Below are 70540 nucleotides of genomic sequence, written 5' to 3'. Positions count from 1 at the left end.
AGGAGACCACAGAAGAGAAGATATTACTTAAAAAATATAAATAAATAAACATTTTTAATAACTTCTTTTTCCTCTTTTCAAAAAAAAAAAAAGTGTCCCCTAATTCTTTGAAAAAAATCTGGTAACCTTACCAGAAGTGGCATCTGGTTGGACTCTAGATGTGCCCCTTTTTAACCTGACCAGCAGGCTCTCCTTGTATTCTCTTTTCACAGATCTGTGAGAAATATGGTCCTGTCTTCACCATCCACTTAGGGCCCCGCCGTGTTGTGGTCTTGTGTGGATACGATGCTGTGAAGGAGGCCCTGGTGGATCAGGATGAAGATTTCAGTGAACGTGGAGAACAAGCCACGTTGGACTGGTTTTTCCGGGGTTACGGTCAGTCTCTTCTTGGGCAATCCTTGGCCTGAGCACATGATTACTGGCATTTATATGCCCTTTTTATCACGCTTAGCACTGGAGAGTCTCATTGGGCCTTCTCATGGTCCTATGCAGTAGATCATTGTTAAACTCCTCTTACTGAGGGAAGTCTCTCTCTCTCTCTCTCTCTCTCTCTCACACACACACACACACACACACACACACCCCTTACACTTAGAATGTTCTCTCAAAAGCTGAAATTGGATCTTTCAGACCAAACCATATTCTAAAAAGCAAAAAAACTAATTTTTTTGTGGTTTCAGCCACAATGTCATTCAATCCTGCTCCTTATTCCTCACTCCTTTGCTTCTCAGGGGTTGGCTTCAGTAACGGGGAACGGGAAAAGCAGCTACAGCGCTTCTCCATCACGACGCTGAGGAATTTTGGGATGGGAAAGAGATCCATCGAAGAGCGGATTCTGGAGGAAGCCCATTTCCTGCTGGAATCCCTGAGGGCAACAAAAAGTGAGCTCAGTTTTTGTAGCTTCAAGAAATGTTGCTTCATGAGGTGATAGAAATGTTTGACAGTGAACAGAGTGTTTGAATGTTGGTCATCTGCAAGCCATTTTGAGAGCTGTTGATGAACGTCGAGCACGAAAACGTCGAAGGAAAGCACCATTAAACACATAGTGCTTTCTGCGAATTGAACCTCTCCCCCTCTCATATAATATTAGAAGCTGGACTCACACCTTGAAGTTGATCCATGGTAGAGTCTTAGTAAACGAAAGGGTCATGCAGTTTTGCACAAGGATGTTGCTGACAATCATGTAAATGTTCAGAGACCAGGAGTTAGTGCTCAGGAGCTGAGCACTCCTGCTTCACCTCACATCATAAGAACATAAGAAATTCCTGCTGAATCTAGCCAGTGGCTCATCTAGTGCAGAATGTTAGGGTTTGAAGGGACCCCAAGGGTCTTCTAGACCAATCCCCCTGTGTGATGGGTTTGGGAGGCCTTTCACAAGAAATACCTCTGCTCACTCAGAGATGTCTTTATTTACATCTATTTACAAGATGCAGAGCATAGCTTCATGGGTCCGAATTGTCCGTAGCAGATCCCAGAAGTGGGAGCTTTTGGCTCCTCCTCCAGCAAAGCAGCTTGTTGTTATTGTTTAGTCATTTAGTCATGTCCGACTCTTCGTGACCCTATGGACCAGAGCACGCCAGGCACTTTTGTCTTCCACTGCCTCTCGCAGTTTGATCACTGCCTTGCCGCGGCGAAGGGGCTTGAATAAATCAGAGAAGCTATGAACTATGCCGAGCAGGGCACCCAAGACGGACAGGTCATAGTGGAGAGTTTTGACCAAACGTGATCCACCTTGAGGAGGAACTGGCAAGCCACTCCAGTATCCCTGCCAAGAAAACTCCATGGACAAAGACAACAGGCATATAAAGCAGCTTAGGCAATCCCAAACACCTTCTTTGTTCCCTGTGTTTTAACCCTCTCCGGTCCTGCGCAGAAGGAACTGGCATTGCCTCTCCCTCTGTGCCTGAGCTGGAAGAGAGGTGTTACTGCTCGCTAACATCACGGAGCCTTCCCGCCACCTGAGTGCCTTCCCCTTGCTCTCCACCCTCTGTTACTCCTGCCTCTTTTACAGGCTCCCGTCTCTCCTCCTCCAGCTCCGGAGCCTTCCCTGCCAGCTCCGTGACGCCCTGCAATTCAGGAATCACAGCTAAAAAATCTGCGACATGTAGCCTACCCTCTGGAGCAGCAGAAAATGAGCTTGCTCCATCCTCCATATGACAGCCCTTCTCCCACCACCACAAACCCGGGTCCAAATCGTCCTGTCCTGCACTTTCCCTGGAGGCCTTTTGCTCAGGTGGTTTTCTACCACTCTCATCATCTTAAGATGGACATAAGGTCAACTCCGGTTAGGTTTTCTGTGTCCTGCCTGAGGCCTAGATTTCAACCCATAACATGGATAAGGCAAGGACTGGGCAGCTTTGCAAGTCAAGTGTAGCCTTGATTTGTTCCTGGGCTGAGTGACTTGAGGGGGGGTGTCTCTCTTTCTAGGTGCACCCTTTGACCCCACCTACATCCTGAGCCGCTCTGTGTCGAACGTCATCAGCTCCATCATCTTTGGCAACCGCTTTGAATACAAAGATGAGGAATTCCTCTCCTTGCTCACCACTATGCAGGAAACCTACCAGTTTGTTTCCAGCTCTTGGGGACAGGTAAGTTGGAGGGGAAGGGGAGAACTTATATTGTGCGTTTGTGACTAATGCTATTTGTCTTGATCTGCTGAAGGCATGGTACGCAGGACAGCCAGCTCTCTGTGGGGCTCTGTCATTACCCCCATGTCCAGCAGTGGTCAAGACTGATCAGAAGCTGTAGCATCACCTGCTAAGGAGCGAGATCACATTCAGAGGTCTGAGTGAGGGTGACTAACAAAGGCACGCATTAAATACTTCCATACCACCACAGCCTGGACCAGAACTCTCACGGGTGCCTTTCACGCCCGAACCAAATGCCGCCCAATAATAATACAGTGGTACCTCGGGTTAAGTACTTAATTCGTTCCGGAGGTCCATTCTTAACCTGAAGCTGTTCTTAACCTGAAGCACCACTTTAGCTAATAGGGCCTCCCGCAACCGCTGCACTGCTGGAGCATGATTTCTGTTCTCATCCTGAAGCAAAGTTCTTAACTCGAGGTACTATTTCTGGGTTAGCAGAGTCTGTAACCTGAAGTGTATGTAACCTGAAGCGTATGTAACCCAAGGTACCACAGTAGTGTTGACATTTGTTGGAACAAGCTTTTCACTCTGAGCTCTCCATGGTGCTGCAACTCCTGATCTGCCTTGCTCTTTGGTCAGGCTCTGCCTGGAGCAACTTTACAATGTTGTTTCAAACACACCGTCTGATTCCTCTTCATCCTTGGCCTCGTTACACCCTTGTCCATCACAACGGGGAAGTCAAGCCCTGAGGCTGTGTCTGTGACAGGTTTATAGCTTAGTCGGCACTTGGTACCAAGTTGTTTCTGTGTGGAGCTCAGAGGAACCAAGTGAAAGAGGAACTCCTGCTTCTGCCAGCCCCCAAAATCAATCTCAAGTCAATATCTGTTCTCTCTCTTCCTCCTGCCAACTCTGGATTCCTCCAAACCCATCACACACAGCTCTACGAGATGTTCTCGGGCATCATGCAGCACCTGCCTGGCCCACAAGAGAAAGCCTTCAAGAAGCTCTTACTCATGAAAGAGTTCTTTGTGAGGAAGGTAAAAGCAAACAAGGAGACCCTGGACCCCAACAACCCTCAGGATTTCATTGATTGCTTCCTAGTGAAAATGCAGCAGGTATGACTGTGTTCTTCTAAGTACGATGGTCAATTTCTGTGTAAGGAAACTTTGTAGACCCTGTTTCAGCCAGGAAGATTTTGAAACTTGGATGGCTTTAAAAGAAGATTCAACACATTGTTGAGGAGAGTTCTATTGAAGGCTGCTGGCCAGGATGGCTGTGCCCTGCTCTCCACAGTTGGTTGCAACCATGATTCTGAATACCGGTTGTTGGAAACCACGGGAGGGGAGAGGGCTGTTGTGCTTGAACCCTCCTTCCCAGTGGATCATCTGGTTGGCTGCTGTGAGAACAGGATGCTGACCTAGATGGGCCTGATTCAGCAGGCCTTCTCCTTTGCCTTTGTAGCCTTTCTGCACAAAGGGACTGTGTGGTTGCTCCCTCCCACTCCACCCAGCCATTTGTTTCCTGCACAATCATTGGGCTGCTTTTCAGAACTCTACGACTGTCCCTTCCCCCTCAGCCAATCATTAGGAAAGAGAGCTTCATAGAAAGGAGGCAGTCAGGTAGTGCTGTGGGTTAAACTACAGAACCTAGGACTTGCCGATCAGAAGTTCGGCGGTTCGAATCCCCGTGACAGGGTGAGCTCCCGTTGCTCGGTCCCTGCTCCTGCCAACCTAGCAGTTCAAAAGCACATCAAAGTGCAAGTAGATAAATAGGTACCGCTCCGGCGGGAAGGTAAACGGCGTTTCCGTGCGCTGCTCTGGTTCACCAGAAGCGGCTTAGTCATGCTGGCCACATGACCCGGAAGCTGTACGCCGGCTCCCTCAGCCAGTAAAGCGAGATGAGCGCCGCAACCCCAGAGTCGTCCACAACTGGACCTAATGGTCAAGAGTCCCTTTACCTTTACCTTTACCAAGATATAACAAGTGAAACATCCTCTTTTCTTGTTTTTCTTCTACCTAGGAAAAGGAAAACCCAAACACAGAGTTCTTCCAAGAGAATCTTGTTATGACGACCCTCAATGTCTTCTTTGCTGGCACGGAAACGGTCAGCACCACCTTGCGCTATGGCTTCCTGCTTCTACTGAAATACCCAGAGATCGAAGGTGAATGGGGAAGGGGCTGGAAAGGAGGGTGTAGAGGTGTGTCCTTGCCTTTCTATGGGATGGTCCCTCTTTGTTTTCCCAGCTATGAGCTGGGATCCTTGTTTAGTTCCCTGAAGGTGCAAATGGCACTTTTTGTCACATCTTGCTTATTTCTCAACAGAGAAGGTCCACGAAGAGATAGAACGTGTGATTGGCCTGAATCGCATTCCCAACATGGATGACCGTCCCCTGATGCCCTATATGGATGCTGTGATCCACGAGATCCAGAGATTCTCAGATCTCGTCCCAACAGGGGTAGTAAGACGTGTGACCAGTGATACCCAGTTCCGGGGATACACCATTCCCAAGGTATTGTGGTTCTATTAATTCCTGAGACGAAGACTCTGCCCTTCAGTATAATCTCCAGGCATGTTTTGAAGGCCGGCAAATTTCCCTGACGTACCTCTGTCCCTGACCTGTCTGTCACCACCGCTCTAGGGTTATAAGAGTCAATTCCAAAATAAGACCAGAAGAACCCAGCCAGAAGACTCTACGTTAGGCCAATTTCTCTTGGTGCCTTCTTCCCCAAAGATCTGGTGGTGGGTTTTCTTATGAGGCTGAAAGGTGGCTTAGTTCTAACTCTCCAAAAGCTACAGTATTTTTCTCATATGGTAAAGGTAAAGGGACCCCTGACCATTAGGTTCAGTCGTGGCCGACTCTGGGGTTGCGGCGCTCATCTCGCTTTATTGGCCGAGAGAGCTGGCATACAGCTTCCAGGTCATGTGGCCAGCATGACTAAGCTGCTTCTGATGAACCAGAGCAGCGCACGGAAACACTGTTTACCTTCCCGCTGGAGCGGTACCTCTTTATCTACTTGCACTTTGACGTGCTTTCGAACTGCTAGGTTGGCAGGAGCTGGGACCGAGCAATGGGAGCTCACCCCGTCGCAGAAATTCGAACCGCCGACCTTCTGATCGGCAAGTCCTAGGCTCTGTGGTTTAACCCATAGCGCCACCCGCGTCCCTTTTTTCTCACATGGAGCAGCTGTTAATTTAACTTCATGAAGGCAAAGTTATTACCAACCAGCTATCTGTGGGAAGGCCACAAAAACAGCACATTTTAATAATCATTGTCGTTGTCGTCATCTTCTGAATATTAGTACTGGAGGGAGGCTAAAGGATCATCACAGATGCCTGCATTTGGGGACTCTCCTCAGAGGTGCATGGCTATGGGCACCGTCATGATACTTTTCTGCAGTACAGAGCTGACCAGTACACGACTGGGCCTGGTGGTAGATGACACAATTTGCTCCTCCAAATCTCAGAATTATTTCTTGTCGCCCAGAAGAATCTTCTCATTTCTCTCTGTTTCTTGTTCAGGGGACTGAAGTCTTCCCTGTCCTTGGATCTGTACTGAAAGACCCCAAACATTTTGCAAGACCAGATGTGTTTGACCCCCAACATTTCCTGGATGAGAACGGGCAGTTCAAGAGGAATAAGGCTTTTATGCCTTTTTCTGCTGGTGAGTGCGTCCCCTTCCATTCCCAAACACTCCTTAGTTGTCTATAACGGCACTGTGAAAGCCCATATTCACCTTCCTCCTCTTTCCTAGGGAAGCGCTATTGCTTTGGAGAACATCTGGCCCGAACGGAACTTTTCCTTTTCTTCACCAGCATCCTGCAGAACTTCCGCTTCAAATCTCCCATCCCTCCTGAAAAGATCGACATCTCTCCCATGCTGGTTGGCTTTTTCAATGTCCCACGTTTTTATGAAATGTGTGCCATTCCCCTCTGAAGGTGGTCAGGTGTCTTGGAGAAGCGGAGTCCCATTGTCACCTACCTTGGCCACCCAACTGACAAAAGAGGGGGCATTCTTCAACATGTAAAGGGCCAGAGCAGGTTAACCATCCCATGCCCTCGTCCTTTCTTTTGAAGCTCCTCCAGTATCTCTGTTTCCATTTGTGGACTTTCCTTCCTCTGCATGGTTGTAGAATACATCTAACATTACAGTCATATCTTGGGTTACAGACGCTTCAGGTTGCGTTTTTTTGGGTTACGGACCGCCGAAACCCAGAAGTACTGGAACGGGTTACTTCGGGGTTTTGGTGGTCGCGCATGTGCAGAAGCGCTAAATCATGGTTTGCGCATGCGCAGAAGTGCCGAATCACAACCCGCACATGCACAGATAAGCAGCTGTGGGTTGCGGACACTGCGGGTTGCGAACATGCATCCCTCACTGATCATGTTTGCAACCCGGTCGTGTGTGTGTGTGTGTGTGTGGCAAAGATGTGTATATAACGTAACATCCACACTCCTATAGCAAGTATCAGATTGTACATTAACATGGATGATTCTTATTAATCCAGTTGAATTTCCCCCGTTAATCTAGCTATTTCTGCATATTCCATTACCTTCTGTCGCCATTCTTCTACTGTTAATACTTGCTGTTGTTTCCAAACCTGGGTTAGGTTTGCACTTCAGAATTCCAGTTTACCACAACACCTGGACCCTAGGAGACTTGGACAAAGATGGCTGTGGGGTGGTATTGGTACAACTGCACACGGGTCCTTTTTGTGCCCACCAAGAGGTTGCACAAGGACCGCTTCTGCACATACGAACTATCCTGGACTTTGTGTTCATCATCTAAGGCCCTTCTTTGTGTGCCTCCTCCACGAGATGGCTGGAGGGTGACAACACGAGAACGGGGCCTTCTCTGCAGTAGCTCCGCAGCTGTGGAACGCTCTCCCCAGGGAGCTTTGCCTTGTGCCTTCACTATATATATTTTGGGCACCAGGTGAAAACGTTCCTTTTCAACCAAAACTTTGGCTGATTGATATTCTACAGCCATTTAAGATGTGCCTATGGGAAGGGGGGTGGGTATTGTTTCACTGTTTCGCTTTAATAATTTACTTGTGTTTTTATCTTGTATTTTATTCCATGGACTGCCCAGAGATCTTAGGATGAAGGACATTATATAAATCAAATAAAGAAATTAATAAGACCTGTTTCACATTGGATTCCAACCCGCAGCAGCCACCATGGCCCTCGATTAGGGGTGATAATGATGGAAGTTGTATTCCAACAACAATTGGAGGGCCAACCGATGAATATTATAGAGCTATGAAATTGGTGCTGTGATCCTCACACTCCTGAGTGGCTTGGGGCTAGGGCAGGAGTGCCATGGCCCTGGTACCAAAATTTGTGGGTGCCCAGGCGCCCAGGGCCTGAGGGAGTAGGCACCTATGGGCTGGGGATACAACTGGGTGTCCTAGAGGAGAGAATGGACCCCCTGTCCTTTTCCCTTTAGAGCCTGAAGGAGGGGAGGCTGCTGCCATATCCATGGAGGGGCAGTCAAAAGACAGGGGTGAGTATTTAAGGGCTTTCTGCAGGGATTTTGGCCATGTCAGAGAAAGACAAGCTGTTGTCCAGGTGGATCTACGGTAATTCAGTCGGGCATTTCTGCAATCATTCTGATCCAGTAGGTTGTTAGTCTACTAAAGAAGCAGAATGGTGAAGCAGAACGACTTGGATGAAAGAATTGTGGGGATGCTCATCAAATTTGCAGATGACATGAAACTGGGAAGGGTAGCCAATGCCATAGAAGAGAAAATCGAGATTCAAGACGACCTTAACAGATTGGAGAACTGTGCCCAAACTAACAAAATGAATTTCAGTAGGGACAAATGTCAAGTTCTGCACTTAGGCAGGAAGAAACAGCTGCACAAATATAACATGGGGAGACACCTGGCTTGCCATGGTACACGGGCAAAGGATCTAGGGGTCTTGGTGGACCACAAGTTGAGCATGAGTCAACCGTGTGATGCAGCAGCAAAAAAAAAGCTAAAGCTATTCTAGGCTGCATCAACAGAAGACTGGTGTCCAGATCAAGGGAAGTAATAGTCCCACTGTCTTCTGCCTTGGCTAGACCATACCTGGAATACTGTGTCCAGTTCTGGGCACCACAATTTAAGAAGGATGTTGGCAAGTTGGAAGGTGGGCAGAGGAGGGCAACCAAGATGTTCGAGGGTCTGGAAACCAAGCCTTATAAGGAACAGTTGAGGCAGTTGGGTATATTTAGACTGGATAAGAGGAGACTGAGAGGAAACCTGTTAGCCATCTTCAGATATCTCAAGGGCTATCACATGAAAGAGGGAACAAGCTCATTTTTTTGTTGCTTCAGATTGTAACGCCCGAACCAATTGCATCCAGTTACAAGAAAGCAGGAATGACCTTCTGGTGATAAGAGGCCTTCAACAGTGGAATGGACTTAGAATCATAGAATCATAGAATCATAGAGTTGGAGGAGACCACAAGGGCCATCGAGTCCAACCCCCTGCCAAGCAGGAAACACCATCAGAGCACTCCTGACATATGGTTGTCAAGCCTCTGCTTAAAGACCTCCAAAGAAGGAGACTCCACCACACTCCTTGGCAGCAAATTCCACTGTCGAACAGCTCTTACTGTCAGGAAGTTCTTCCTAATGTTTAGGTGGAATCTTCTTTCTTGTAGTTTGGATCCATTGCTCTGTGTCCGTTTCTCTGGAGCAGCAGAAAACAACCTTTCTCCCTCCTCTATGTGACATCCTTTTATATATTTGAACATGGCTACCATATCACCCCTTAACCTCCTCTTCTCCAGGCTAAACATGCCCAGCTCCCTTAGCCGTTCCTCATAAGGCATCGTTTCCAGGCCTTTGACCATTTTGCTTGCCCTCCTCTGGACACGTTCCAGTTTGTCAGTGTCCTTCTTGAACTGTGGTGCCCAGAACTGGACACAGTACTCCAGGTGAGGTCTGACCAGAGCAGAATACAGTGGCACTATTACTTCCCTTGATCTAGATGCTATACTCCTATTGATGCAGCCCAGAATTGCATTGGCTTTTTTAGCTGCCACGTCACACTGTTGGCTCATGTCAAGTTTGTGGTCAACCAAGACTCCTAGATCCTTTTCATCCTTGAGGGGTTGTGGACTCTCCTTCCTTGGAGGTTTTTAAGCAGAGGTTGGGTGGCCATCTGTCATGGGTGCTTTAGTTGAGATTCCTGCATTGCAGGGGGTTGGTCTAGATGGCTCTCAAGGTCCCTTTGAATTAGGGTTGCCACAAAAGTTTTTTGACCAAAGCTGTTGAGCGATTTCCAACCGGATGCCGTTCACAATGGCTGAATATGGTATACCCAACTTTGAATTCTACAGTTCTATGATTCTATGTGCGGATGGTCCAGTATAAATTCACCCCAATACTGCAGAATTTTGCTCTGTTCAGAGGACAAATCTAAGCTCAGAGGACAAGTTTCTATGTATCCCAAATGGACAGTTCAGTTTGTCACCCTAGTTCCCTCTTTAAAAACTGCCACTTTAAGGGGGGAATTAGTCCCCCTACATATCAGCACACGGAAAATTTAGTGTTTAAGGATGTGTCCTGAGGCACATAGCGAATACAGTGGTACCTCGGGTTAAGTACTTAATTTGTTCCGGAGGTCCGTTCTTAACCTGAAACTGTTCTTAACCTGAAGCACCACTTTAGCTAATGGGGCCTCCTGCTGCCGCTGCGCCGCCAGAGCACGATTTCTGTTCTCATCCTGAAGCAAAGTTCTTAACCCGAGGTACTATTTCTGGGTTAGCGGAGTCTGTAACCTGAAGCGTATGTAACCCGAGGTACCACTGTACATTTCCTTTACTTAATAGAAATCATCTATTACAGAAAAGAGGATAAATGAGGTTAATAGCATAAAAACCCCTACTAGATATTAACATTAGAAATCTAAATTATTGATTATTGATGCAAAGCCAATAAACCATAATTGAACCATCATTAACCACATCAGCATGGCTAAAATTGGGCAGCATGCAAAAAGTGACATGGGCTTTGGAAGAGTAAGAGATGCTCAAAGGAAGGGATAATCATACCCAGTTTTCTAAGCCTCCTTGAGCACATAATGGCCAGAGGGGAGAGGAGGGCAGGGTGAATCAGGCAACTCTGGGTTTGTCTTTGGAGATACAGAACCAAACAAGCACAAAGATATCCAACCTCAATTTATCAGATGGGGAGCCCTGAGTTTCTTTGCACCGTGAGCTTTAAGGATTGGAAAATGTTGACCCAGATGGCCGATATGCTGCAGGGAGAGGTCTAGAGAATGTCACTTGGGCAATAAAAAGAAACAGCCAACTCCAAAATGCCTGTAAGCTGCAAGTAAACTTGAGATAAATCTGACCACTTGGTGTTTCAAAATACCAGTGGAGGAATTCTTGTTTTGAGAGCTGGCTAGAGCACAAATAAATGGTGTCTTGCCCCAGAACTGGACCATTCACATTTCTGTAGAAGGGAACCTTCTGGGCAAATGAAGGAGCTTCCAAACATTTTTCTCTCTCCCTACCTCCTTCTCCCTCCCCCACCTCCAAATGACCCTCTGAAATATGCAAAAATAATTCTGCAAGGAGGCAGCAAAAGTCTCCTGTCCCAAGGACCAGAGGGCAGGTGATCTGTGATGGGGTGACTTCCCCGTGCTGTTGTCTCTCAAGGGCCAAGGCCACCACTTGCCTTTGGAGCTGGAGCTGTGACTTGCCCTCCGAGGCCAACGTATGAAGGGAGCCAGCCAAGAAAGGTCAGAAGCAGAACCCAGGAATTCCCAAAGGTCCCTATATAGAGCCTAGTGGAGGGTCCACATTGTTCCGCAGTTCAGCTTTTACAGAAACGGCCTCTGAAGGAAGCAAGTTGTTCCTCTCCATATACAATGGGCTGGGAAAGGAGGTGGGCAGGGAAGGAAGAAAAGGAGGGATCAAGAAACATAGGGCATTGGGGAGGGGAGCTACACTGGGAGGGTTTCTGTGCTTTGTATTGAGGCAACTGTTGGTTTTAAAATACAGTGGTACCTCGGGTTAAGTACTTAATTCGTCCCGGAGGTCCGTTCTTAACCTGAAACTGTTCTTAACCTGAAGTACCACTTTAGCTAATGGGGCCTCCTGCTGCCGCCTCGAAATTTCTGTTCTCATCCTGAAGCAAAGTTCTTAACCTGAAGCAGTATTTCTGGGTTAGCAGAGTCTGTAACCTGAAGCATTTGTAACCTGAAGCGTATGTAACCTGAGGTACCACTGTATGCATTTTGATCAATCCTTTTGACAAATTTGTAATGTTGTTGTTTAGTCGTTTAGTCGTGTCTGACTCTTCGTGCCCCATGGACCAGAGCATGCCAGGCACTCCTGTCTTCCACTGCCTCCAACAGTTTGGTCAAACTCATGTTCGTAGCTTCGAGAACACTGTCCAACCATCTCATCCTCTGTCGTCCCCTTCTCCTTGTGCCCTCCATCTTTCCCTACATCAGGGTCTTTTCCAGGGAGTTTTCTCTTCTCATCAAGTAGCCAAAGTCTTGGAGCCTCAGCTTCAGGATCTGTCCTTCCAGTGAGCACTATGGGCCGATTTCCTTAAGAATGGAGAGGTTTGATCTTCTTGCAGTCCATGGGACTCTCAAGAGTCTCCTCCAGCACCATAATTCAAAAGCATCAATTCTTCGGCTATCAACCTTCTTTATGGTCCAGCTCTCACTTCCATGAATCACTAAAATTTGTAATATTGTTATGCATTGATCTGTACATCTAAAGCGGACCGTGAACAGCGCAAGGGAATGACTCTCCCTATCTCTGTGATATCCTGGGTGACACATACGCAACTAGGCAGTTGAATGTGCATGCGTACTCTGTCCATTTCCCTCCCTCCAAGCGGCCCCGGGCACTGCAAACCCACACTATGCCACTGAATGAACTCCCCCACTTTCCAGAGTTTCAAGAATTATGTTGGATCAAAGGGTGCACCTAGCAAGAGAGAGAGAGATGCAGCCTTGTCACTTAAATCCAGGGGGCACCACACAGAGCTGAAACCCAATGAGGAATGGTTGAAGGAGTCGGGTATGTTAAGTCTGGAGAAGAGAAGATTGAGAGGTAGCAGGATAGCCATCTTCAAATATCTGAAGGATGGCCATCACAGCCTCCTCTGGGTACAGATTCGCCCAGCAGGGCTGTATAGAAGCATCCATCTATAGCAAGTTCATCTTCCTCTGCTTTCCAAACACAATGCATTCCCAGGAAATCATTAGGTGGGTATTCGCATAAGGAGCTGATATTTCCATTATTTCCCATGGGAACATTTCTAATCCATAAGTTCTCCATTCTCCCTCCCTCCCTCCCTGCTTTCTGCCCCAAACTGCTGTAGCCAATCAGCAAAAGCAAACAACAGAAAATCTAATTTGTCTGGTCTCTCCTGGTGCCTGATTTGTCCAGTCACTCTCCCTCATGCCATGGTTTCTGCTCAGAATAGCTGCCACCAACCAGCAAAACACAAACAAGTAAGGAAGTGGGAAAATTCCAGCTGTTCGGCTATCAGAATCAGCCATTCACAAAGGAAGATTTGGGTATAATAACTGATATTTCAGATAATAAGCATTCCAATAGAGGGACCAGTGTGTATCTGTAACTATAGATGATCACAAAATGCAGCTTGCAGAATATTTTGTGGACTATTTTCACTCGTATATAAAGCAAACACCCACTAGATGGCATAAAAGGCACCCATTTTTCTCCCTTTTCTTTCAGCAGTATTACATCATGGGTTATTTTCTCAGCTATAGCTGACTACTTCTTCTTCTTCTTCTTCTTCTTCTTCTTCTTCTTCTTCTTCTTCTTCTTCTTCTTCTTCTTCTACCACACAGAGCCTAGGACTTGCCGATCAGAAGGTCGGAGGTTCGAATCCCCGCAACGGGGTGAGCTCCCGTTGCTCGGTCCCTGCTCCTGCCAACCTAGCAGTTCGAAAGCACCTCAGAGTGCAAGTAGATAAATAGGTACCACTCCGGCGGGAAGGTAAACGGCGTTTCCGTGCGCTGCTCTGGTTTGCCAGAAGCCGCTTAGTCTTGCTGATCACATGACACGGGATCGCCCTCTTTCGGACCGCTCAGCTGACTGGTTTTCCCACCCGCCCACCCTTCAAGGTTTCCTTCTGACCTTGCTATGGACCTCGGTTGGTCGCCATTAAGGGGCCTGGTAGGAATTTTTCCACTTGGCAAATTGGCACTGGCCCTTTGGTTCTTCGCCTACCTTGTAGCAAATCGTCACAACTCCTTTGGTTTTGGCAGTTAGGCATTGGTCGGGGTATTGTTATGTAGATGTGTTGGGGGGGAGGAGCGCCATCACCCCTCCCCAAATATTGAAGGGTAGTCTGGTAAAGGATTCCGGGGGGCGTTGCCTCGTCCGAAGCCTATGGAGGTCAGGGCCTAAAGCACGCCCCCAAGCGGTGACCCCGGGGGAGTTACCTAGTTGAGGTGCATCAGCAGGGTTCCCCCTGCTGGTGTTAACCCTTGCCGGTCTTCATGCCATCAGGCTGAAGCCGGATAGAATGACAGAACCAATGCCTAAGCCAATACCGCTCTTACCTGTAACCAATAAAGTTGTGGCCAATTTTAGCCCATTAACCTTAATTATGGTGTCATGTGTCGTTATTACCACTGGTGGGAGGCGGGAACTTGCCACGCAACCCACTATGGAAAGTAAAAATACAAATTATGCCAAGGTTGAATGGATGGATAGGCGGATGAATAGCACAAGGGGTTTCAAAACAGCCACAATGAATTGCACATTTATTGAAAAAATAAACGTTTGCAAAAATGGATATATCTAATTCCTCGCTCCCAGAATCCGGTCAACCGAAACTTCTGGCTGGCTCGCCAAACTGTTATAAGAAGAAAAGAAAAACTGCTCGTTTTCCCTTATGGGGTATCCAAGAGCCCGTATAGAGTCCTTAAGTGGGTTCCCCATCAGTAGGAGTTAACCCTGGTGTTAACCCTTGCCGGTCTTCATGCCATCAGGCTGAAGCCGGATAGAATGATAGGACCAATGCCTAAGCCAATACTACTCTTACCTGTAACCAATAAAGTTGTGGCCAATTTTAGCCCATTAACCTTAATCAATGGTGTCACGTATCGTTATTTCTACTGGGGGAGGCGAGAACTCGCCACGCAATGTGTAAATGGCTCAGGACTGCAATACCTCAAAGACCAGCAGTCCCCATATAGACTGACCCCATATCATCCGAGGCCCCTCTTTGTTTGCCTCCTCTGTGGAAGGTCCAGATGTCCATTGCAGGAAAGTTGCTAGTAGAACCTGAACATAAGAGGAACTCTCACCTTTTTTGGCTTCCATAAACTGGTATTAAGAAGTGTGTTGCCTCCCAACTTGAAGGGAGACGAAGAAAAACCTCCGCTTGACCACTGTTTTTATTAATAGCAATATTTTATTAGGAAAAAAATCACTTATAAAGAAAGCGACAAAAGGAACAGTGCAAAAAATACAGTGCAATACAATAAGCATAATCACTTACATTTCCATACATCTTTATTTTGATATTAGTGCTATTATTATCTTGATGCATATACGGTTATGAATGACCTACTACATTCTGCATAGACTCATTCCAAATGTCCAAACAAAGTCTACATCTATAAGCAACCCCTTTCAGAAGTTGCGAGTGTTGCCCTGTTGTCAAGCCATTGATTAAAGGGATCATATCTTAATTCTTCCAGTTCATCAGTATCAGTCTCTTAGCCACTGTTACGGCAGAATCCATTTTCATTGTGCCGTTGTCCATTTCCATACAGTAGGTATAAAATTTAAAAGAATATTCTCCTCTGAAAATGTTAACTTTTTCCATACAGTCCTATTTATATAGTCCAGCAATTTCTCCCAGCACTTAGCAAGTATAGATCACTATAAAAATATATATTTCTAGGAGGCATTGTCCTTATTACATCTCCAGCAAAAAAAGCTACTTTAGCCAGTCCTTTTTTATACAAACATAAAGGAGTCCAATAAATTCTGAATATTATTTTCTGTTGTATAAATCTCATTTTAAGACCCATCAATACCGTTGGTACTGAGGCTAAAACATTTTCCCACTGTTTGGGTGGTATTGAAAGTTCCAGTTCTTTTTTCCAACCATTTCTTAAAGTCTGCATATGAAACTTACTTATTGATAATAAACATCTGTAGAAAGTGATCGTGTCTTTTTAGTTTACAACAAATTGTCCAGTTGCTCCAATATCTCAGGTGCCTCAGAAGCTGAAAAAGCTGCTGCTCCAAACAAACTTGTGAGGAGATTTGGGGCCAGATCTGTTCTCTTAGAACAGCGAACATATGAAACTAATCTTGCTCATCTATTGATTGGTCCAAAGTCAATACACCTGCTTCCATCCAATTTTTCCATGGTACCATCATTTCCCCAATTTTTAAAGTAGGATTTCCCTACAAAGTAACTTCGGCATGTGAGAATGGGACAAATTTGCTTTTATTAGACAAGATATTCCATATCCTTCTAACTCACTTGATTGTTTCAAGGGTCACAAGAAATTTCAAATACTTTGATCCTAATATTGTCCAACCAACCAAAGGAGATTAGATAGATAGACGATAGACAATAGATGATAGATATAGATAGATAGATAGATAGATAGATAGATAGATAGATAGATATAGATAGATGATGATAGATAGATAGATAGATAGATAGATAGATAGATAGATGATAGAGATGATAGATAGATAGATAGATAGATAGATAGATAGATAGATAGATGATAGATAGATGATAGATAGATAGATAGATAGATAGATAGATAGATATAGATAGATATAGATAGATATAGATAGATAGATAGACGATAGATAGATATAGATAGATAGATAGATAGATAGATAGATAGATATAGATGATAGATAGATAGATAGATAGATAGATAGATAGATAGATATAGATAGATAGATAGATATAGATAGATGATAGATAGATGGATGATGATAGATAGATAGATAGATAGATAGATAGATGATAGATAGATAGATGATAGATGATAGATAATGGTGATGATGATAGATGATGGATAGATAGATAGATGATAGATAGATAGATGATAGATAGATAGATAGATATAGATAATAGATAGATAGATATAGAGATAGATATAGAGATAGATGATAGATAGATGATGATAGATAGATGATAGATAGATAGATGATGGTGATAGATGATAGATAGATAGATGATAGATAGATAGATGATAGATAGATAGATAGATAGATAGATAGATAGATAGAGATAGATGATAGATATAGATAGATAGATAGATAGATAGATAGATAGATAGATAGATAGATGATAGATAGATATAGATGATAGATATTCTGAGGTTTCCCACATCAGAAAGTTAATACCAAGGGTGTGTTTCCAACTTTGAATGCTTGACAATAGATAGGCAGCATAGTATAGGTCAAGATTCAGACAAAGAGATATACCACAATGCCCCAAACCAGATAACAGTAAAACTTGACATTCATATTAAAAAAAGAAAAAAGAAAACCCAAACGGTTCTTTCAAAGTCTGTCCCAGGAATGGAGATTGCAAGGTTCCAGAGAAGCAATTTCCCCTACATTATGGCAGACCTCTTCTGCCTCCCCAAACCCTTCAGCACAGACTGAGCTGCAGGGTTAACAATTCTTCCTTCACAGTGAATGCTTCAGCACAGGAAAGTGACAAGGGGGAAGAAAAAACACAGGATGGAAAAAACGTGCGGAAAGGGAATCTGATGGATGGAATGGGGGGTGAGGAGAGGGACTCATTCATGGTGCCTGAGGGAAGGAACGGAAGCTGTGAGTCAAGGACCTTCCAAAAGAAATACGGGGGAGGAATTCTACCAATGGAAACACAGATCATGGAGCTTCAAAAGCAAGATTCTGGAGGCTGGAGGGTCAACCTGTTCTGGCCCTTCATGAGTTCAAGAACTCTCCAACTTTGGCATTTGAGGCAACCAAGGTGGGTGGCAACAGGATCCCGCTTCTCCAAGACACCTGTCCTCCTTCAGAGGGGAATGGCACACATTTCATAAAAATGTGGAATGGTGGCAAAGCCAACCAGCATGGGAGAGATGTTGATCTTTTCACGAGGGACGGGAGATTTTAAACGGAAGTTCTGCAGGATGCTGGTGAAGAAGAGGAAAAGCTCCATCCGGCCCAGATTCTCCCCCAAGCAATAGCGCTTCCCTAGGAAAGAGGAAGAAGGTAAAGTCAGCTTTTCATGGTGCCGTTAGAGATGGTTCAGGAGTGCTTGGAAAAGGAAGGGGACTGACTCACCAACAGAGAAAGGCATAAAAGCCTCATTCTTCTTGAACTGCCCATTCTCATCCAGGAAATGTTGGGGGTCAAAAACATCTGGTCTTGCAAAGTGTTGGGCGTCTCTCAGCACAGACCCGAGCATGGGAAACACTTCAGTCCCCTGAACAAGAGAGGGAGAGAAATGAGAAGATACGGGAGAAATGGGAGATTTCAACACCAGGCCGATTGGTGGAGTGGTCAGTTCTGAAGCACAGGAGCTTATCATAGCCATGCCCACCCCCCAGAAAGTCCACAGATACAAGCAACTGTGGCAATCCATCACTTTAGATAAAAGGTAAAAGAACCCCTGACCATTAGGTCCAGTCGTGGCCGACTCTGGGGTTGCGGCACTCCTCTCGCTTTACTGGCCGAGGGAGCCGACGTACATCTTCCGGGTCATGTGGCCAGCATGACTAAGCTGCTTCTGGTGAACCAGAGCAGTGCACGGAAACGCCGTTTACCTTTCCGCTGGAGCGGTACCTATTACGCTTTGATGTGCTTTCAAACTGCTAGGTTGACAGGAGCACGGACCGAGCAACGGGAGCTCACCCCACCGTGGGGATTCGAACCGCTGACCTTCTGATCAGCAAGTCCTATGCTCTGTGGTTTAACCCACAGCGCCACCCGTGTCCCTATCACTTTAGATAAACATACCCTAATCCCAGAAAGAGCAGCAATGTCGCATAGTGTAAGACCCCATTTATGAGAGTTAGCACAACTCTGGTCCTCTGCCTTGCAAGCAGCCAATGGGGCTGGCAGAGGCATTGCGACTGGTGCCTCGTGGGGGGGGGGGGACGGTGGGGGGGGGGAGTCAGCAGGGAGGTTGGTGCTCTGTGGAAGTACCAAAGGAGCCCATGTGGTCCTTCTGCTGACGTATCTGCACAGCGCTGGCCTCGCAGCTGCCTCGCTCCTCCTGCTAAGCCACAGCGATGCCAGGAGAACAAGGGAATATTGCTGGGCCTCCCCAGTATCCACACCTGCTATAGTTTCTCCAAGGACCACCATTGAACTCTGTGGTGCCTGCATGCGACTGAAGAAATTGTCCATCTAGCACAGCATCCTGTTCTCACAATGGTCTGCTGGGGACTGTGACCCCTGGCAGGGCCTTTTCAATGACAGTTCCTCATTTCTGGGACACTACCCTTGGTGGCGCTGTGGGTTAAACCACAGAGCCTAGGACTTGCCAATCAAAAGGTGTCTATTCCTGTAATGGGAATTGAACCAGAAAGGGCTGGACTCCTGATGTTGTGAAGACACAGGCAGATTTATGAGGAACTGTGCTGAGACCAAGAAAAGGATCCCCAAGAGTCGGTGCTCACACACTAACAAGACAGAGTGCTTGGGGAATTTCGCTGAGCCACAAACTGTATCTGGAAACTGTACCGAAGGGTCTGAGCCTCAGGAACTAATAGAACCACCGTACCTTGGGAAGATTGTATCCCCGGAACTGGGTATCACGGGTCACACGTCTTGCTACCCCCAAGGGGAGCATGTCACCAAATCTCTGGATCTCGTGGATCACAGCATCCGTGTAGGGCATCAGGGGACGGTCATCCATGTTGGGAGTGCGATTCGAGCCAATCACCCGTTCAATCTCTTCGTGGACTTTCTCTGTTGAGAAATCAGCAGGATGAGACCAAAAGTGCTATTTGCACCTTCCAGGGAGCTAAAGAAGGATCCCAGCTCATAGCTGGGAAAGCATAGAGGGACCCTCCCATAGAAAGGCAAGGACACATCTCTCCAGCCTATTTTTCTCCCCCTTCCACAGTCACCTTCAACCTCTGGGTATTTCAGCAGAAGCAGGAAGCCATAGCGCAAGGTGGTGCTGACCGTTTCTGTGCCAGCGAAGAAGATGTTGAGGGTTGTCATAACCAGATTCCTTGCAAAGAACTCTGTGTTTGGGTTTTTCTTATCCTAAGTCAGAAGGAAAATGCTAATGGAGGATGCTTCATAGATTATATGTGGGTAGAGGCTAAAATCTGGTCTTCATATGTCTCCAAAGCTTGTTCTTTCCTGCTGATTGGCTAAGCTGCAGTGTTGTCACGATTAAACCAATGAGGATGAAGGGACAGTTGAGTAGTGTTGAAAAGGTGGCTTCGTTCCAGGGATCCTAATTTCCTTTCAGACAAATACTTTGATCACAATACTTAGAATGAAATCACCATACCTGCTGCATTTTCACCAGGAAGCAGTCAATGAAATCCCGAGGGGCATTGGGGTCCAGGGTCTCCTCGTGGTCTTTTACCTTCTCCATGATGAACTTCTCCAACCCTAAGAGTTGCTTGAAGGCTTTATGTTGTGGGCCAGGCAGGTACTGCATGATGCCCGAGAACATGTCATAGAGCTGTTTGTGTTGGTTTCAGAGGGTGAGGGGAGAGAAAACAGATATTGCACAAAGTGAAGCTGAGGTGAAGGTCTGTGGAAGTTGGAAACATATCATGGAAGTTTGGAAGAAACTACAAAAAAGGCAGACTCGGATAGTCTCTCTCTAAGAAGAACAGAACAGGCAGGTGGAATTCCTGACTCCAGATAGAACTTGGCATCAACTGCTGACTAAGCTATCAGCTGTAACAGACATGACCTCAGGGTCTGACTTCTCCTCTTTCAGGGATAAGGATGGAGACTTGGAGGAGGACTCAGAGGGTGAGAAGGAATTTTTTACAGTGCCATCAGCCTCAACAGCTCAATCTGGGATTCTGTGAGGCTGAAGCAACATTCTAAACTTGCTCCAGTCAGACCTGGCCAAGCAGCAAGGCAGATCAGGAGTTGCAGCACCATGGAGAGCTCCAAGTGAGCAACTTGCCCCAAGAACGGTCAATAGCTTTTTATTAGCCACTGCCAAGCACTGTTCCTTGTGGAGATCTTAGATTCTTTCAAGACCAGGGGAAAGGGGCAGCTCTCCTTGTTTCCATGGCCTCATCCCATGTGCTCTCCCTCTCCTCTCCCCTCCAATTTACCTGCCCCCAAGAGGTGGCAGTGAACTGGAAGCTACCCAGCATCATGCTGAGCAGGGAGACGAACTCCTTATCTTCGTATTCAAAGCGATCGCCAAAGGCGATGGAGCTGATGACGTTGGACACCGTGCGGCTCAGCATGTAGGTGGGGTCAAAGGGTGCACCTAGAAAGAAATATACACAAAGGGAGCACCTAGAAAGCACGTCACTCAACCCAGGAACAAATCAAGAGTACACTTTGCAAAGCAGTCCAGTCTTATCTCATTATTCCTTTGAGAAACATTACTTCAATAGGATGTAGAGTGTTGGTGATGTATTTAGCTCCGGCTAGGTTACGTCTGTTTCCACCCATTACCAAAAGTAAATATAATATTCAGTATAAAGCCTTCAACTGCCCACTCAAATGCCCACTGTTTCTAACTATCACCTGTAACTCATTAAGCAGCATTTCTTGAAGATATCAAAACTGAGCTCACATATTGATTGATTGATTGATTGAGAACCTGGCTTCTGCAGCTCTGGCTAGGAAATGGAAATATGGCATTGCACAGCATCCAAGACACCCTGGATGATAGAAAAATTCTGAAACGGGGCTGAGGAAATGGCAGAGGCCACACATTGGAAAGCCATCTAGAATGATTTCATCCTACTCTCTTAAACCCATCAGAGGATTTTGATCCCAAGTTGTATAATACAGAGATAGGTCAAGTAGACCCTCCCCTGGACTTCCATTGTCCACATGAAGGCTAGGGAGTAGGGTTGTTTGAGGTTGTTTCCACTTCCAATACTCCCGAAGTTAAGTGTGTCTTGACCTGGTTTGGACCACTAGCGTAACATGAGTCCATTTCTTAAAGATACCAAATCTGAGCTCACTTTTTGTTGCCCTCAGGGATTCCAGCAGGAAGTGGGCCTCCTCCATGATCCGATCTTCAATGGATCTCCTTCCCATCCCAAAATTCCTCAGTGTTGTGATGGAGAATCGGCGTAGCTGTTTGGCCCGTTCCCCGTTACTGAAGACAACCCCTGAGAAGGAAAGGAGGAAGAGGAAGGAGGAGGAAGGCATGTGCTCTGAATGAGAACGTGATTGAAACTGCACAACAATGAAGAATGCCCCCCTTAAAAACTCACATTTTGAATGTTTTGCCTGGTTTCTAAAATTATAATATCAGCATTTGGAAGAACGTTGTAAGCGTCAGGGTTTCCTCTCATAGGGTGTGTGCCTGGGTGTGTTGTTGTGTGCAAAGAGAGTTGTGGTCTTTATAGGATCTGTTAGAATTCCTGCTCCAAGATTGCAGTCATGGGATTGTTGTCTATCACATGACGGTATACGTTTTGACTCCACAGAGTGGGAAGTGACGGAGACAGGATGTTTGTGTTACTGTGTTCCGTGAAGTGGGACTATTGCCCTTTGTTTTTTTTCTCTTTGCTGTCTGATGCTAGAGAGAGAGGGAGCCATGTTGCAGTGCTCCGTGTGTGTTTATACGTAAATAAAGTAGATTAGCCAAAATGCTGAGTTGCTGAGGTCTGTTTTGCAAGCTGCGCAAACTCTGTGGATCCCTAAGTGTGCCGGTGTCGGTTGGCATCGGTCGCTGTGATGTTCGGGCTGAAGAAAGCTTATGAATCTCCCGAACGATCGACCAGGAGGGAAAGAACATGCCAGTCGGGCATGTGTCTCTGCCAGGGTCCTACTCGAGTGTAGGCTGATCTCCTGACAGGATCATGGAGTTGGGGGGGGGGCTTGCAAACTCTCGTCCAGCACTCTTCTTGATGGCTTGTCTCAATGGCATTGGAAGACATTCTCTCTGCCACACTTCTTTCCACTGTAAAATATGTACCTTATTTTAAAAATGTACTTCAGGCACATCCAACCCCCAAGAGACTGTGATCTACTCCCAGTACAAGAAAGCCTCTCCTCCTTCCAGAGGGGAGGTGTTGTGAGCGGGAGCCGGTTCCCGCGTCACGCAGGGGGCATTCTGCCCTCTGCCCAACCATCACCGCTGACGCACCACGCCTCCCAGCCGGTCACCCAATTGGGAGACACTGCAGGGGTGTGGTCTAGCTGTTCAAATGTGGCCACGCCAGCTCTCCCCTGCCATTGCCCTGCCGAGTTTTGCGAGTCACCCACCCACCACTCCCTTTAGTGCGTAGTTTCTCGCTTGACCTTGCTATGGACCCATGGTTGGTCACCCTGGTTGCCCAGGGGGCCTGGTAGGAGTTTTTTCCAATTGGCAAATTGGCACCGGCCTCTTGGTTTTTTTCGCCTACCTCGTAGCAATCGTCACAACTTTCTTGGTATTTGGCGGTTAGGCATTGGAATGTGTTGTTGGTGTATGGAAGGGCAAGGTGTGGCCATTGCCTACCCCTTCACTTATGGGTATTCCGTTAAAGGAATCCGGCGGTCGTGGATCCTGTCCGATGCCCTGCGTGGCGGGGGGCCATGGCACGACCCCCGGTGACATCAGGGGAGAGCTTATAGTTGTATTTGCATCAACAGGCTCCCCCTACTGGTGGTTAACCCCTTGTTGGACTCACCCCTCACTCTGAGTGGGTGGAGTCAAATTTGCTCTTGTCCAGTGCCTAGGCCAATACCTTCTCACATGCTGTAATCAATAAAGTTGTGGTCTTTTCTAGCCCATTAACCTAATATGCTGTGTCCTCGTGTCTTTATTATTCCTAAGCAGGGGACGGGTCCTCGAATCACAATACTGGCAGTGATCTACCCATTGCCATTGGAGGAAGGAGGAGTGCCCTGAGTTGTTGAGCCTAAGGGGGGATGCCATAAATCGCTCACTTTGCTGCTGACAAATTCAAGCAGCGTTAAAGTCAAGTATCGTATCTGCTATCACCAGCTGCAGATGCCAAACAACTGCCCACTTGATGTGATGGAGGGACAGAGTGAGGGGGACAGGGGGTGGAGACATTCATTAGCCACTTTAAATAATCCCGCGATCGATCAGGAGCCCGCGATGGACCAGGATCATCCAGGGATCTATCTGTTGATCGAGGTCGACCGTTTGAACATGTCTGATTTGCTTCATAGGACCAGGGGAGGTTCACTAGAAGTGCCCTATAGATGCCCATAATCATGCACTGTGGTCTGCATTTAAAAAATAATAACCATGCCTCTGGACTGCAAAAGCAGAGACTGACCGTAACCCCGGAAAAGCCAGTCAAACGTGGCTTGCTCTCCACGGCCACTGAACTCTTCAGCCTGGTCCACCAGGGCCTCCTTCACGGCATCGTATCCACACAAGACCACAACACGGCGGGGCCCTAAGTGGATGGTGAAGACAGGACCATATTTCTCACGGATCTGCGAAAAGAGGAGGAGGGCATTGTGTGAGGTCATGGAACAGGTGGAGAGATGGAGCAAACAGATTGGTTTTCAGGAAGACAAGGAATCGTAAACACTGGCTATCATGTGTTGGTGGAAGAGGGGAGCAAGACATGTCAGGAAGGCAGGAATGACTGTAATAATAATAATAATAATAATAATAATAATAATTATTATTATTATTATTATTATTATTATTATTATTATTTATACCCCACCCTCCCCAGCCAAGACTGGGCTCAGGGCGGCTAACACCAGGTATAAAAACAATTGATTAAGATACAACTTAAAAACAAGATTAAAATACAACATTAAAATGAAGCCTCATTTCCGTAGAAACTCAAATCAAAAACTTTTTGGGGATGAAAATGTCAAATCTTCACCGAGGCCAACTATCCAGACTGGTTCTACGTGGGCCAGAAAAAAGCCAGGGAAGTCCCCAAGTAGGAGTTCCATCACAGAAGGAGAAAGGAAAAAGGAAAGAGGGGAAGGGGATCAAGTTGATTCCAAGCCAAAGGCCAGGCAGAACAACTCTGTCTTATAGGCCCTGCAGAAAGAAATGGGAAAGAAAGATGGAGCTCACTGGATCAAGGTGCCTCAAGGAAAGGGGACAATGAGCCAGTGAGTGGACCTCTGTCTAAGAGAAGATGCATTGCAGGGTAAGGTACGGAGAGATGGGACTCTCGTACAGGACCTGGAAGAAAAGGAGGCTAGAGCTATTGGTGTGGAGGGAGTGGCAACCCATGAAAGCTTTGAGGAATGGGGAATGCACAAGCCAGGATGCTACAAATTCCCTACCCCAAAAAAAGTATTTTAGGAGAAAAGCACACCATCTGGCCTGGGTTCAGATATCAAATGGCCTTGTAATCTCACCAGGTAGTTGGTGTCAGCAAGCTGAATCGGGGTGGGAAAGAGTCGATTCAGATAAAGCGCTCAGAGAGCAAGATATTGGATTATGGGAGAGTTCTTATTCTCCCAGGTCTTTGTTGTCCATCCCAAACGCAGCTGGTAATATTAATACTAAGAAGAAGAAGAAGAATGTGCCACCCTACATCCAAAGATCTCAGGGCGACTCACAAGATAAAAAAAATACAAGATAAAAATTCTAGGTTCATTGACACCAATTACACAGGTAGACTGCAGGAGCGTTTGGGTCGGTCGTTGCAGTTCAGTGTTGGAGCTAACTCTTTATTCTCAAAACCTCCGTCTCCATAGGACTCTCAGCAGTTCATTCCCGCTGGTCTTACTGCGTGCAAATCAGTTGCTGAGACTGAAAGCTCCCGCCTTCGCGATGCTGCCCTCCTCCCCCCCAGTTCAGATGCAGGCCCCACCCTGCTACCTTCCTGCTCCGAACTACCTCCTTCCCCTTCACAGCCCTGCTGCTGCCAGCCCCATCACCACACCTGTAACCTCACCTGTGCCCTGTGCCTGTAACCTCACCTGTGCCACAGTGCAGCAGCAGCAGCAAGGGTGCAGTGGCAAGGGCAGGGGGGCTGTGTTGGCAGCCCAGGCAAAGTCCCAGGGAGGGAGGCTGTCGGCAGCACAATGGTAGGGGTGGGGTCAGATCTCCTGGCCAAGCAAATGACTTCACCTCAGCTAATGCCCCTGGTCTCCAGTTTTACCTACTGGGTGCAGACGGTTCTGCGGACGAGGGAACTGTAGAAATAACAGAGGACAGCACGGGAGTTGAATGCATGTGAGCTGTGCAGGAGCAAGCAAGCTAGCAAGCTCCAAACAAGCTGCCGGCTAGCTCTGCAGAGGCTCCTTTTATTAGCAGTCAACAATTGGAAACAGTAGTGAAACCACCCTGAACTTAATGTATTTCCAGCAAGGAAAGTTGCAGGTAGTTCTGAAGGTGGAACTGGTACAATAGGGGTATACAGTCATACCTTGGGATAAATACACTTCAGGATATGTATTTTCGGGTTGCGCTCTGTGGCGACCCGGAAGTAACGGAGCATGTTACTTCCGGGTTTCGCGCTCACGCATGCACAGATAGTCAAAATGATGTCATGCACATGTGCGGAAGCGGCGAAACAGACCCGCGCACGCGCTGACACATCTTACGTTCTGTTCAGGATGCGAATGGGGCTCCAGAATGGATCTCGTTCGCATCCCGAGGTACCACTGTACTATGTGTATGGCAACTGTCTGTTTATGTCACTTGATGCGGCACTAGCTTACGCAGCAACGGTTACCTAAAAATGGGGGAGTGATGTTAGGATTTTTATCTATCCAAGCTGCTGCAGCAGTGGCAGTATGTTTTGTATACATCATGTGAGTGTCTGAGTGAGCGTGAGACAGGAAGTCTCATTACTGTTGGAAGTCAGTTTCACTTCTGTATGCGTCGCCGTTTTCTGTACTGGTGTTCAAAGAGCACAGACGTGCCGATGGAGTCTTTGTATATAGACTGTAAATAAAGTAGTTCTTGAACTACGAAGGAGTCTTTCTTCTGCTATGATAAACCAGAAGATTAGTGTGCTCTTCTCAGTTGAGAAGGGTCGCTTACCACTGGTCTCTCTGGACTGAGGGAGATTTACGGGCAGAGGGGGCCACTGGAGAGACACTCCGAAGACTTGGGAGGTTGGCAGCCTTTCCCGGGGCGTGTTTCCAACACATTTCCAGCGCTAGCGATACACGTGTCAGATAGGCGTTTCCCCCCCAATGTTCCCCTGATACTCTAAAGTCTGTTTTTCTTGATCCAGCCAAGTGGAACTTTAAGCAAAGCTTTCTGCGATTGAGGCAAAGGTCAGAGAATGGGCATGGCGGCCAGACACGCTGTGGCATGTCTTATGTGGAGGTGGAGGTGTGCCCCCACGCTGCATCCGCATCCCCACAGGAACTCGAACCAATTACGAAGAACCAAATAGTTGTATTGCGGATAAAATGCATGTTGATAAATGCGTCCCCCCCCACACACAAATGTGCACAAGCGGCGACCACAGTTGCACATATTCTGAAAATGGCACACACAGTGGCAGAAAAACAGCTCTTCAAACTTTGGATCCCTGCCCTTTAGAATTGGAGAAAGAAAGGAAAAACCTTACAAAAACAGCAACGCCTTTAGGCAGTGCCAAGAAAGGCTCTGCAAAACATCCTGTCATTACCTCATCCATCAAACAGAAGAAGTGGAGACCACACTCTGAGGGAGCTTCTAATTAACGCTTGCAAACCCTTTTTCATGAATGGAAAGGCCAGAAATATATGAATGCAGTAGTTTGTTTTAAAACAGAATTCGGACAAAAGTCACAAAGTCATGTGCAGAGTGGATCAGAGGGGTTCTGAGCAGCAGGGCATGGCCAGGTCACGGGCAGAAAAACAGAGCAGAGCTTTCCAGACTTTGTGTGTTGGTGATATGCCTTTTAGACATGCCTCATTTTGTGACACAGCACATCAGTTTTACTAGCAAACTGGAGGTTAAAGCAACCCCTTTCCAGCCCCAGGAGGAGCGCAGGAAGCATTCGCGCGACACATCTACACACTCCAGCCAACACATGAACATGTCAAGACACAGAGTTTGGGAAAACTCTTGGTTAGACTGTGTACAGGACCAGGTCCTGGGTCATAATAATAATAATAATAACCTTAATCTTAATTTTCATCATCATCATCTACAAAAACTGGAACACAAATGCCTCATCTTGTTCTCTTTCCTAGTCCAATCAAGGCAACACCATCACTGCCTAAACTGGGGTGTGGGGAGAGCCCTGGGATTTTTGAGCGCCTCACTAGAAATAGCACAACAAAGAAGAAAAGGCTGCCTTTTATTCCTGCATGGCAGGGGGTTGGACTAGATAACCCTTGGGGTCCCTTTCTGACTCTAACATAGATTCTGTTCATCTGAGACTCACCATTGGGGGACCTCCCCATTTTCTTTCATGCCCTCCTTGTTTCCAGGGGTCACCCCATACAGCCTTTTTCTCATTTGCACGACATTTGCGATGTGTGTGTGTGTAATGCAAACCCATCTGGATACCCACCCTTCATTCTGACTTGTCTGTAAGGAGGCTACAAGACAAGCAATGGGTGCCCCACACTTTCCAGGGCAGCCACATCAACGAATCTATGAGTTATCTATCTATGCTTGATGGTGACAGCAGTCACGAAATTAAAAGACTCCTGCTCCTTGGGAGAAAAGCAAAGACAAACCTAGACAGCATCTTAAAAAGCAGAGACATCACCTTGCCAACAAAGGTCTGTATAGTTAAAGCCATGGTTTTCCCAGTAGTGATGTATGGAAGCGAGAGCTGGACCATAAAGAAGGCTGATCGCCGAAGAATGGATGCTTTTGAATTATGGTGCTGGAGGAGACTCTTGAGAGTCCCATGGACTGCAAGAAGATCAAACCTCTCCATTCTGAAGGAAATCAGCCCTGAGTGCTCACTGGAAGGACAGATCCTGAAGCTGAGGCTCCAAGACTTTGGCCACCTCATGAGAAGAGAACACCATCTGCAAGAGACCCTGATGCTGGGAAAGATGGAGGGCACAAGGAGAAGGGGACGACAGAGGACGAGATGGTTGGACAGTGTTCTTGAAGCTACCAGCATGAGTTTGACCAAACTGCAGGAGGCAGTGGAAGACAGGAGGGCCTGGCGTGCTCTGGTCCAGGGGGTCACGAAGAGTCGGACACGACTAAACGACTAAACAACAACAACAATCTATGCTTGATAAGCCACTTGGGACACAAGAAGTGAACCTTCTAACGTCTGGTTGAGGAATGTGCACTTGGAGCGTTCCTGCACTGCAGGGGTTGGGCTATGTGACCCCTGGGGTCCTCTCCTTCCACACTTCTAGGCTTCCAAGTCCCCGAGTGGCTTGCAAAACTATTGAGGGTGCTTGGCGCTTGGCCAGGAAGTGAGAGGGAAGACGGCCAGATGGACGGACAGGCATCCAGAGACTTACCTTCATCAGCGACTGATACATGTCCTTTGTGTTGACTTGCAGCAGGTTCCCAATGAAGGGCAGCGGAGTCGGTCCAGGCGGCAGCTTCTCTTTCTTCTTCCATGCCGAGAGGAGCAGCAAGCAGAAGAGGAAGGAGGCCAACAGGAGGGTCCATGGGCCCAGGAGGTCCATGGGGAGGCTGGAGTAGCAGCCTGCAGGTGGGGAGGAGAGGAAGAGATGGAGTTCCTGGAAGGAGCTTTTCCAGCTCAGCCGCAGCTTCCGAAAGTTGTAATTAAGTAAACAACAGATTTATTTATCTACCCTCTTTCTCTGCAGTCGGAGATGACAATAAATTAATTTCCAGAAGCTCCAGAGTGAATTGTTCACTGACAGGATAGAGAAAATCTGCTGGGTGAGTGATCTGGGAGTGGGAGAAAATCTCAGCATTGCCTAAGAACCACTTAAGGCACTGGGGATCAATCCAGCAAAAACACTTGCCACTCCTCTTATTGTTTTATTTCACTGCCTTTGAAACTACGCCTATGTCAATTTAAGTGCTCATGCAAAATGTGACCTGATGACTGATTTAGGTTATTGGTGAAGGTACTTGATAAAGAACAAGCAGAAAGCTCAGTTTGAACTATAAATCAAACAAAGGTGTTCTCTATCTCTGAGAGGTTTTCTCCCTGGCTCGTCCTGTGGTTCTTTTGTGCCTCCGTTGTTCATATTTATTTTGCAAAGGAAATTTGTACTTGTGGTGAGATTGGAATTCTAAGCATCACGAGGACACACTACTTGACTGTGAGAAGGCTGCACCGTGAATGCATGTGACTGCAAGGATGAAGAATTTTGTTTTGTTTTTTTTAAAGAAATATTTATTAAGATTTTACAAAGACAAATATACAAAAACACATAATAAAAAAATAAAAAAATAAGTAAACATACAGAAAAAATAAGAAAAATTAAAAACAATTATTTTTCATAACTTAAAACTCATTTGCTTGTTTCTTTGACTTCCTCACACCTCCCCTTCTTGTATTCCCATTTAAATAATCAAATCAGCAAATCCTTACCCTCTTTCATTTATCTTATCTCTATAACTTAACATTTTATAACTCAGTATTTTCATCCATTATCAATTCATTTTTGCATATTCTTATTAACTTTGTTGCTAATACCACTTATTTCCAATCCAACACCATTTTAGTTATTTTTTTACCTATTTATACCCTTCTTCCATATTCTTAAAGCATTACAGCTGGAAACCACTTAATTTCTATCCAACATCATTCTAACATTCATTAATTTTACAATATTTCTGTAGATAGTCTTTAAATTTCTTCCAATCTTCTTCCACCGTCTCTTCTCCCTGGTCTCGGATTCTGCCAGTCATTTCTGCCAATCCCATATAGTCCATCACCTTCATCTGCCATTCTTCCAAAGTGGGTAAATCTTGTGTCTTCCAATACTTTGCAATAAGTATTCTTGCTGCTGTTGTAGCATACATAAAAAAAGTTCTGTCCTTCTTTGGCACCAATTGGCTGACAATGCCCAGAAAGAAGGGGTTGCTCGTGCGTAAGTTGCCGCCACTCCTGGCTAGGTTGCCTGGTTAAACCTTTTCTGTCTGGACAGCCCTTCACTTCGTGGCTGCTTCAGTCACTAGCAGAATCCGTCAGTGGGCGTTTCCTGAACCTCTTCCAGCGTAGAAGTTCTTTGACGCCCAGTCTCCGCCTACTCTCCCTGCGCGGACGTCTTCTGCGCAGGGTGGGTGTGGGTAGCGGAGGACCCGTGCTCTCCCCGCTGGTCTCTGGCGAGGAGTCCTGGAGCCCTCTCGCCGATTCCCCCATCTGCCCCCCTTTCTCCCTGGTGTCACGCTGATTTCCTTCCCCAGCCGATGAGCTGCCTCTCTCCCTGCTGGGCCCTTCTCCAGCATCACTTTGGAGCCTTGCCTCCGCCTCTAGCTCCGATGGCAGTTCCCTGACAGCACTGTTTGAGGAAATAGGTGTGCAGGTGAGAAAAATGATTCTAGGAGAATCTGTTGATGAAGTGCCAGAATTGCCAGAAAAGGAGATAGAAGCTCCTTTTCTGGCAATTGCAGGCTCAGATCGGGTGCGGGGGGGAGAGAGCCAAGGGGGGAAGAAAAAAATATTTGAATCAGAGGCGCAGTCTGAAAAGCAGAATGGAATGACAGAGTTGCACATGGGTGTGCAAAGACTGGGAGGAACAGAGCTGCAAAATACTAGGGGTTTGGTTTATTTATTTTAGGGGGGGCAGGAGTGGAGCCAAAGCAGAGAAAGGATAGACTTCGTGTGCACTCTGAAAGGAATATTGCTCCTCTGGTTAACTGGAAGAAGAGGAGAAAGACTGGACAAACAAGATTGATGGACTGATATACAGATACAGGACTGATACAGAGCTGATATCTGGATGGAAACGACACGGGAAATGGATTGGGGCACAAATTAAGGTTTTAAAGTAACTGAACTTCTATGCATTAATATACAAACACAGCTTTTAAAAAGCTTTTCTTTCGGAGGAGGAGATAAAGAATAAAGAGGGACTGTTCTATAATTGAAACAAAATTTAAAAATTCCTTCCACTGGCACCTTAAAGGTAAAGGGACGCCTGACCATTAGGTCCAGTCGTGGCCGACTCTGGGGTTGCGGCGTTCATCTTGCTTTACTGGCCCAGGGAGCCGGTGTACAGCTTCCTGTCATGTGGCCAGCATGACGAAGCCGCTTCTGGCGAACCAGAGCAGCGCACAGAAACACCGTTTACCTTCCTGCTGGAGCGGTACCTATTTATCTACTTGCACTTTGACGTGCTTTCAAACTGCTAGGTTGACAGCGCCTTAGAGACCAACTAAGTTTGTTATGGGCATGAGCTTTCGTGTGCATGCACACTTCTTCAGAAGAATCTTTTTTAGACTTTCTGCATAGAAAAAAGTAAACTAACTGGGGAGCACTGGGTGGAAGGCTGGCAAAAAACAACGTCCAGCAAAAGGAATAATTGAATAAGATAGACGGAGCATTTGACCAGCTGGAAGAAATATTGACTACACATCTGACCGGTGGACAGCTGCAGGTCCTTTTATCTCTTTGTTTCTCTCTTTTCTCTCATTTATTATCATTCTCGTGTTATTTGTCTCATTCTACTGTGGTAAGAACTGTATACAGGTGTGAGAGGCAGAGAAGGCGAGAGCTCCCAGGGTGAGAGGCTTTGAGAAGAGAGGGGGGAGCCCAGGTGAGAGCTGGGAGGGCACACCTGCCTCTGGAGAGGATAAACGTTAAGGTATAGTGACGAGGCAGGATCTTGCAGCTTCTTTGTCTCTTCCTTCTTTCTTTAGTTTCTTTCTTTTCTTTATTTCCTGCAGATGGGTTTGCTCCTTTTATTGTACAGTCATACCTCGGGTTACAGCCACTTCAGGTTGCGTTTTTTCAGGTTACGGACCGCCGAAACCCCGAAGTACCGGAATGGGTTACTTCCAGGGTTCAGTGGTCGCACATGCGCAGAAGCATCCAATCGCAACCCGCGTGTGCACAGACGTGGGTTGCGAACGCTGCAGCTTGCAAACGTGCATCACACACAATCACGTTCACAACCCAAGTGTCCACTGTATTGCAAAAACTTCAATTAAAAAACGGGGCAGAGCTCACCCAGCTGCTGAGAAACGGGCAGCATCGCATTGGGGAAGAGGCTGCTAGGCCTGGGAACATTTCCCTCCTCTTCTCCATATTCATTGGCGTTTATATGGTGCTTTCCTGCCAAGTCGTCTCTTTTCAAAAATGAAGCACTGAAGCAAATAAATAATCTAAACTAAGAAGATGGCTCTGGGGATTAGGGCGGAACACACCGTCCAATTGGAGCAGGCCCTGAGGCTGCCTCTGCCTGTGACCCTTGCCTTCCTCCAACCCCCCCCCCCCTTTCCCAGAACTTTTTCCTAGGTCTCAGGAGCGACTGTTCTTTCCTAAGAGAGACAGTGCAGCATAGTCAGTGGCGGAGACAGATGATAAAGATAGAAATAGATAAAGATAGATGATAGATAGATAGATGATGGTGATGATAGATAGATAGATAGATAGATAGAGATAGATGATAGATAGATAGATAGATAGATAGATAGATAGATAGATAGATAGATAGATAGATAGAGATAGATAGATAGATATAGATGATATAGATAGATAGATGATAGATAGATAGATGATAGATAGATAGAGATAGATAGATAGATAGATAGATAGATAGATAGATAGAGATAGATAGATGATAGATAGATAGATAGATAGATAGATAGATAGATAGATAGAGATAGATGATAGATAGATGATAGATAGATAGATAGATAGATAGATAGATAGATAGATAGAGATAGATAGATATAGATGATATAGATAGATAGATGATAGATAGATAGATGATAGATAGATAGAGATAGATAGATAGATAGATAGATAGATAGATAGATAGATAGATGATAGATAGATGATAGATAGATAGATAGATAGATGATAGATAGATAGATGATAGATAGATGGATAGATAGATAGATAGATAGATATAGATAGATAGATGATAGAGAGAGAGAGATGATAGATGATAGATAGATAGATAGATAGATAGATAGATATAGATAGATAGATAGATAGATAGATAGATAGATAGATAGATAGATAGAGATAGGATGATAGATAGATAGATGATAGATTAGATAGATAGATATAGATAGATAGATAGATAGATAGATAGATAGATAGATAGATGATAGATAGATGATAGATAGATAGATGATTGATAGATAGATAGAGATAACCTTTCCTGTGCAGTCCATTTATGCCCCCCAGCTCTCCCCCCCCCCCGAGGTTTCCAGCAATTCATATTCAGAAGCACTGCTGCCACTGACTGTGGAGGCAGAGCTCAGCCATCACAGGGAGGAGAAGGAGGGTGATATTGAACGACCACCCTTGAGTTCCTCCTCACCCCAGGGTGCCTGCCAAACCATTTCACTGAAGTGCCTCTGGTTGCCAGGCGTTCATGTTCCCCTCCCCTACAACGTCCTGGGAGCGGGAAGGGTGGGAGAGAGGGACACAGCTCAAGAGGGAGATTGGCATGGGTGTACAGCCGCCGTTCGGCCATTCAGTGTCCAGGCTCTTTGCCCACGGATCCCGGTTAAGCTAAAAAACCGAGGTTTCCCTCCCATCCGCCAGGGCTCAAATGTCTTGCAAACGCCTCTCTGTGCCACTGTCCCTACCTTAGTCGGCTACTCAGTCTGTCCTGCTCCCTTCTCAAAATGCTTGTTGCACACAGGTCCATACCCTTTGCAATGGCTTACTGAGGCACCCAGAAGGGGAGGCAGCGGAGGAGGAGGAGGAAAGAGCTGGACTTAAGCCACACTTGCAGCTGCAGACATGAACTCAGTCGCCCGCTATTATTATTTCTATAGATTTGTTCTCCCTCCCCTCCACCCCCCACCCCAAAAAAGGACAGAAATAACAAAAAGGAGAGCGGGGGGGGGACACACCAGAAATCTAAACCATGGGTAGGAAAACTAAGGCCCGGGGGCCAGATCCGGCCCAATCGCCTTCTAAATCCGGACCACAGACGGTCCGGGAATCAGCATGTTTTTACATGAGTAGAATGTGTCCTTTTCTTTAAAATGCATCTCTGGGTTCTTTGTGGGGCCTGCCTGGTGTTTTTACATGAGTAGAATGTGTGCTTTTATTTAAAATGCACCTCTGGGTTATTTGTGGGGCATAGGAATTTGTTCATTTCCCCCCAAAAAAACATATAGTCCTCCCCCCCCCAAGATCTGAGGGACAGTGGACCGGCCCCCTGCCGAAAAAGTTTGCTGACCCCTGATCTAAACTATGAAAGCATCACAACCTGGAAGGACAAAGAATGTAAAGATCCTGAACATCTCCAAAGGGAACCGGTTTAATTGTTAAATTAAAGAGACTTCCAGTTCTGTGGTACACAAGTCTAGCAAGGGGGGGAGACTCCACCCTCCTCAGATCACATCTGGCTTTCAAGGGGCGGTTGGGACTCGACCACTTCCTACATTGGTTGTCCAGAAACTTATTCTCTGAATGTAGGTTTCTGGCGAAATGTGTTTCTGGCATTCTGTACCTTTACCAAGGCAACTGGTAGACTCCACCATAAGATTCACTTTTGGGTGGGGGCTCCTGGTTGTGAATGTTTTGGCGGATATACGTCCTGGTGTTTGGGCTGATGGTGAAGTATTCAAATCTTGAAAACACAAGAAGTGGATAAAAGACCCTTTCTAAGTGGTAAGCTTGAAGGGACATGGGTGGCGCTGTGGGTGAAACCACAGAGCCTAGGACTTGCTGATCAGAAGGTTGGCGGTTCGAGTCCCCACGACGGGGTGAGCTCCTGTTGCTCTGTCCCTAGCAGTTCGAAAGCACACCAGTGCAAGTAGATAAATAGGTACCGCTCCGGCGGGAAGGTAAATGGCGTTTCCGTGCGCTGCTCTGGTTTGCCAGAAGCAGCTTAGTTATGCTGGCCACATGACCCGGAAGCTGTACGCCGGCTCCCTCGGCCAGTAAAGCAAGATGAGCGCCACAACCCCAGGGTCGGCCACGACTGGACCTAATGGTCAGGGGTCCCTTTACCTTTACCTTTAAGGGGTAAGCTATAGTTCTCATTCTGGGACTGAGAGTTACATCTTTGTGTAAGGAGGACTTTGAAGGAGATAAAAGCAAGCATCCAAATTAAGCTTCTTTCTAGTCATTCTGCTGTGAGTATAGAATCTATAAATGAGAATCAAAAGTCTGGGGGTGGGATATGGAGCTTAGATCCAAATTTTCTACTGCAAAGGGGAGTCAAAGGACAGATCCAAGGGAGCTTCTTTTGAAAAAGGGGGGGGGGAGTGTGGCAAATGAATTTGTATCTTTCGCAGGAAATTGCAGCAGCCCAGACTCTACTTTCCTCTGATTTTCTGACTCCCCCCCACAGCACATATACCATATTTTTCCGTGTATAAGACTAGGCTTTTTCCCTAAAAAATAATGTCAAAAATTAGGGGCGTCTTATACAACAATACACCCCCCATTTTCTTAAATCTAAGTCCCCCAAAATAGGGGGTGTCTTATACATGGGGGGGCGTCTTATAGACGGGAAAAACGATAATTAAAAAGAGGCCCTCTGGAATCTGTGTTTTTAAAACCTGTACGTTAGGTGCAAAGCAACATTTAATGTTATGTGTAGTTTGGCCCTGGATCAGGCCCAGCATCCTAGTCGAGCATCCTGTTCTCACAGTGGAAAACCAGATTCCCATTATGGGAAACCTGCAAGTGGAATCTGAGCGCAGCTGTAATTCTCCCCATTTGTGGTTTCCAGAAGCTGATATTCAGCAAGACGCCGCCTCCCACCTCTGGTTGGCCATTGTGGGAACAGGTGGCTGGACTAGGTGGGCCTTTGTTCTGATCCAGGTGCAGGATTCTTCTTGTGCTCTTAGGAAAAGAGACCCTCAGAGCTTGATTTATTACTGGCCGACTCCCTCCTGTTGGGTTCTCAGGTTTCCCCTGCTTCACATGGGACAATGGGAGTTAGCAATCTCCCTTTGTATGGGTCAGGTGATCGATAATGTGATGCTAAGGGCAGCAGATGGAAAGAACAGACGAAGAGATGCACCACAAAGACCAAAACCAGATGATGGTATTCATATTCACATTTAAAAAAGAAAACTATCCCAGGAAAGGAGCTAGACTGTGACTGGGAGTGGCCGCCGGGACCACATAACACCAGTCCTGAGAGATCTGCATTGGCTTTCTGAGCACAATTCAAAGTGTTGGTGCTGACCTTTAAAGCCCTAAACGGCCTCGGTCCAGTATACCTGAAGGAGCGTCTCCACCCTCATCGTTCAGCCCAGACGCTGAGGTCCAGCGCCGAGGGCCTTCTGGCAGTCCCCTCACTGCGAGAAGCCAAGTTACAGGGAACCAGGCAGAGGGCCTTCTCGGTTTTGGCACCCGCCCTGTGGAATGCCCTCCCACCAGATGTCAAACACCTACCAGACTTTTAGAAGACATCTGAAGGCAGCCCTGTTTAGGGAAGTTTTTAATATTTAACGCTGTACTGTTTTAAACACTTGATTGGGAGCCGCCCAGAGTGGCTGGGGAAACTCAGCCAGATGGGTGGGGTACAAATAATAAATTATTATTATTATTATTATTATTATTATTATTATTATTATGATTGTAGGATTCCAGAGAAGCCATTTTTCCTAGATTACGGCCAACACCTTCTGCCCGCAAAACCCTTCAGTGTGGACTGAGCAGCTGTCATTTCCTGCAGGGTTAAGGATTCTTTGTTAACTGCTCAGAGTGAAAGTTTCAGCACAGGAAACTGACAAGAGGAAGGGGTGGGGGGAAACACCAGATGGATAAAGATATCCTCTTTGACTAGCAGCAGGAAGGGAATCTGACGGCTGGAATTGTGGATGGAGAGAGGGGCTCATTCATGGTGCCTGAGAGAAGGGAACGGGGCTGAGAGCCAGCGATCAGCTGTTTATTCCCATGGGCGTTCCATTCCAAAAGAAATGCAGAAGGGGGAAATTCTACCAATGGAAACAAGAGATCATGGAGCTTCAAAAGAAAGAATCTGGAGACAGGGGGTGTGACGCTAACAAATGAGAGTGCTGGAGGTGAAATAGTTAAACAGGTTACCCAATCAGAACCCAGGGGGTGGAGTCAGAGGGACTATAAAACCAGCTCTGGGAGGAGTTCGTTGGGAGTTGGGTGGTTGGTTGGAGTGGGAGTGAACTGGGATAGAGTCTGTGGGTAGGTTGAGTTAGTATAGCGAAATAAGCTGAATCAGGAACACTTAGGAGCTAGGAAGACAAGTCAATATCTGAGAGGTGGCTTAGTGAGTGAGAGCAGGTAGCGGAAGTTATAAGTCTGGATAGGCAACCCATTGACCGATACCGTTTATGAAACCACACGCTTGTTAAACTGCAATAAATAAACAGAAGTTTATGTTCAAATTTAACCCTGACTGGACTCAGCATTGTACCAGGTAGGGCCTGGGTGGTGGCAGCGAGAAATAAAGTGGTGGCACAGGGATCAATAGACGGTGAAACATCCGGGGACCCTGTGTGATCACCACAGGAGGGTCAACCCCTTTGTGAGTTCAAGAACTCCCCAACTTGTTTATGATACAATACGATACGATACGATATCTTTATTGTCATTGTCCCATGCAGAACAATGAAATTGAAAAACTACATAAAACTACTACAAAACTACATAAAACATTCAAAAAACCCTAAAAACTCTAAAACCCCTTTTTAGAGGGGAATGGCACACATGTCATATAAACGTGGGATGGTGACAAAGCCAACCAGCATGGGAGAGATGTCGATCTGTTCAGAAGGGATGGGGGATTTGAAGCGGAAGTTCTGCAGGATGCTGGTGAAGATGAGGAAGAGCTCCTTCCGGGCTAGTTGTTCCCCCAAGCAATAGCGCTTCCCTAGGAAAGAGGAGGAAGGTGAATACAAGCTTTCAGGGTGCTGTTATAGATGGTTTAGGAGTGCTTGGGAAAGGAAGGGGACTGACTCACCAACAGAGAAAGGCATAAAAGCCTCATTCTTCTTGAACTGCCCTTTCTCATCCAGGAAATGTTGGGGGTCAAACACGTCTGGTCTTGCAAAGTGTTGGGCGTCTCTCAGCACAGACCCGAGCATGGGAAACACTTCAGTCCCCTGAACAAGAAAGGGAGAGAAATGAGAAGATACGGGAGAAATGGGAGATTCTTCTGGAGGGCAAGAAATCATTCTGAGATTTGAGGCTGCATATTCCACTCTCCAACACCAGACTGTTAAAGTTTGTGGGTCGTAAACCCTTTGACCCATGGAGTCTGCTGCAACGGCACTGCAATAAATCTGATTTATTGGCACTCCGACAAACTTCAATGGTGCCCACACACTTCCACTCGTGCGCTGCCTCTCTTCTCAGTTGTCGGATAGTAGCAGAGTTCACATGCAGCGTAAAATGGCTTTGTCTGTGTCTGCGTGGTGTCTTCAGTAACTCAGCTCGACTCAGTGCTTCTAATCTATCACTCTTTCTTTTGTTGTTGTTGTTGTTGTTGTTTAGTCGTTTAGAGAGCCAGTGTGGTGTAGTGGTTAAGAGCGATAGACTCGTAATCTGGGGAACCGGGTTCGCGTCTCCGCTCCTCCACCTGCAGCTGCTGGGTGACCTTGGGCCAGTCACACTTCTCTGAAGTCTCTCAGCCCCACTCACCTCACAGAGTGTTTGTTGTGGGGGAGGAAGGGAAAGGAGAATGTTAGCCGCTTTGAGACTCCTTCGGGTAGTGATAAAGCGGGATATCAAATCCAAACTCTTCTTCTTCTTCTTCTTAGTCGTTTAGTCATGTCCGACTCTTCGTGACCCCCTGGACCAGAGCATGCCAGGCACTCCTGTCTTCCACTGCCTCCCGCAGTTTGGTCAAACTCATGCTGGTAGCTTCGAGAACACTGTCCAACCATCTCGTCCTCTGTCGTCCCCTTCTCCTTGTGCCCTCCATCTTTCCCAACGTCAGGGTCTTTTCCAGGGAGTCTTCTCTTCTCATGAGGTGGCCAAAGTCTTGGAGCCTCAGCTTCACGATCTGTCCTTCCAGGGAGCACTCAGGGCTGATTTCCTTCAGAATGGAGAGGTTTGTTCTTCTTGCAGTCCATGGGACTCTCAAGAGTCTCCTCCAGCACCATAATTCAAAAGCATCACTTCTTCGGCGATAAGCCTTCTTTATGGTCCAGCTCTCGCTTCCATACATCACTACTGGGAAAACCATAGCTTTGACTATACGGACCTTTGTTGGCAAGGTGATGTCTCTGCTTTTTAAGATGCTGTCTAGGTTTGTCATTGCTTTTCTCTTTATTTAGAAGCATACAAAAAACAGAAAATAAAAACCTACGGAATCTAGCTGCATGTTCGCAGCTTTCTGTCTCTAACAAAAATGAAACTACCTTGCTCACCTTCTCATACAGACTGCTCTCTGCAGCCCCCAGAGAGCATAGATCAAAGGAAAAATGCCCGCATCATGTGGGCAGTGCACCCAGTTAATAAAAACGCTTCCTGGAGTGTTAACCGTCCAGAACCACAACACCATTGGTGTTGTGGCCAGCTCTGAAGCACAGGAGCTTTTCATAGCCCTGCCCACCGCAGAAAGTCCACAGCAATCCATCGCTTTAGATCAGGCACCCCCAACCTGCGGCCCTCCAGATGTTTTGGCCTACAACTCCCATGATCCCTAGCTAACAGGACCAGTGGTCAGAGATGATGGGAACTGTAGTCCCCAGAGGAGCCCATGTGGTCCTTCTGCTGGCATATCTGCACAGCGCTGTCCTTGCAGCTGCCTTGCTCCTCCTGCTAAGTAAGCCACAGCGATGCCAGAAAAACAAGGGAATACTGCCAGGCCTCCCCAGCATCCACACCTCTGTCTCCCTGATTGTTATCATTCAGAGAGTAAGGACAGGTGGAACAGATGTGTTTGGGGAACTTCACTGAGCCACAAACTATATCTGGAAGGGTGGAGTCTAAGGAATTAATAGAACCACAATACCTTGGGAACGGTGTATCCCCGGAACTGGGTATCACGGGTCACACATCTTGCTACTCCCGAGGGGAACATGTTAGTGAATCTCTGGATCTCATGGATCACAGCATCCGTGTAGGGCATCAGGGGACGGTCATCCATGTTGGGAGTGCGACTGGAGCCAATCACCCGTTCAATCTCTTTGTGGACTTTCTCTGTTGAGAAATCAGCAGAATGAGACCAAAAGTGTTATTTGCACCTTCCAGGGAGCTAAAGAAGGATCCCAGCTCATAGCTGGGAAAGCATAGAGAGACCCTCCCATAGAAAGGCAAGGACACATCTCTCCACCCTATTTTCTCCCCCTTCCGCAGTCACCTTCAACCTCTGGGTATTTCAGCAGAAGCAGGAAGCCATAGCGCAAGGTGGTGCTGACCGTTTCTGTGCCAGCGAAGAAAATGGTGAGGGTCGTCATAACAAGGTTCTTTAGGAAGAACTCTGTATTTGTGTTTTCCTTCTCCTAGCCAGAAGGAAAATGGTAAAGGAGGTTAAAATCTGGTTTTCAGATGTCTTCAAAGTTTGTTCTCTACTACTGATTGGCTGAGCTGCAGTGATGTCATGATTAAACCAATGAGAGTGAAGGGACAGTTGAGTAGTGTTGAAAAGGTGGCTTGGTTTCAGGGACCCTAGTTTCCTTCCAGAAAAAAAATATTCATATTTCTTAGAATAAAATCGCCATACCTGCTGCATTTTCACCAGGAAGCAGTCAATGAAATCCCGAGGGGCGTTGGGGTCCAGGGTCTCCTCTTGGGCTTTCGCCTTCCGCGTGATGAACTTCTCCAACCCTAAGAGCTGCTTGAAGGCTTCATGTTGTGGGCCAGGGAGGTACTGCATGACGCCCGAGAACATGTCGTAGAGCTGTTTGTGTTGGTTTCAGAGGGGAGAGAAAACAGATATTGAACAAAGTGAAGCTGAGGTGAAGGAAGTCACTATGTTTTATCCAGAGCATGATGATTTCTAAATCTTTTTACCTCTGGGTGAAATTTTGCCACTCAGGATTGTGAATGGGGTGTTTCTGGAGAACAGGAAGGGAGAATTTACCATATTTTTTGCTCTATAAGACTCACTTTTTCCCTCCTAAAAAGTAAGGGGAAATGTGTGTGCGTCTTATGGAGCGAATGCAGGCTGCACAGCTATCCCAGAAACCAGAACAGCAAGAGGGATTGCTGCTTTCGCTGCGCAGCGATCCCTCTTGCTGTTCTGGCTTCTGAGATTCAGAATCTTTTTTTTCTTGTTTTCCTCCTCCAAAAACTAGCTGCGTCTTGTGGTCTGGTGCATCTTATAGAGTGAAAAATACGGTGCCTTTATGAATAATAATGGAACAAGTGCAGTGGATTATTGTCTCACAGATAAGAAGGCCTTTCAATCAATCAAAGTTTTAACTTCTACAAAACTGCTGCCAAAGGGCGGGGGGGAGCGGTTGAGAGTGCTTTCAGCTGCAACACGACTCTGTGGGACGAAGCTTCGAGCTGCCTACTGTCAGCAGGAGATTCTCAACTAAAAATATTCAAGCCGAAATGAAAGGGTAAGAAGAATTTGGCATCTTCTACCATTTTGATTGAAGAATCAGATTGGATTTAATTAGACGGAATTCAGGTTAAAACAGGAGGTCCACCCTTCGATTTCTGGATAAATTAAGGTTACGTGCAGAAAAGCTGCAAGTAGGAGACCTTATTTTATTAAAAACCTGTGGACAAGTACCTGCTGATGGGCCACCAAAACCCATACTTTTTCTGATTGTCAGTATCAGGAGATTTTAAAAGTGGCTATGATGCTGTGTTGAGAGACAGAAAAGGGAAGGTGGTTCCAGATTCCTGGGAGCGTCAGGGAGCCCTAACGCCACTCTCTCAAACCTTTTGTTTACGGCTATGGAAAGGAAAGTTCTTAACAACTGAACTTTATTCATAATTGCATATAATCACTAATGGATTACAGCCATAATTCGGGTTGAAGTTGCTTCAGGTTGAGCGTTTTCGAGTTGCGCTCCGCGGCAACCCGGAAGTAATGGAACACGTTACTTCTGGGTTTTGCTGCTCGCGCATGCACAGATGGTCAAAATGACATCACACGCATGAGCGGAAGTGGGGAATCGCGACCCACGCACATGCAGACGCGGGTTGCGTTCGCTTCAGGATGCGAATGGGGCTCCGGAATGGATCCTGTTCGTATCCAGAGGTACCACTGTACAAAATTGGGAGTTTAATTTTGTACTGTGTTGAGGAACCCAGCAGGAAGGTTGTATTGGGAAAATTGTATTGGGCAACTCCATTCAGCCTTGAACATGATCTGGCTCCTTAGTGGAAACAATGACTCCAATTTCTCCTGGACTGGTCCTGCATGCCATGCCTTGAGGAGATTCATTGAAACGACATTATTCACACACTCACAAAGGAAGTCCTTCCCGTCCCCTCTAATTTACCTGTCCCCAAGAGGTGCAAGTGAACTGTAAGCTACCCAGCATCATGTTCAGCAAGGAGTGGAACTCCTGGTCTTCGTATTCAAAGCGGTCGCCAAAGGTGATGGAGCTGATGATGTTGGACACCGTGCGGCTCAGGGTGTAGGTGGGGTCAAAGGGTGCACCTAGAAAGAGAGACCCCCCAAGTCACTCAACCCTGGAACATGTCAAGAAGAGACTTTGCAAACCAGTCCAGTCTTGGCTCACATTATTCATTTGACCCACTACTCCATTTTCTTCATAAGCCTCAACTTCCTGGGTGACAGCCTGAGCAAGTTCATATATATATATATATATATAATTGATTTTAACATATAAATTATAAAATGTACCACAAAACTTATACAATCTTTTTAGACTTCCATCAATACCTCTGATGATCCACCATTTTAACCACTTCTTATGCATTTCTTAACTTTATATTGCCTTTACATCTCTTAACAAATCATCCTTCCCCTTCTCCATTTTTACAATACTTCCAATAATACTCCTCACAGAACTTCTTGCAAACCTACAAACGTCGTCTGATCTTCACAAATACTTTTTAAATAGTCCGTAAATTTACTCCAGTCTTCCGTGAATTTCTGGTCCCGCCGGTTTCAAATCCTTCCTGTTAGTTTATCTAGTTCTGCATAGTCCATTAACTTCATCCTCCATTCTTCAATTGTAGGTAATTCTTCTTGCTTCCATTTTTGGGTCAATAAGAGCAAGTTCTCTTTTAGAGGACAAAACTTCTTGGTAATGTGTTTAGCTTAGGCAAAGTTTTCTTTGCACATAACCACAAATAAATCAAAAGCAGCCGTGAGAACATTCAGTATAAAGCCTTCAAATGCCCAGTTAACATCCAACGGTTTCTAACCCATTAAGCAATATTTATTGACCCATTAAGCAGCATATCTTGAAGATGTCAAAACTGAGCTCACTTTTTGTTGCCCTCAGCGATTCCAGCAGGAAGTGGGTCTCCTCCAGGATCCGCTCTTCGACGGATCTCTTTCCCATCCCAAAATTCCTCAGCGTCGTGATGGAGAATCGGCGTAGCTGTTTGGACCGTTCCCCGTTGCTGAAGCCAAGCCCTGAGAAGCAGAGGAGGAGGAGGAAGGAGGAGGAAGAGGAGCCAGAGGGGGTGCAGTGAATGAGAATGTGGATGGAACCACACAGTGATGAAGAGTGGCCCCACAAAAAAAAACCTTCACCTTCTTAATTTTTTCCTGACTTTTAAAATTGTGATTGCAGGAGATGGAAGAACATTGTAAGTGCCCGGGTTCCCTCTCATAGGGTGTGTGTGTGTGTGTGTGTGTGTGTGTGTGTGTGTGCCTGTTGTTTTGTGTAGAGAGGCTTGTGGTCTTTAAGAACAGATGGGGAGGTGAGGACTCAATAGTCTTGAAAAATCACTCTCTCTCAGCCTCAGCAAAATGGGTATAAAAAATCTACTTCATAGGAGTATGGAAAGGGCCATTGGCAGTGCTACTTTATAATAATAATAATAATAATAATAATAATAATAATAATAATAATAATAATTTTATTTATACCCCGCCCTCCCCAGGCAAGACCGGGCTCAGGGCGGCTAACAACCAATAATAAAAATAAGTTGATTAAAATACAACTTTAAAAACAAGATTAAAATACAACATTAAAACATTAAGATGCAGCCTCTTCACAGGAGGAGAGAGGAAAAAAGAAAGAGGAGGGAATCAAACTGATTCTAAGCCAAAGGCCAGGTGGAACAACTCTGTCTTACAGGCTCTGCGGAAAGAAATCAGATCCCGCAGGGCCCTGGTCTCATGAGGCAGAGCGTTCCACCAGGCCGGAGCCAGTAATAATAATAATAATAATAATAATAATAATAATAATAATAATAATTTATTATTTGAAAAGGCCCTGGCTCTGGCCAAGGATGGCCCAAGAAGAGACTAACCGTAACCCCGGAAAAGCCAGTCAAACGTGGCTTGCTCTCCACGGCCACCGAACTCTTCAGCCTGGTCCACCAGGGCCTCCTTCACGGCATCGTATCCACACAAGACCACAACACGGCGGGGCCCTAAGTGGATGGTGAAGACAGGACCATATTTCTCACGGATCTGTGAAAAGAGGAGGAGGGCATTGTGTGAGGTGATGGAACAGATGAAGAGATGGAGCAAATACATAGACTAGTTTTTAGGAAGACAAGGAAGCTTGTTGTTGTTTAGTCGTGTCCGACTCTTCGTGACCCCATGGACCAGAGCACACCAGGCACTCCTGTCTTCCACTGCCTCCTGGCCAGTCTTTTGAAATGAGGCAATCTTACTCTGCGATGTATCTTCCCTTAGACAGAAGTCCACTTCCTGGCTCATTGTTCCCTTTCCTTGAGGCACCTTGATCCAGGGAGCTCAGTCTGCTCAGCCTTTCCTGCCTTCCTGACATATCTTGCCCCCTCTTTCACCAACACTTGATAGACAGTGTTTTTGAATTCTGGTGCTGGAGGAGACTCTTGAGAGTCCCATGGGCTGCAAGAAGATCAAACCTCTCCATTCTGAAGGAAATCAGCCCTGAGTGCTCCCTGGAAGGACAGATCCTGAAGCTGAGGCTCCAAGACTTTGGCCACCTCAGGAGAAGAGAAGACTCCCTGGAAAAGACCCTGATGTTGGGAAAGATGGAGGGCACAAGGAGAAGGGGCCGACAGGGGGAGAGATGGTGGGACAGTGTTCTTGAAGCTACAAACATGAGTCTGACCAAACTGCGGGAGGCAGTGGAAGACAGGAGTGCCTGGCGTGCTCTGGTCCATGGGGTCACAAAGAGTCGGACATGACTAAACGACTAAACAACAACAACAGTCTATGCTTGATGAGCCGCTTGGGACACAAGAAGCGAACCTTCTAACGTCTGGTTGAGGAATGTGCACTTGGAGCGTTCCTGCACTGCAGGGGTTGGGCTACGTGACCCCTGGGGTCCCCTCCTTCCGCACTTCTAGGCTTCCAAGTCCCGGAGTGGCTTGCAAAACTATTGAGGGCGCTTGGCACTTGGCCAGGAGGTGAGAGGGAAGACGGCTGGATGGACGGACAGGCGTCCAGAGACTTACCTTCATCAGCGACTGATACATGTCTTTTGTGTTGACTTGCAGCAGGTTCCCAATGAAGGGCAGCGGAGTCGGTCCAGGCGGCAGCTTCTCTTTCTTCTTCCATGCCGAGAGGAGCAGCAAGCAGAAGAGGAAGGAGGCCAACAGGAGGGTCCATGGGTCCAGGAGGTCCATGGGGAGGCTGCAGTGGTAGCCTGCAGATGAGGAGCAGAGGAAGAGTGCTCCTAGCATTGACTTGGGGGAGGGACTGCTAGGCCTGGGAATATTTCCCTCCCCGTCAGGCCCGCAGGGAGGGCGTTGGTTGCTCCTGGATCTTCCGCAGATTTGTTCACTGTTATGGCCTGGGATTCGGACTCGGAGGCTGAACCTGACCCTGCACAGGATTCCCCGACTCCAGAACCAGCTGAGCCGGGGCTGGAGCATGAGCCTGAAGGGTCCTCACCTGTGCTGGATCCTCAGGTGCAGGCATCAGCTGAGTCTGCTCTGGCTCCTGAGGGGATGGAGGACCCTTTGCCTGCAAGTGCTCCACTCTCAGCCCCGTCAGAGGAAGCTGAGGTTGCCTTTGGGTCCGGTAACCCTCCAGCCTCTCCTGAGCTGCAGAGGCTCAGGGCAAAGAGGCGGAGGGAACTAAGTTCCCGCAGGAGGAGTGCTCGCCTCCAGGCCAGGAGAGGCAAGTCACCAGAGGATCGGGGCCGCCCTATGCCTTGAGGGAGATAAAAGCCGGCCAGCCCCAGTCCCAAGTTGCGGGAGCAACATTGTTGGTTGCTAGTTCCTGCCTGAACCCTGTCCTGCTTTCCTGCCTGACCCGCCCTGGCTCCCTGCTTGCAAGCCTGTTCCTGACTTCACCCGGCTCCCTGCCCTGCGCCCAGCTTCAGCTATAATTATTATTATTATTATTATTATTATTAATTATTATTAATTATTATTAATTATTTATACCCCGCCCATCTGGCTGAGTTTCCCCAGCCACTCTGGGCGGCTTCCAGTTGAATGTTAAAAACAATACATCATTAAATATTAAAAACTTCCCTAAACAGGGCTGCCTTCAGGTGTCTTTTAAAGATAAGATGGCTACTTATTTCCTTCACATCTGAAGGGAGGGCGTTCTCGTTGCACCTTTGACCACGGACCAGACTTGAACCTCACCTCTCGGGTAACCCATGGGACCAGCACATTCACATTTATATTATCCCTTCCTGCCAAGTCCATTTTTTAAAATAATTAAAGGCTATGTGGCATAGTGGTTAGAGTGTTGGAGAATGAGCTAGAAGAGGTCAAATCGCCACCACTCGGCCACGACGCTCACTGGGTGTGACCTTGGGGGGCCAGTCACAGCCTCTCAGCCCAGCCTACCTTGCAGGAGTGTTGTAAAAGTAAAATGGGGAGGAAGAGAGCCCTGTGTAGCTCCTGGAGGCCTTTAGAGGAAAATGTGACAAGGAAATGTCATAAAGGATAGAGAAAGAAATAACCTTTTTGCTGCAGTCCATTTATGCCCCACACCCAAGCTCTTCCTGAGGTTTCCAGGATGGTTGCCACTTTCCTTAAAATCTCTGGTTGCCAAGCTTTCATAAGGGTAAGGGGTAAAGAGACCCCTAGCCATTAGGTCCAGTCGTGGCCGACTCTGGGGTTGCAGCGCTCATCTCGCTTTATTGGCCGAGGGAGCCGGCGTACAGCTTCCGGGTCATGTGACCAGCATGACTAAGCCGCTTCTGGCGAACCAGAGCAGCGCACGGAAACGCCGTTTACCTTCCCGCCGGAGCAGTACCTATTTATCTACTTGCACTTTGATGTGCTTTTGAACTGCTAGGTGGGCAGGAGCAGGGACCGAGCAACGGGAGCTCACCCCGTCGCGGGGATTCGAACCACCGACCTTCTGATTGGCAGGTCCTAGGCTCTGTGGTCTAACCCACAGTGCCACCCGCGTCCCTCAAGCTTTCATATCCCCCCCTAAAATGTCCGGGGGGAGGGGTAGGAGAGAGACGCAGCTCAATAGGGAGATTGGCATGGACATATAGCCACACTGGCCGTTCGGTGTCCAAACTCCTTGTTCCCTGATCCTGGTTAAGATAAAAAACGAGGACTCCCTCCCATCCACCACAGCTCAAAGGTCTTGCAAACACCCCATCCCTACCTTGGTCAGCCACTCAGTCTGTCCTGCTCCCTTCTCAAACTCCTAGCTGCACACAGGTCCACACCCTTTGCAGTGTCTTACTGAGTTACCCAGAAGGGGGAAACAGTGGAGGAGGAGGAGAGACCTGGAATTGTCCTTAAACCACACCCACAGTTGCAGCCATGAACCAAGCCACCCTCCAAGTGTCCCTATTTTCCAGGGACAGCCCCAGATTTACAGAAGCCGGATTTACAGAAGCCAGATTTACAGAAGCTGGGACCATCTCTGGAAAATAGGAATTGGGGTTCTATATAGCCTTAAATGAGCCAGATGTATGGGTGTTCCTTGCACCAGAGGAGTACCATGTTCCTGCTTTATCAGTGGGAGATAAATATTTTGAAAGCTTTGCTTGTTTGGCTTGCTTAACTTGTTCCACTCTTTTTTGCATTCTTGCGGCCACCCCTATCTGGAAAAACACTGTGACATGTGACACACTCTTTGCAAACTAGTCTAAATTAATTAGAAAGGCTTCAAGGGCAGGCGAAATTTGGATTTCTGTCCCTCCATAAAATATTGATGCAATGAGTTAAAACCAATTAACACAAAGTTAAAACGAACTGAAAACTTGAGAGCTGCAGAACGACCAAGATGAGTCTCCTCTTTGCCAGCCGGTAGCCCTGCTTTGCTTTTATTACATGTACAAAGGCAACATCTTTCTCAAGAAAACCTTTCTCTACAGCCTGGAACGGACCACTGATCATTAGGTCCAGTCGTGGCTGACTCTGGGGTTGCGGCGCTCATCTCGCTTTATTGGCCGAGGGAGCCGGAGTACAGCTTCCAGGTCATGTGGCCACCATGACTAAGTAGCTATATGTAAATACATAATGCCACTAAATTAAATTTCCCTCACCCATATGTAAGAAGGTGTATAAATATTTTTCATGCAATATTCTTTGCTGCATATTCTTTTTTTAACTACAGGGTGTTATAAGAATTCTAAGGTCTCAAATATAAATTAAATATATGGGGCAAACACATACATAAGTATATAAACCATGTGTCTGAAATAGTACAGGAGAGCAATCCTGAAGCCATTTTGACTCTCCCAAGTTGACCCTCAAATATTTCTCTGCAAGGAGAAAAGAAATGGGAAATCCTCCCCATTGTCTTTTGCTGACAAATCCTCTCTTAAGGGCACATTTGTGTATGAATAATAGGGTGAGCTGTGACCTGGATTCAGGAACTAAACCATCACAAAAGAATTCCCAGGCCACCCAAGAAAAGCAATCAGTGACCATTATCAGGTATCCTGGACAAACATGATTTCTGCTGTAGACTGCCTCCTTCTGTTATGTATATACTTATGCTGTTTTGGGGGGTGATCTTAGGCTACAGGGTGGGCAATTTCAAAAGTCAGTATAAGGGCTTGCACACCATTCTTCTGGATTCTCTCCTCCTTTCTGCATGTGGTGAGTGGGGACCCTGTTGCAACAGTTCCTTTAATAAATATCAGGCTTACTAGCCATTTTGCTTTTCAATATACTCTGTTTGGTTTCTGTTGGTTTTCTCCTACTGATGGGGAACTCACTTAAGGACTCTATACGGGCTCTTGGATACCCCATAAGGGAAAACGAGCAGTTTTTTTTTTCTTATAACAGTTTGGCGAGCCAGCCAGAAGTTTCGGTTGAGCGGATTCTGGGAGCGAGGAATTAGATACATTCATTTTTGCAAACGTTTATTTTTTCAATAAATGTGCAATTCATTGTGGCTGTTTTGAAACCCCTTGTGCTATTCATCTGCCTATCCATCCATTCAACCTCTATTGGCATAATTTGTATTTTTACTTTCCATAGTGGGTTGCGTGGCAAGTTCCCGCCTCCCACCAGTGGTAATAACAACACATGACACCATAATTAAGGTTAATGGGCTAAAATTGGCCACAACTTTATTGGTTACAGGTAAGAGCGGTATTGGCTTAGGCATTGGTTCTGTCATTCTATCTGGCTTCAGCCTGATGGCATGAAGACCGGCACGGGTTAACACCAGCAGGGGGAGTCCTGCTGATGCACATCAACTAGGTAACTCCCCCGGGGTCACCGCTTGGGGGCGTGCTTTAGGCCCTGACCTCCATAGGCTTCGGACGAGGCAACGCCCCCCCGGAATCCTTTACCAGACTACCCTTCAATATTTGGGGGAGGTGATGGCGCTCCCCCAAACTCATCCACATAACAATACCCCTACCAATGCCTAAACCAGGGAAGTTGTGACGATTTGCTACAAGGTAGGCGAAAAACCAAATGGCCGGTGCCAATTTGCCAAGTGGAAAAAATTCCTACCAGGCCCCTTAACGGCGACCAACCGAGGTCCATAGCAAGGTCAGAAGGAAACCTTGAAGGGCGGGCAGGTGGGAAAACCAGTCAGCTGAGAGGTCTGAAAGAGGGCGATCCCCGGGCCGCGCTTGCCTTAAATGGGGCAAGCCACACTCTCCGAGCCAGCCGATTGGCTGGCTCAGGGGATGACGCGGCCCGAGGATTCCCCAGATCACGCGGGGCTGCAAGCCAGCCACTGTGAGCGTGAAGCCCACAACACCACCTCCTCCCAAGGTCAGAAGTGGCTTTGTGCAAACCAATATTCTAATGACAGGGCAGGGGACACAGGGGATGAGTCCATGGAGCCAAGAGGGAGGTCCTCCAGAAAAGCTTGGCAACCATTGATTTAAACAGAAATGCAGCCCATCTCATCCTAGCAGGGAAAGGGACTGTGGCCAGGTGAGTTGGGTGCTTGTTCTGCCTGCTGCCCAAAAGGGGTGACCTCAAGGCCTCCACTGTCTTCCTTTCTTCTGATGGTGCTGCTCCTCCTTGCATGGGCAGGCCTTCAAATAGAGGACTGTCCTACATGGCCAATCTCTCAGGAGTGCAGAGGTACTGAGAGAGAAACCGAGATCTTCTTACGCCGCAACACAGGAAGGGAGAGATCAGTGTTGACGCCAGGACGCTGACAGCTGGTATTTTGGGGGCACCTTCCCAACGCCCACGGCCACCGGTGCGAGGCTGATCTGGCTGGGGGGCACAGGGGACTGGAGGGTGAAGGCCTGCAGGATGGTGGTGAAGAAGAGGAACAGCTCCATGCGGGCCAACCCTTCGCCCATGCAGATACGCTTCCCTGCCAAGAGAGAAACGCAAAATCTGTCGGGCAGTGTCAAGGGACAGGAAGAGGAATCGAGACGCGAAGTGCAGTCAGCTTTTATTCGCAACAGCTAAATATAACAGAGTTCATCTGGGCTAATCTGTCCTAGTTGAAGATGTTGTTGCGATTGTTGTCTGGTCCCTCCTTCCCTCTCTAGTCCTCTCCCTCTGGACTCCTCCCAAGCAGACGTAAATGGCGCTGAGGGCGAGGAAACCCCCTCTGGGCCTGCAGGCCCCATTGCGCAGCAACGTGCAAGGTTCTTCATGATCTGGGTGTCAGTGGAGGAGGAGAGCTAGCTGGAGGGCTGTCTGGCTGCTGTGCTGAAACCTACCCAATTAAGCCGATAAAAAACTCAGTAGGTGCAAGATGTAGTGGGAACAATTATTGATAGGCACCGATAGCTTACGGCGTATAGGCAGCAAAAGAAAGTCTTAAGGAGCTGTTGCCTGCAAGGATGGTCTAGAAGAGTCAAGGTGTCCTTGTGTGCTATTATAGGTAAAAGGTAAAGGATCCCTGTACGGTTAAGTCCAGTCAAAGGCGACTATGGGGTTGCGGCGCTCATCTCGCTTTCAGGCCGAGGGAGCCGGCGTTTGACCACAGACAGCTTTCCGGGTCATGTGGCCAGCAGGACTAAACCGCTACTGGCGCAACAGGACACCGTGACAGAAACCATCCTCTGATGTAAAGAGCATACACTTTTTAAAAAAATAAAAAATAAAAACTTCAAAGGGGGGGGATACACCGTTTACCTTCCCGCCACAGCGCTACCTATTTATCTACTTGCACTTTGACGTGCTTTTGAACTGCTAGGTTGGCAGGAGCAGGGACAGAGCAACAGGAGCTCACCTCGGCGCGGTGATTCAAACCGCTGACCTTCTGGTCGGCAAGCCCAAGAGGCTTAGTGGTTTATACCACAGCACCACCCGCGTCCCTTATGCTATTATAACATACATTTAAACAGTACCTCCTCCATGAGAGGTCTAGAGGGTTGCAGCATGGAAACAGGCCTTTTCTGCAGTGGCTCCCCATTTGTGGGATGCTTATAAATTATAAATCTTTAGGTGCCAGGCATAATTGTTCCTCTTTAAACATGCCTTTGGCCTCTAACTGTCTGTGGCCCCTTGGGGGGGGGGGGTTGTAATGTATTCTTTTAATGGGGCATGCACCAACAGGTTGATAAGTGGTCACCCCAGCCCCTCTCCCACGCTGTCCTTGGCAGGTATAATGCAGGAGAGCCCTGCAGGATCAGGCCCCCCCCAGCCCTACACCCTGTTCTCCCAGTGGCCCCCGGATGCCTGCGAGAAGCCAAGACAAGCAGGACCTGAGCAGAGGTTCCTTTCTCTGACCCTCCAGAGAAGGATGGCCCAAAAATGAATCTCATAGGAGAGAGACAACCCACCAACCCCACTCCCCTCCCATTGGAAGGGAAGGAGCCCCTCCTCCCCCACGTACCTGCTGAGAAAGGCATGAAGGCCTCCACCTTCTTGAAGCAGCCTTGGCTATCCAAGAATCTCCCTGGGTCAAACTCTTGAGGGTTGCAGTGCTCCTCTGAGTCATAGTGAACGCTGCTCAGCAAAGGATAGATGTAGGTGCCCTGGGAGAATAGTATTTGTATATATTAAACCAAAAAAACCCATAAGAAGCCCCTGGCTGCTGGATCAGGCCAAAGGGGGGGCACTTCTGCTCCAGCAGCCTGTTCTCACCGTGGCCAAATACCCCCTTAGGAGCCCAGGAGTCTAGACGGACTTGACCTGGAAGTGGGGGGCACTGAGCTCAAATCCTTTCCCCACCCCACCCCACCCTAGGAGTCTCACACCAATTGCTTTGAGGGCCCAAAGGCTGGATCCTGGCCCCTCTGTCCTTGCTGAGGGGCCTGCTGGGAATCTTACCTTGGGGATGACGTATCCCTTGAAGTTGATGTCTTTGGTGGCAGCGTGCGGAAGACTCATGGGTAAGATATCGCTGACCCTCTGGATCTCGTGCAAGACAGCTTCCATGTAAGGCATTTTGTTCCTGTCCTCAGTAGCTGGGATCCGGTCCCTCCCAATCACTCGATCGATTTCCTCATGGAGTTTTTCTTGGGGGGAAAGAGAGCGGTTGGGCTGAGATTCCTGCATTACAGAGGGCTGGACAAAATGACCTTTTGGATACCTTCCAACTCTGCCATTCTGTGATTCTATGACTGAGCACCTGTTCACAATCAGAATCATAGAATCATAGAGTTGGAAGAGACCACAAGGGCCATCGAGTCCAACCCCCTGCCAAGCAGGAAACACCATCAGAGCACTCCTGACATATGGTTGTCAAGTCTCTGCTGAAAGACCTCCAAAGAAGGAGACTCCACCACATTCCTTGGCAGCAAATTCCACTGTCAAACAGCTTTTACTGTCAGGAAGTTCTTCCTAATGTTTAGGTGGAATCTTCTTTCTTGTAGTTTGGATCCATTGCTCCGAGTCTGCTTCTCTGGAGCAGCAGAAAGCAACCTTTCTCCCTCCTCTATGTAACATCCTTTTATATATTTGAACATGGCTATCATATCACCCCTTAACCTCCTCTTCTCCAGGCTAAATATGCCCAGCTCCCTTAGCCGTTCCTCATAAGGCATTGTTTCCAGGCCTTTGACCATTTTGGTTGCCCTCCTCTGGACACGTTCCAGTTTGTCAGTGTCCTTCTTGAACTGTGGTGCCCAGAACTGGACACAGTACTCCAGGTGAGGTCTGACCAGAGCAGAATACAGTGGCACTATTACTTCCCTTGATCTAGATGCTATACTCCTATTGATGCAGCCCAGAATTGCATTGGCTTTTTTAGCTGCCGCGTCACACTGTTGGCTCATGTCAAGTTTGTGGTCAACCAAGACTCCTAGATCCTTTTCACATGTACTGCTCTCAAGCCAGGTGTCACCCATCTTGTATTTGTGCCTCTCATTTTTTTTTGCCCAAGTGCAATACTTTACATTTCTCCCTATTAAAATTCATCTTGTTTGTTTTGGCCCAGTTCTCTAATCTGTCAAGGTCGTTTTGAAGTGTGATCCTGTCCTCTGGGGTGTTAGCCACCCCTCCCAGTTTGGTATCATCTGCAAATTTGATCAGGATGCCCTTGAGTCCATCATCCAAGTCGTTGATAAAGATGTTGAATAAGACCGGGCCCAAGACAGAACCCTGTGGCACCCCACTAGTCACTCTTCTCCAGGATGAAGAGGAACCATTGATCAGGATAGGACTGTTTCCAGCACCCAAAAACAGCAACTTAAAATTTTGGGGGAAGGCCGTGATGCGACATTATATGTTGAGTGCCAACTGGCTTCAGTGGCAAGGAGTGCCTTTTGCCATCCATGACTGGCCCTCCAGCTATGGCCATTTCTGGACTGGAGTAGCCTATTCCCAAGTGCCCCCGTCTCCAACCCCGCTCTCTCTCTCGGAGCTCTTTTCAAGAGAGCGGGAGCGGGAGAGTCGCTCCAGGCCCCCACAGGAACACCAGGTCCTCGGGACGCTCAATCCAATATTTTTTTCGGGGTACCACGACCCTCTAGTGGTCTCCCCCAACCTCCAAAGCACCAGTGCCCTTTCAGATGAAAGAGCTCCCGTCCGCCATAACGGGCGACCAACCGGAAGTCCAGCTATGGCCATTTCTGGACTGGGGTAGCCTGGACACACATCTACATGCCCTGTTAATCTCACATCTTGACTACTGCAGTCAGTTCTAGTTCCCTTGCGGGTGGAAAATGCCTATAATTTATTTATTTAATTATTTTGCCGCTAGGAACCAAAGGAGGGGAGAGGGTTTAAATCACAGAAGAAGAAGAGTGTTAGTGGAACAGTCTCCCCCATAGGTTGTGAACTCTCCTTCCTTGAAGAAGAAGAGTTTGGATTAGATATCCCGCTTTATCACTACCTTAAGGAGTCTCAAAGCAGCTCACAATCTCCTTTCTCTTCCTCCCCCACATCAAACACTCTGTGAGGTGAGTGGGGCTGAGAGACTTCAGAGAAGTGTGACTAGCCCAAGGTCACCCAGCAGCTGCATGTGGAGGAGTGGGGAATCAAACCCGGTTCACCAGATTACAAGTCCACCGCTCTTAACCACTACACCACACTCATAGTTGTTGAGTTGGAAGGGATCCTGAGGGTCATGTAGTCCAGCCCCCGGCTCTTGTGCTCCAATCCTCTTTGCAGGTTTCCCACTGTGAAAAGAGGAGGCTGGACTAGATGGGCCCCCTTTGGCTTGACCCAGCAGAGACCTATAAAGGCCTTTTCAGAAAGACAGAATGACAGACCAGTGTGAAGATGTTGAGCTTTCTCAAATATATAAACAATCCACACGCCCCCTCTGTGGGGACATGAGCCCTTAGGGTCTGTGCTGCTGCCTTCCATCGTCAGCTTGTTCTGCCCCTGTAGCAATTCATGTGTTTGTCGCATGTTGGAGGGATGTTTCCTCCTTCTGCCCTCACCTTGAATCTGTGAGTACTCCCAACAACCTTGTCCACCTCTGGTCCCTACCCAACACTCTTCTCTCACCTGCGGCTCCCAGAAGCTGTCAGCATGCGACAGTGGACACACCCTGGGAACAGCCTGGTCTGTAGCTGTAGAAGCTCAGGTGATTCTCATAGGTTCCCTCCTTCTGCCCTCACCTTGAATCTGTGGGTACTTCAGCATGGTGAGGAATCCATATCTCAGGGTGGTGCCAATCGTCTCCGTCCCAGCGAAGAACAAGTTGAAGGTGGACATGACCAAATTCTCCATGCAAAATTCAGAAGCCGGGTTATTCTTTTCCTGCCAAGAGATCGAGGTCAGCTATGATGCCTGCACTGAAAGGGGGGGTCAGACTAGATGCCACTTGGGGTCCCTTCCAATTCCACAATTCTCTGAAACCTGCAGACAGCACGTTTTTTGGGGGGCAGATGATGGAGATGAGGAAGTTCATTCCTTACCTGATCCATCTTAACTAAGAAGCAGTCAATGTAGTTGTGGGGGTCAGAGGGATCCAGAGAGGCCTGCTGCATCTTGATCCTCTCCTCTATGAAGCGGATGATCCCCTGGGAACATTTGCTGCCCGCGTGGTGGGATCCGGGGATCTTCTCCATGATCTCCGGGAAAATATTGTACAGCTGAGGGGGAAGAAGATGGGGAGCAATGGAAGGGCGTTACCACATTTGGCTAACTTTAGGTTGTGCCTCTTGCAAACTCAGATTCCACAAAAAGGCAAGTGTTGAGGCTCATGCCTGCCTGGAAACCTTGACTCTTAAAAAACAAAAATGACCTTAACAGATTGGAGAACTGGACGCAAGCTAACAAAATGATTCTCAATAGGGAGAAATGTAAGGTTCTGCACTTAAGCAGGAAGAACCAGATGCACAAATAAAGGATGGGGGACACCTGGCTTACTAGCAGCACATGTGGAAAGTATCTAGGGGTCTTGGTGGACCACAAGCTGAACATGAGTCAACAGTGTGATGCAGCAGCAAAAAATGCTAATGCTATTTTAGGTTGCATCAACAGAAGTTTAGTGTCCAGATCAAGGGAAGTAATAGTCCCACTGTCTTCTGCCTTAGTCAGGTCACACTTGGAATATTGTGTCCAATTAAGGGTAATACAATTTAAGAAAGATGTTGACAAGCTGGAACGTGTGCAGAGGAGGGCAACCAAGATGATCAAGGGTCAGGAAGCTAAGCCTTATGAGGAATGGTTGAAGGAGCTGGGTATGCCTAGCCTGGAAAAGAGAAGACTGAGAGGAGATATGAGACCCATCTTCAAATATCTTAAAGGTTGTCACATGGAAGATGGTGCAAGCTTGTTTTCTCCTGCTCTGGAGGGTAGGACTCGAACCAATGGCTTCAAGTTACAAGAAAGGAGATTCTGACTAAACATTCGGGGGGGAACTTCCTGACACTAAGAGCTGTTCAGCAGTGGAGCAGACCCCCACGAGAGGCGGTGAACTCTCCTTCCTTGGAGGTTTTAAAGCAGAAATTGGATGGCCACCTGTCAGGGATGCTTTAGCTGGGATTCCTGCAATGCAGGGGGTTGGACTAGATGACCCTTGGGTCCCTTCCAGCTCTAAGATTCTTTGATTCTGTGACACTATGGAGGAACCTGTTTGACTAAAAGATCTTATTTGACTCAATGCTTACCTTCCAAACCTTACTGAAAGACACCGAAATACCTAGAGACCTTAACAGAAAATGCAAACCATCCCTTTTGTTTTCATATGTTATTTTGTTAGTTTCTGTTTGCCACTGTGCAGCTGCTTAGAGTCACAAGACTCTGTTTACATTCCAGAGACATTCCAGGCTATTGGAAGTCTCACGGGAGATGGGAGACGGATGTGACGTTACTGGTTTCCTGCTCCTTTGTTTCAGTTGCTCTCTGCTCTCACAGAGAGAGGATGTGTTTTCTGTCTGTGTAGTAAGAAATAAAGCATAGCGATGTAGCCATAAATCTCATCACTTCCGTGTGCTGCTTTGATTCTCTGCTGAAGGGGAATGTGCCTGGAGCCTCATCAAAGGCTCTGGTTGTTAATCACGTCAGAGGGCGATTCCGGAAGATGAGCTTTATCAGCTTGGTCGAACGCAGATTCTGACATATTTATGGTTGGTTTGTTGTTGTATATGAGTGTTTCGAATTGTTGCAATGCAAAATAATAAATAAAGAACGTAAAAATAATAATGGCGATGATGGCACACACGGGAGTGGAATACTTTTATTGTTTAATAAGTATTCATTTGCAAAGAGAACCGCTGGAACTGGGCTGCATCTTTGCCCTTTTGCCCTTCCAGACTGTGACACTTTACGGTTTGAATTTTTTATTCTTTGCTTTTTAAAAAACGATAGTGATAATAATCAAGGTGTAGAGATATTGGGGGGTTCTCCGTCCGCCCTCACCTGAGACGGGGGCAGGCTGCCCACGCGGAACCGTTCTGTGATCAGGTTGTTCAAAGTGAGGAATTTCTCGTCGTCGTACTGGAACCTATTCCCAAAGACGATGGAGCAGATGATGTTGGAGACAGCTCGGCTGAGGATGAAGGTGGGGTCAAAGGGCGTCCCTAGTGGGGAGAGACAGAAAGCAGGAGGGAAGAAAGAGTTTGTTTGTTTGTTTGTTTGTTTGTTTGTATTTTTCATTTTCATTTTCACACTTGAAACAGTAATCCAAATACAAAATACAAATACGGTCCACGCAATTCATGTTGACTTCCCTCCCAACTCCTTCCACGGTTTATTTTGTTAACTTCTTTTCCACTACATATTATAATTTGTAGTCCCCATTTCTTTCTTTTTTTTCTTTTCTTTTTTCTCAATATCTCTAACTGCTGAATTTACTCTTTTACTGTTAACCTTTTAATACGTTTGCAATGAGTTTCCAGTTAATCTACAAAACATTTCCATTCTTCTTCTAATACTTTCGTGTCCTGATTTCTTATCTTATTTCCCAATCATGCCATTTCTATGTTGTTGTTTAGTCATTTAGTCGTGTCCAACACTTCGTGACCCCATGGACCAGAGCATGCCAGGCACTCCTGTCTTCCACTGCCTCCCACAGTTTGGCCAAATTCATGCTGGTAGCTTCGAGAACACTGTCCAACCATCTCGTCCTCTGTTGTCCCCTTTTCCTTGTGCCCTCCATCTTTCCCAGCATCAGGGTCTTTTCCAGGGAGTCTTCTCTTCTCATGAGGTGGCCAAAGTCTTGGAGCCTCAGCTTCAGGATCTGTCCTTCCAGTGAGCACTCAGGGCTGATTTCCTTCAGAATGGAGAGGTTTGATCTTCTTGCAGTCCATGGGACTCTCAAGAGCACCAGAATTCAAAAGCATCAATTCTTCGGTGATCAGCCTTCTTTATGGTCCAGCTCCATGGACAAAGACAACAAGCCATTTCTATATATTCTACTAACTTCGTCTGGCCATTCCTCCTTGTTGGTATCATATATATGCCATACGAGCTGCTACAAGAAAGAGTCTGTGTTTCGCAAGAGCACAGAATGGCTATGCCAGCCTCTCAAGTGCAGACCAAGCACCACAGAGTCTTTTAGAGGCAACCAAACTTTATCAGGGATGCAGGTGGTGCTGTGGTCTAAACCACTGAGCCTCTTGGGCTTGCCAATCAGAAGGTCGGCAGTTCGAATCCCCGCGACGGGGTGAGCTCCCGTTGCTCTGTCCCTGCTCCTGCCAACCTAGCAGTTCGAAAGCACAAAGTGCAAGTAGATAAATAGGTATCACTCCGGCAGGAAGGTAAACACCATTTCTGTGCGCTGCTCTGGTTTCAGTGTTCCGTTACTCCAGAAGCGGCTTAGTCATGCTGGCCACATGACCCGGAAAAACTTTCTGTGGACAAACACTGGCTCCCTCGGGCTGTAAAGCGAGATGAGCACTGCAACCCCAGAGTCATCTGCAACTGGACCTAACTGTCAGGGGTGCTTTACCCTTACCTTTAATCTTTATGACCTACCTTGTGTCTTATGGAACTCCTCTGCCAAGCACTGAGCCTCCTCCTGGATCCGCTCCTCGATGGACCGTTTCCCCATCCCAAAATTCCTCAAGGTGGTGAGGCTGAACCTCCGAAGCTGCCTCCACCGATCGCCGTTGGCAAAGACCACGCCTGGCCAAGCAATATTATTATTGTTTGTTTGTATGTATGTGTGTATGTATGTATGGACCTAAAAGCACCACTGAGCTGTTATTATATAAGTCATTGGTTCCTTTTTTTTTCTGGGGACCACCCCCTTGGTTCCACAAACTCATCCCTATCACCCTCTCCCCTCCCCTATAATTTATTTGAAATATTTATTTGTTTGTCAGATTTATATATTAGATCTATTGGAATAGCGGTTTGTGCAACCCATTAAGCAACATAATTACACAGTGATATTCAAGGCAGCAGCAATTCATTTCACATTTGTTCAAAACCTGATTAGAACTGCTCATTACTATGAATTCCACAAAATTGCGGAACTTCATCCAGCAACACCAGTGCCCTAATCCTGCCACCCCTTGTCTCTTAGCACCTTTCCAGGTGATCCCAATAGCCCCCCCCCCAGTAGACACTACCACCCACTTTAGGGACCCCGATGTAATCCATCAGCCTCTCAAGTTAACATGAACTCCTTGGAAGAGGCCCAGTGATAGAGAAAGCAGTAATTTTCCAATAAAGCTTGTCTCTTCAACATTCATCATTTTAAACATCGGCCAAGAAACATGTTACAAAAGTGAATATACAGGTGTAAAGTGTGCAAATATTTGTGAAACTTGACATATAAAAATGAAGGACACGGGTGGCGCTGTGGGTTAAACCACAGAGCCTAGGACTTGCCAATCAGAAGGTCGGCGGTTCGAATCCCCGCGACTGAATGAGCTCCCATTGCTCGGTCCCTGCTCCTGCCAACCTAGCAGTTCGAAAGCACGTCAAAGTGCAAGTAGATAAATAGGTACCGCTCCGGCGGGAAGGTAAACGGCGTTTCCGTCCGCTCCTCTGGTCCGCCAGAAGCGGCTTAGTCATGCTGGCCACATGGCCCGGAAGCTGTACGCCGGCTCCCTCGGCCAATAAAGCGAGATGAGCGATGCAACCCCAGAGTCGGCCACAACTGGACCTAATGGTCAGGGGTCCCCCTGCCTTTACCTTAACATATAAAAATATGATTATTGATTATCAATATTAATCACCTGCCCTTCACTCTAAGGGGAATAAACGTTCATGGTTACCTTCACACACACAAAATAATAATTTTCAAACCCATGTACTATGCCCTCCAACAGGTCAGTAGAGTGATGGAGAAATGGGCTGAGCTGCGCCCCAAGCCCCCTTTCCCCTCAAGGATGGACCCCCTCACCGTGTTCATTGAAATCCTTGGAGAAGGACGGCAGCTGCCCTCTGCCGCTGAAGTCCTCTGCCTGGTCCACCAGGGCTTCCTTCACCGCCTTGTAGCCGCACAAGACCACAACTCGCTGCAGCCCCAGGTAGACGGTGAAGACCGAGCCATAGGCCTCGCTCAGCTGCCAGGAGAAGAGCGTCAGTCCCTTTTGAAGGAACCTTTCCCTGCCCCCTCAGGTTGGCACAGGTGTGCACAGGTGAGGGGGGGACCGGGCAGGAAGGGAGCCTCACAAGGATGGGCAAGGGGAGAAACGGGCAGGAGCTCTGGGGGAAAGACAGGAAGTGCTCCTCCCCAATGCCTTCCTACTACGAGGCACTTAGCCAATGCTCCTCAGGATTCAACACACTTCTGCTTTGCTTTAAGGTATACTTTCCTCCCCCTGCTCCCACTTCTAGTGTGGGTTCATGGCAAAATTGGTGTGCCCACATTTAAATGGGGAATCTTTCACCTTTCAGATCAAAGATGTGGGTATTGTAAGAGTTTCTGCCTGCTTAAATTGTAGGGTTTTTTTTTTTTTGTGTGTGTGTGTGTGTGTGTGTGTGTGTGTGTGTGTGTAGCAGCATTTATATATTCTATCATTTCTATTTCACATAGCAAACCAAGTTTTCTGTATTCTTTTGGTGTGAGAAGTCTTCGTGGGCATAAGTTTAAGGGTCAACACACATTCAAAGACCAGTGTGCATTGTAACCAGGACCAGATTTAGGTTTGATGAGGCCCTAAGCTACTGAAGGTAATGGGGCCCTTTAAATGTTCAGCTGTCCTTTGTTGTTGCTGTTTTTTGAGTTGAATATATGCTATATGGCAATTTATGGACCTAATAGGTATCTAAAGCCATTTGCACATAACAGTCCATGCAGAATGCAGGCACCCTATATATAGAAATGAGCAAATCAGTGATATTTGAGGGAGCAGGCTAGCAGGCGGGGCCCATGACTTACATCACAGGAGCCCACACAACACAAAACACTGTTGCTGTATGCAGGTTTTATTTTATTTGTTGTTTATCTTATATTTTGGAAATGTACATCCAGGTGTTTTTTTCCTTTAAATTTTTTTTGGGGGGCCCTAAGCTAGAGCTTGTTTAGCTTATACATAAATCTGGCACTGATTATAACATCAGCAAAAGATCCTAAATTTCTCAGCAGTGGGTATATGAGCTTGCATGAATACTGGCTGAGAACATCTGAGTCCATACACTTGTAACAGACCTGTGAATATCAGGTTTTGGAGGACAATAGAAGGAAGGCTATTGTCTTCAGGCCCTGCCTGAGGACATCCCAAAGGCCCCTGTCTGTTCACTGTGGTGGGCTAGAGGAACCCCCTTTGGACAGATCCAGCAAGTCTTTTCTGATGCTCTTGCATTCCTACAAAGACGGATCCCCAATCTGCTGATAGGCTTCCAATCTCCTCTGGCTTACCTTGCAGCTCGGTAGGGAGGTGAAAGGAGACTCACCTTCTCCAGGGACTTGATCATGTTATTTGGGTCCAGTCGGAGAAAGTTCCCCAGGATGGGGAGCGGGGTGGGTCCAGGGGGCAGACGGCCTTTGCCGCCTTTGCCCTTCCATGCCAAGCCCAGGAATAAGACGCCACAGATGCAAAGGAGCAGGAAGAGAGTCCCAGAGAGCAGCTCCATGGAGGACCCTGACCAAGAGATGCCCCCTCTGGACTATGGGGAGGCGCCGAGAGCCGCAGCTGGACTTATAAGGGTGGCTGGGGAACACCAAACTTTCCACATTGGTTATCCAGTAACTCCTGGTCCTCCGACCCCTTTCCAAGCCAGCTGGGTGGACTTTGCCATTTCCAGTCAAGAAGTTAATCTGTTAATTTACCAAGGATTACATGATAACCATAAAAAGGGCATTTCATTGCAAATGTTGGACAGGGTACTGGGGACAAATCAGAGAGCGGCTCATTAAGGTGGAGGGTGAATTGCCTTTTTGATGCTATGATCAAACCTCTCCATTCTTAAGGAAATCAGCCCTGAGTGCTCACTGGAAGGACAGATCCTGAAGCTGAGGCTCCAAGACTTTGGCCACCTCATGAGAAGAGAAGACTCCCTGGAAAAGACCCTGATGTTGGGAAAGATTGAGGGCACAAGGAGAAGGGGATGACGGAGGACGAGATGGTTGGACAGTGTTATCAAACAAGCATGAGTTTGATCAAACTGCGGGAGGCAGTGGAAGACAGGAGGGCCTGGCGTGCTCTGGTCCAGAGGGTCACGAAGAGTCGGACACCACTAAACGACTAAACAACAACAAATACATGTTTATGTTTTGCAGAGCAGGGCAAATAGGCAATCCCATTTAAAGAACAACTGTGGAGGCTTGCAAGAAAATGTTTTGATGTTTCCTCCACCTGCCTTTCCAGGCTCACATCCGCACCATGCGTCTTAATTTCTATGTTTCCACTTTAAATGGCCATGGCTTTCCCCCATTGAAACGTGGGAAGTGTAGTCTGTTTCAGTGTGCTGAGAGGTGTTCAGAGACCCTCCCTATTCGCCTCCCAGAGCTACAGTTCCCTGAGAAGATGAACTCTGTTTATTTCCTACAAATTCCTGTTTGTTTGCTGTGTCCCTCAGTGGTTATAGTGTCAGAGTAGAACCTGGGAAAGACCAGGGTTCAAATTCCCCCCACCCCGGCCCTGAAGCTCATTTGGGTGCCCTTGGGCTAGTCAGTCACTCTCAGCCTAACCTACCTCGCAAGGTTGTTGTTGTGGAGATTAAATAGGGAGGGAAATATCTATGTACGCTACCTTTTTCAAAATTACTATTTTTATTGAAAGAATTTCAATTATAAGGGGGGGGGAGTGTTACAAAGTTGGGGAGAGGGGAAAGTGAGGGGGGAGAACAAAGATGTTTATAAGAAAGAGGGAGGGAAAAAAGAGAATATACAAAAATGCTATGTAATATACTCCACCTTGGGCTCCTTGGAGGAAAAGGTGGAATAAATATGTTATAAGAAAAAACTGCTCCTTTATGGGGTATCCAAGAGCCATATAGAGTCCTTATGTAGGTTCTCTATCAGTAGGAGAAAATAACAGAAGCCAACCCGGAAGTATTGAGAAGCAAAACAGCTAGTAAGCATGATCTATATTAAACTGTTGCAACAGGGTGCTCACCCCCCACACACACACACAGAGGAGGAAGGAGGACCCCAGAACATTGGTGTGGAAGCTCTTATATAGACTTTTGAAATTGCCTAACCTGTAGCTCAAGGCTACATCATACATACATCACATAAGAGGCAGTCTACCACAGAATCCTGTCTGGTGGGAAACCTGTTAATGGGTTTACCTGCACAGCCTGGCCATTCTTTTGTGATGGTAAATACTTAATTCCTGAGTCCAGGTCACAGGCTCGCCCTATTCATACCCAAATGTGCCCTTCAGGCAGGATTTGTGAGCACAGAGACAATGGGGAGGCTTTTCCCATTTCCATCCAAACTGCAAAGGAATATTTGAGGTCACTGAAAGAGTCAACATAGGTTTAGGACTGTTTTCCTGTACTGTTTCAGACATGTGGTTTATATATTCATGTATGTGTTTGCCTGGTACATTTATGAACATTTATTTTATATCTTAGACCTTAAAATTCTCATAACAAAATACCTTGCCCGTGTTTCAATCAAAAGGACAGGAACCTCGTGACAATGACAAAACTCTCTTGTTTCTTTCCATAATCCTGAGTTTATCTTTGGCAAATATAGTCTATTGTATAGGTCCAAACCAGACTTTGCAGCAGAGGCGGTAATTAAAGTTTGCTAAAAACAGAAGATTAGTGTGCTGATCATTATTTAAGCGTTAGAAGGTCAGAAAGTTTTATCAATGCTTTCCAGGTAGGTCTGAGAGAGACTCCAGAGCAAACCCACCTTGAGGAATCTGAGACCCTCCCTAGTCACCTCCCAGAGTTACGATTCCAGGGTTACGATTCCAGGGTTCCCTGTGAAAAGCTATAATCCGGGAATTATAGCTCAGTGAGGGGAATGGCAGTGGCAGATTCAGGGCAGTGCAAGCAGTTCTCCTGCACTGCGTGCCAAGCTGATGGGGCACTGTTGTTGTTTAGTTGTTTAGTCGTGTCCGACTCTTCGTGACCCCCTGGACCAGAGCACGCCAGGCACTCCTGTCTTCTACTGCCTCCCGCAGTTTGGTCAAACTCATGTTTGTAGCTTCAAGAACACTGTCCCACCATCTCGTCCTCCGTCATCCCCTTCTCCTTGTGCCCTCTATCTTTCCTAACATCAGGGTCTTTCCAGGGAGTCTTCTGAGGTAGCCAAAGTCTTGGAGCCTCAGCTTCAGGATCTGTCCTTCCAGTGAGCACTCAGGGCTGATTTCCTTCAGAATGGAGAGGTTTGATCTTCTTGCAGTCCATGGGCCTCTCAAGAGTCTCCTCCAGCACCATAATTCAAAAGCATCAATTCTTTGGCGATCAGCATTCTTTACGGTCCAGCTTTCACTTCCATACATCACTACTGGGAAAACCACAGCTTTTACTATACAGACCTTTGTTGGCAAGGTGATGTCTCTACTTTTTAAGATGCTGTCTAGGTGTCATACCTATGATATACTGAATTGAACAGAACGAAAAAGCGAGAGGTGGGAGTGCGTGCCAAATTTTGGCCTCACACATGGTGTTTGTTTTTGTTTGTTTGCCCCTGAAAATGAGGATGGCCTCCTAACAACTATCAGCCCATATCCACGAAATGATAGACAAGAGGGGCAGCAAACTCAGTGACCACCTCGGGCGGCAAAAACCCCAGTTATGCCACTGACCTGGGTCCATCTCCGCCAATCTTTGACCAGCCTCGCCTGGGAGCAGAGCCCAGCTGCTCTTCTGGCTGCCAAGGGGCTGGAGGAAGCCAAGTCAGATGGAGGGTCAGTGGGAACACAGGCCCAGACAGGGCCTGCCAGGACTTCTGCCAGTCCTGCGCCCTGCCCAAAGGTCACATGCTGCGCTTTGAGGTCCAAGGAGCTCCAAGGTCCAAGTAGGAGGCAGTTGAAGCCAAGACGCCAGGCCACGATTCCGGAGGCAGCCAGAAAACAAGGAGCAAACAGAAGAAGTCTCTTTGGCCCTCTGTCATACTGACCAGCTTTTGAAAACCCAAAACAGGGAGATTTGAACTCCTGCCCACATATTGAACTCTTGTCGCCTATCCTGTCTCCTTGGACCACAGTATCATTCGTCTTTGAGCCGGTTGCAGCGACTGGGCTCAACCTCTTCAGCCCCAACTGGGCCAGGCGAGCTAGGAAAGCACTTCCAGAGACCTTCCACTGCAGGGAAGCAGGTCTAAGTGCAATGGACTCACAACTGGGAGCTGTGAGCACCAAACTCAGTGCCAAAGTCAGCAGAGCACAGCAGAGTATGAACTACACGAACGACGGCTCTGCAGAATAACTTCTTTATTCTTTTACAGCTACTGCAAACTAAAATAAACTAGAGACTAAATACTATCAGAGGCTACTGGACTGCATGAGTGTTACAGTTGCTTAAGCAATCATCTGTGGTGTAGTGGTTAAGAGCGGTAGTCTCGTAATCTGGTGAACCGGGTTCGCTTCCCCGCTCCTCCACATGCAGCTGCTGGGTGACCTTGGGCCAGTCACACTTCTCTGAAGTCTCTCAGCCTCACTCACCTCACAGAGTGTTTGTTGTGGGGGAGGAAGGGAAAGGAGAATGTTAGCTGCTTTGAGACTCCTTCGGGCAGTGATAAAGCGGGATATCAAATCCAAATCCAAAACTCTAGACAGATAACACCCAGACTCCCACAAAGTCAGGCTGGAGGAGAAGAAGCGGAAGAAGCGATGAGCAGATTCCGCCCCCTCCTTTCTGAAAACATTGTCAGCAGATTATTGCAATGGGAGGGGTGAAATATCCACATCAAGCCCATCCCAAATATTGATCCACGGACATTGAAGACATATTCCTACATTTACAAAGAAGAGGGCTATCAATGGCTGCCAGCAGCAACGGCTAAGCTCTGCCTTCATGGTTGAAGGCAGTAATGCTTCTGTTGCTGGAAACCACAAGAGGGAAGAGGGTTGTTCTTCCACTCAATTCCTGATTGTGGGTTTCCCATAATGGGCATCTGGTTGGCCACTGTGAGAACAGGATGCCAGACTAAATTAAACAGCTTTGGCCTGACCCAACAGGCAGGCTCTTCTTATGCTGCTATGCTAACCCCCCACAAAGATTCCCTTTGCAAATAATATAGGCATATAAAAATAAAGGTATTCTCTGATGAGTTCCATCATTATTGAGAAGGTCACTTCTCCTACCTAGGCAGTTATCTTTCCACAACGGTCAACATTGATGCCGAAATTCAGCATCGCCTGAGCTCTGTGAGTGCGGCTTTCTCCCAACTGAAGTGCAGAGTGTTTGAGGACTGGGACATTCGCAGGGAAACCAAAATGCTTGTTTACAAAGCTATTGTACTACCAACCTTACTATATGCTTGTGAAACATGGACCACTTACAAATGCCATCTCCAACTTCTCAAAAGATTCCATCAATGGTGTCTCCAAAAAATCTTACACATCACTTGAGAAGACAGGCGAACTAATATCAGTGTACTGGATGAAGCAAAGATCACCAGTGTTGAAGCAATGATTCTTCAACATCAACTTCGTTGGACTGGTCATGTTGTGCAGATGCCTGATTATCATCTTCCAAAGCAGCTACACGATTCCAAACTTAAAAATGGAAAGCATAATGCTGGTGGTCAACAAAAGAGGTTTAAAGACTGTCTCATGGCAAATCTAAAAAAATGTAGTATAAACACCGACAACTGGGAAACACTGGCCTGCGAGCGCTCCAGTTGGAGAACAGCCTTTACCAAAGGTGTCATGGGCTTTGAAGACACTCAAACTCAGGACGCAAGGGAGAAACGTGCTAAGAGGAAGGCACGCTTGGCAAATCCACACTGTGATCAAATCCCTCCCAGGAACCAATGTCTCCACCGTGGAAGGATGTGTGGATCCAGAATTGGCCTCCACAGTCACTTACGGACTCATTGTTAAAACCGTGTTTATGGAAGACAATCTTACTCGGCTATGAGTGATTGAAGAAGAAGAAGTGTATCCCCCACTTTCTTAGTTTGGAGTCCCCCCAAAAAGGGGGTGTTGTATACATGGGGGCATGTTATACACGGAAAAATATGGTACATAACAGCATAGGCTATTGGCTGGGCAGTGCCTCAAATGAATAAACATTTCTGAAATCGTGATACATAGAGCCTTCTGAAAGTGAATGTGAAGGGGAAAGTCTGGCCTATTTCTCCATCCTTGAGCAATGGTCGACCTATCCACAGCCAACAAATCTAGAAAAAGAGTTTTACAAACTAGTTCTGCATTGCAAGCTTTGAATATTTATGATAGACAGAAACAGACATCAAGATTCACTGGTGTGCAACTTGTCTCCAAAACATGAATATTTTTGATGATACCAATGTAGATACATTGCCAAGGGAATTGCTCTAATATATGATCTTGGCAGCTTGAATAATCATTACAAAATCTTACACTGGGTGCTTGGCAACGCTCACTGTGGAATATGGCAATAATGAAGAAAACTGAATCATCTGAGAGTTTGACAAGACTCTTCATATGACTTGGCATTTCTTTATTACATATACAAAGGAAGCATATTTCTCAAGACAACCCTTCTCCCCAGCCCGGCAGATCTTGAACTAGCCCTGAAAGTCAGTCTTTTTTGCTTGGACTTTGTTATGCTAACCCATGTGCCTCTCTTAAAATTTTGTTTTTCATCTTTTCATTCCCATCTCCTGTTATAACTGTTCTCTGTGTTTTATGTACATTATAAAATGATTTTTTTAAAAAAGGAAATCAAATCCCTAATCCAGTTTTCCACAGCCTGGTGCCCTCCATATCAGTTTCCTGAAAATTCATCAACCATTTAGTACAAATTTCTCCTAAGGTTGCCCTTTTTCATTTGCACAATTGCCTAAGAAGCACATTTTTGCAAAGCATTTTATGGCTATGTAATGCCTCTGTGTATGATATTTTCACTACTATAGACCTTTTTATGCATGCTTTACCATCCCAGGATATGCGTGTTGGTACCCTTTACTTGGCTTGGGGATTTACACTGCAACATTCAGAGAAGTGCACATTTCAAAAGATGGCCACAATCCAGTTCATGTCTTGTTTCCAAAAGTGCAGAGCCTCCAGCAAAACACACTCCTCGCTTTTTATTTAATGTTTTACTGCTTTTGTCAGCCTCAAAGCTATTTATTTTGGTCACATTTGTATTTACACTTCTGAGTTGCCTCAAGTCACAAGACAGCCAATTACTGGCAATAGCTATTGGTTTTCATATAGTTACTGTATTTCTGTCCAGTGCTTTCCCCCCCTAGAAAAATAGGTGCCAGTACTCATCATGAAGTTGTTACAGTAAATGTCACACTTTTCAATAAAAAAAGAGGAGCTGGTAATGAGTACCCTTGAATGACGGTGGGGTCAAAGGGCGTCCCTAGTGGGGAGAGACAGAAGGCAGGAGGAGGGAAGGAAAGGTCTGTCTTTGGCAAGAGCACACAATGGCTACGCTTGTGGACCAAGCACCACAGAGTCTTCTAGAGGCGACCAATCCTTTAATTATGGATTTCTCCAGAGGCCTACCTTGCAACTTACGGAACTCCTTTGCCAGGCACCGGGCCTCCTCCTGGATCCGCTCCTCGATGGACCGTTTCCCCATCCCAAAATTCCTCAAGGTGGTGAGGCTGAACCTGCGAAGCTGCCTCCACCAATCTCCGTTGGCAAAGGCCACCCCTACCCAAGCAATATTATGATTATTGTAATATTTTTGTGTCTATCTCCCCCCTTCTTCCTTGACAGGGACTGAGGACAATTTGCAGAGAAAATAGGAACAGGTGGAGTGGGGCAATAATTAAAAAAAACAACTAAACTTTAATATAATGTAGTCTGTTGTCTTTGTCCATGGAGTTTTCTTCCCAGGGATACTGGAGTGGCTTTTTTGAATTCTGGTGCTGGAGGAGACTCTGGAGAGTCCCATGGACTGCAAGAAGATCAAACCTCTCCATTCTGAAGGAAATCAGCCCTGAGTGCTCACTGGAAGGACAGATCCTGAAGCTGAGGCTCCAAGACTTTGGCCACCTCGTGAGAAGAGAAGACTCCCTGGAAAAGATCCTGATGTTGGGAAAGATGGAGGGCACAAGGAGAAGGGGATGACAGAGGACAAG

At 46.9% G+C, this 70540-nt stretch overlaps 3 protein-coding genes across 3 annotated transcripts in view; 1 reads left to right on the top strand and 2 right to left on the bottom strand.

Annotated features, from left to right (window-relative positions):
- Positions 1 to 6751, top strand: part of LOC310768754 (cytochrome P450 2A13-like) — an 8527-nt gene extending 1776 nt beyond the window's left edge. The window contains exons 2-9 of the mRNA XM_083627494.1: positions 213 to 375; positions 732 to 881; positions 2428 to 2588; positions 3527 to 3703; positions 4608 to 4749; positions 4910 to 5097; positions 6108 to 6249; positions 6340 to 6751. Coding sequence (XP_083483620.1) covers positions 213 to 375; positions 732 to 881; positions 2428 to 2588; positions 3527 to 3703; positions 4608 to 4749; positions 4910 to 5097; positions 6108 to 6249; positions 6340 to 6521 — 1305 coding nt within the window. The 3' untranslated portion in view covers positions 6522 to 6751. The remainder of the gene's footprint in view (positions 1 to 212; positions 376 to 731; positions 882 to 2427; positions 2589 to 3526; positions 3704 to 4607; positions 4750 to 4909; positions 5098 to 6107; positions 6250 to 6339) is intronic.
- An 8225-nt stretch (positions 6752 to 14976) lies between these two features.
- LOC310768758 (cytochrome P450 2A13-like) lies at positions 14977 to 34456 on the bottom strand. The gene is made up of 10 exons (XM_083627501.1): positions 34326 to 34456; positions 29096 to 29286; positions 24010 to 24172; positions 21733 to 21882; positions 20863 to 21023; positions 20073 to 20249; positions 19678 to 19819; positions 19329 to 19516; positions 17885 to 18026; positions 14977 to 17794 (listed from the first exon to the last, which is right to left on the bottom strand). Exons 2-10 carry the CDS (start codon positions 29264 to 29266, stop codon positions 17613 to 17615), a joined length of 1476 nt encoding a protein of 491 aa, XP_083483627.1. The 5' UTR covers positions 29267 to 29286; positions 34326 to 34456; the 3' UTR covers positions 14977 to 17612.
- A 3799-nt stretch (positions 34457 to 38255) lies between these two features.
- On the bottom strand, positions 38256 to 63139 carry LOC310768109 (uncharacterized protein). Its single transcript, XM_083625819.1, has 18 exons — positions 62788 to 63139; positions 61292 to 61454; positions 59914 to 60063; positions 58357 to 58517; positions 56409 to 56585; positions 56109 to 56250; positions 53371 to 53558; positions 52934 to 53075; positions 51273 to 51457; positions 46189 to 46608; positions 45049 to 45211; positions 44054 to 44203; positions 43095 to 43255; positions 41357 to 41533; positions 40994 to 41135; positions 40646 to 40833; positions 38648 to 38789; positions 38256 to 38557 (listed from the first exon to the last, which is right to left on the bottom strand). Exons 1-18 carry the CDS (start codon positions 62965 to 62967, stop codon positions 38376 to 38378), a joined length of 3213 nt encoding a protein of 1070 aa, XP_083481945.1. The 5' UTR covers positions 62968 to 63139; the 3' UTR covers positions 38256 to 38375.
- Between the last annotated feature and the right edge of the window lie 7401 nt (positions 63140 to 70540).

This window comes from Podarcis filfolensis, assembly GCF_964270895.1.
Source record: "Podarcis filfolensis genome assembly, chromosome: 8".
NCBI classification, from domain to species: Eukaryota; Metazoa; Chordata; class Lepidosauria; order Squamata; family Lacertidae; genus Podarcis; species Podarcis filfolensis.
The sequence above is the reverse complement of the archived record's forward strand: the minus strand, read 5'-3'. Positions and strand labels throughout refer to the sequence as shown.

Coding starts and splice junctions, on each gene's coding strand:
- LOC310768109 (XM_083625819.1), bottom strand. CDS start 62,967: ATGGAGCTGCTCTCTGGGACTCTCTTCCTGCTCCTTTGCATCTGTGGC. Junction 51,458..52,933: donor CTTCATGCCTTTCTCAGCAG/GTACGTGGGGGA, acceptor CTCTCTTGGCAG/GGAAGCGTATCTGCATGGGC. Junction 38,790..40,645: donor GGGGATACACCGTTCCCAAG/GTATTGTGGTTC, acceptor TTTCTTGTTCAG/GGGACTGAAGTGTTTCCCAT.
- LOC310768758 (XM_083627501.1), bottom strand. CDS start 29,266: ATGGACCTCCTGGGCCCATGGACCCTCCTGTTGGCCTCCTTCCTCTTC. Junction 24,173..29,095: donor TGTATCAGTCGCTGATGAAG/GTAAGTCTCTGG, acceptor CTCTTTTCGCAG/ATCCGTGAGAAATATGGTCC. Junction 17,795..17,884: donor TTTTATGCCTTTCTCTGTTG/GTGAGTCAGTCC, acceptor CCTCTTTCCTAG/GGAAGCGCTATTGCTTGGGG.